Source organism: Haliotis cracherodii, unplaced genomic scaffold (genome assembly GCF_022045235.1).
Source record: "Haliotis cracherodii isolate W230 unplaced genomic scaffold, xgHalCrac1.p SCAF_6, whole genome shotgun sequence".
NCBI lineage: Eukaryota > Metazoa > Mollusca > Gastropoda > Lepetellida > Haliotidae > Haliotis > Haliotis cracherodii.
The window spans coordinates 17,255,914-17,328,002 of record NW_027266319.1 but is presented as its reverse complement, the minus strand read 5'-3'; the positions used below and the strand labels follow the sequence as shown (position 1 = coordinate 17,328,002).

Sequence of the window (72,089 nt, the reverse complement as noted above, 5' to 3'; positions counted from 1 at the left end):
GGACTTTGTGCGACGCCTAGCCCATTCCATGATACGAAGATGTGTTGCTTCCATCGCAACCAGAGGTGCACACACATGCTACTGATTTGTAAATTGACATTTTTGCATATTCATGGGTTTATTTTATGAATTCACGCATTTTCTGAAGTCAGTATGGCAAATTAAAACATTTGAACACTTACAGGAGTCTTTTATCTATTGCAAACCGAAATTGTTTCACATTTGGTAAAAAACATAACTTTGCATTAAATCTTATTCAATGTCACGGGAACTTTTGTTGTTCAGTATATAAAACGTGAACGCCAGAGAATAATCAGATTATTTGAACATTTGGTGTTTCAGTCACTGAAGCGGGGTAGCTGAGATCATACCACGTTTCCTCATTTCTTGGACAGCGGTTGTAGAAAGTAGCGTACACATAGTACCAGTGTTTCATACTGTCACGCTCCGTTGATATAAAGTCCGGCGTATATTGAGTTTTCATAAAGGAGGAAAACATAAAACCGTCAGTCAATGTAGCTCATATAATGATGTAGATAACATTCACCAGTTACTGGTATCAAACCTGTTACCACACATGTAATCTGCAATAACAGGAAGGCATTCAATTTTTGTCAAACAGGGATGTGAAATATATTGTATTGATGCCAAACCTTTCCTCAATTGATTAAAACGAACAGCACATGACAGGAATGACGTCTCTAAATTTGTGTACATACATGAAGTAGTGATTACGCTTTTTATTTCAAGTTGTTTTCCAATTGACTGACGTTTATTCTATGGCTGTCTGCCCGGGGTCTTAGCTTTAAGTTCTAACTGTGTCTTGGCATGTCCCGATTTTCTTTCCACTCCAACGGTTCTGTCTGGAATCATTTCTAATCAATTCTGAAATTTCTGTTGAAAATTTTATTAACATTTGGCTCCAACAGTTAGTTAACGATTAGTGAATAAAAAACAGAAACTTTTTTCTGATATGTGTTTATTACTGGTTGTATGTCAAGAGTTTGTGTCTGAGTTCATGATTTTATGTATACATAACAGAAAGCATTAAAGCATTGTAAGTTAAACACGATAATATAGAATATTGTTATGGTACGATTACAAATGTGTGCAGGCTGATTGTTGTTTGTTTTAGAACGAGGCACTGAGCAACACTCCAGTTATACTCAAGGTCTGTAAATAATCGAGTCTGGATCAGACAAAACAGTGGTTGACATCATGAGCATCAATCCTCGCATTTGACATACGTGACAGGAAATGAACAAAGTCACCGGGCCTGACCACTGGATCCCGTAAGTCGCCTCGCCTCTTCCGACAAGCCTATGTTGCTGGGGACCTATGTGCTTACCAAAGCTCGCGGGTGAAAGATGTTGTGTATCAGTTTCACTGATATAGAGGTCTTACTAAATCATGTCGGGTTGTATGATAACATATAGTATGAGGAGAGTGTGTATAATACAGAACAGGTGAATGTGCTGTTGGCTAGAAAAAGACAAAAGATTGACATTCAATACTAAAAATAGGAACAGATATACACAATATAGAAACAAAGGTCATGGTGGATGTACTTTCATATATGTTTTGTTACGCCAGCAATTGTTCTGAACTTTTTGTGCAGAATGCATGCTTCAGCTGTTATTCCCAAAGTTTGGAATCATTTTACAAAATGTTCAGAAAATACAATGATCAGGTCGACAACGTCTGTCTGCACTACCATACAACTATCACACTATGCACCTTCAAGGAAAAGCTTCAGGCGAACGGATTGCTTCCAGTTTCACTATAAAATCTTCAAACCTAATATGTTGAGTGATTTCTTTAGCATTTCTCAACCGTAGGGACGATTGTGCCTTGATATTATTGTGTTTGTAAAACATATTCGTATGTCCACAATCTAATTCTATGTACAATATAACATGCATATGTACATATTTAGTGAACACTATTGACTGTTTAGACCCAACGTTACTCACGTAATACAACGTAAGTGGGTTACGGGCGTCTGTCTGTTGTATTTCGAACGACGTTAACCAACTTCCAACTTTATTTATAGTCCGCCTTCTGACAGAGGTTGCCCCATTATGGCATATGTTTGCAACGATGCACACCTAAGCATAACGCAGATTGTTACTATTAGTTTATAGTTTTGTGCCTTTTCAATTGGCGTGTATGTACCTAGTAAACCAATCGACCAACTCGCATTCTTTAAGTCCATCAATGTTATAACAAGCAATGGTGGCATCGTTCAATTAGCAATGTATAGCAGAGTGGCGTGTCTCTATTCCATCTGTACAGCACCATTCGCGTACACCACACGGTCAGGATTAAAGTCTCTCATCTGGGATTCGATCCCCTCATTAGCATAGAGCGAGTGTCCAGTGCTGTCAGTAGTGTTAGGGGGCGCAGGGTCTGGCAATGTATTGGGGAATTCCTCATATGCACAGTTTAGACTTGAGTAATCGCCATCGCCACGTCCGGATTCAAAACCAGAATAGTGTCTCTCAGACTGGTTTTTGTTCTCTTCTTTATGGTTTGGACCCTGTTGTCTCCTAGAATGAATGGACGTAAAGTAAAATCTGGTTTAGATTCAGCGGTATACCTTCAACATATAATGATACCACTGCAATTAAACCTTATTCTTGCGCACTGTCATTAATAGTTACATGTTGTTTCCAGAACATCACGATGGGACACCAAGCATGGGCTTCACACATAATACCCATGTGTGTAGCAGCAAACATGGGTCTTCTGCATGACGACTGTAACCACCGCCCCACTTACTTGAACATGAGCTTCTTATCTAAAATTGGCACATTGATTGAGAACTGCATTTGTATCATGAAAATTTAATTCGTCCCACCAGAGAAAAATAAGTCTCGATTATCTGCTGAAAGAGATTCTATTGGGCTTAAAGGGCAAACTAGATTTCCTCACCTGATATAACAGATGATAACTACTGTCACACAGAGTACGACGACGATGGCGACAGACGACACCATGATAGGCGTTATAATAGAACTGACGTCATCCTTGGCGGTACCAGGCCCTGAAATCAATCAGCAGAATAGCGGTTATCCGGACTACAAGACACGAGTCGAACACCATTATCAGTACAACACCGAAGTCACCACTACATACAACACTGGAGTCACCATCAGTACAACAACAGAGTCACCGTCAGTACAACACAAAAGTCATCATCAGAGTCAAGTGAAACCTACTGCTTATTCATAATAAGCTCATGGAATAACAGTTATCGAGCATGATTTTACACTCAATCCTTTTTTGAAATTCCAATACAATATGCAGAATAAGAATTCAAAACCAATCATGACGTTTAGAAGTTTCCGGATGGAAGACATGTAAAACTGTTGATTCTCCCTCCCACCAAACCAACCCCAAACCCAAATAATATTAATATTAATCATAACTGTCAATTAAGAAATTAACACTTCTATCCGACAGCAAACTGTTCAAGAAGAGTCATTGAGACGCATCTTGACTTATTCTTTCAATTTGTGTGTTAGCATTATATAGCTATGGAAGTGGCATTGTAAGTGGCAATCTCCCATATTGGTAGAACAATCCTAGTACATTAATGGCCTAACGTCACTGTGGTGAACGTTTCTCAATTTATGAACGCGACCCGTGAAGATCCGGAGTGGAATATGTCTTCAGCAACCCATGCTTGCCGTAAAAGGTGACCATACTTGTCGTAAAAGGCGACTAACGGGATCGGGTGGTCAGACTCGCTGACTTGGTTGATGCATGTCATCGATCCCAATGACGTGAATTGATGCTCATGATGTCAATCACTGGATTTTGTTGTCCAGACTCGATTATTTACACATTTCCGTCATATAGCTGGAATATTGCTGAGTGCGGCATTAAACAGCAAACAAACGAACATAGCAACGCTAGACATAACATAACACGTTTAACACCATCATTCATGTCGAACACAATGCACAAATCCTCCCATTACTCAAATATTGCGATTTGAACATTGTTTAATGAGTTGGACGACGAAGACCCGTTTTCGATTTGGTATAATGTGTGAAGCCCATTTCTGGTATCCCCCGCCGTGATATTGGAATATTGCTAAAAGCCGTGTAAAACCGTACACACTCACTCAGTCACTTATGGCAGACCTGATACCCCCATCAAACTCAACTAGTTCTAAATACGTTCGTGAAAATGTTGTGGAACGGGCTCCAACTGTGTATGAACGTAGTGGACGTAGTAGCAACTATTGACAGTCTTTTTACGAACTTCATCGACGGGCTCGGACGGGGAGGGTGCTCCAAAACTTTGAGTCAGCTCAAAATTTTATCCCGTCCATCCCGTTCTGCAATTAGTCGGATTGACAACGTACTTTTAACGAGAAAACGTATTACGAACGGAATTGCCGTACTTCGAATCTGCTAGGGACGTTTTACAAACTGGTGCAGTCGGATATAATTTTCTGTACGTGTGCACACCGACCGGGTCCGTTTGTTGCTCGTTTATGATGTGTACAGCTCGGAGCCCTGAACTTAAATGATGACTGGCTACAACGCGCTCGGTATCCATAGGAGTCGGGCCAGGACGGGCTAGGACGCGAATACACACACTCGGGACGAGATGAGGACGTACTGCGAGCGAGTTAGTCGAGTTAAGAATTAGTTAGAACTGGCTTGGACGTATTGAGAACGGGTTAAAACGGCTACGTATAGGGACGTGCTCGAACTGCTTCGAAACGTTGTCGGGGTGTGGTGAACGGGCACTATTATACGATCTGAACTGGAAACAAACGGACTGCAGACTGGCTAAGAACGAGATAAGAACGAGATACATGTATTGAGGATTGTTTATGAACGAACTAGCATCTTATTGTACGCCAAACTTCGCGTTCCGACGTGATCACAGCCCGTTCTAGTATTTTTTTAGAACGGGGTAGAAAGGGATAGAACTACTTTGGTGTGATGGTAGCATAAGCGATGCAACTCTGTACTGTGAATTGCGATGCCTTAAAAGACAGGGTCACTGGTACCCCTCGTTATTATCATGATGATTATACTATGTACCGTGCATGTACATGTATTCGGCGTTGGTAAATGAGTGATGAAAACTAAATGAACGGACCACTGAAATTCAGTGATGACTCTTGTCATTGTCGATCGGTCTTTTGACTCAGAAGACTATTTGAGATACTGACTTACCGGTATTTGTACCAGTCGAAGATGTTTTTGGTTCTGTAGTTGGTAAATCAATCGGCGTCGTTTTCGTTTGAGTAAATGTATCAGTAGAGGCGACGGTGCTAATCTTTTCCGATACCGCAGATGTTGTGGATGTGCCAGATGTTGTGGACGATGTTGTGGATCTAAGCGATGTTGTAGACACGAAAGATGACGTAGTGGGTAATGCTGAAGAGATAGAAATTGGCCATCTTGTTAAGTTGTCCTGTAGCCTTTACATGATTCAATACTGTTTCTAAAAAACTCGACAAGTCCCTGTCACAAAGTTCAGTAATACTGAGTCGCTAACAGTCAGACCCTGATCATAAGGGGCAATGTAGAATATGTACATGCGCAGTGCTGGAGGGCCTCTACACCTTCCTTCCTGACTTCCAACTACAACCTGCCCCCCACGGACATGATACATATGGGTTTTCAAGAGTAACAATTGCTGGACATGCGTGGGTGCACTGACTTTGTGAAAAGGGTATATCATTAGTGTTGTAAATTACTGCAGACACATATTTATGACCAGAATCACACATGTTTCATCCATTGCATTGGCTATCCTCGGTATTTCAATGTATTATTCATTTTCATTGATCTGGTGTGGTTAATTACTGATTTCAGAATACATTTGATTTTTGTGTTAACCGAAGTGTTTCATTTTGAGAATCATCACGTAACATGAGTCTATAAAGATTTACCGTATATTTCCACTTCACAGAGACTCAAATTCAGGGACTGTCCTGTAGGTTGGCGATGCATCAGGAGGTTGTCCCCTGTCACTGGTACATAACAGACTAGGGTGTACTCTGACATCCATGTGTAGGAGATGTTCTCACTGTGACATACTCTGCCACCTACCGTCACACTTACATCCTTCTGTGGACCTGAAATGAGTATTATGTAACGTGACAGAAATATTGCAACAGTTGTAACATGTAATGTATAGAACAGTTACACCATGGATGAGGAAAGTCCTTTTGTTTAAACTCACATTTCTTTAAATATACTGAACCAAAAATGAAACGTCACATTGATAGATATATGAGAAACCTTATTTGTCTAAACACTGTAAACATACTTTGAGACATATTAAAAAGATGAACCTTGGCGCAATTTGATCATTAAGGTTGAAATTAAAGTGTCAAATGTTCTTAAAGTTAAACAATACACTAGTCTCTGAGAAAATGGCATCACAAGTCAGTATCTCGTGTGTCTGCCATGTGCATAGATGACTGCCGTGCAACGTCGATACATGGAATGGATGAGGCGCTTGATGAAGGCCATAGGCACTTGAGCGCATACTCTGAGGAACGCCTGATGCAGTACAAGCTGCAGTTGTCGGCCTTGGTTGGAATCATTCAGCCGTCTTTGAATCTCGTTCCACAGGTGCTCAATGGGATTTAAATCAGGACTGAGGGCAGGCCACTGCATGGTTCTGGTGACATTCTGCTGGAGGAAGTCTCCTGTTGTTCTCGCAGTGTTGACATGGGTGTCATTTTGCTGAAACTCGTGGCTGCGGCGACGTGCCAAATGAGGCATCGTGTGTTGTCTCAAGACTTAATCAATGTACCGAGCTCCTGTGACACCATTGCCTCTCCCTGGACCGATGTTCTTGAAGACCATAGGGCCGACCCTCTGTGCAAGACCAATTCCAACCCACACCATTCCTCTCAACAACACAAGCATCCGAATAATGTTTCCCATGGCGTCGCCAGACTCTCTCTCTTGACATCTGCTGTTGAGATACAGTAACGGCCCTCCTCTGAGAAGAGAACTCTTCTCCACTGCTGGTGGCGCCAATGCTGGTGCTGTGTTACCCACTGAAGACGGTCCCGGCGATGACGTGGTGTAAAAATGGGTCCTCGGTGTGGCCTGTGACAGTGGAGGTGTCTGCTCGTCAATCGTCGACGCACTTTGTCTGCACTAATGTGTCGCTGTTGTGTCCCCATGGTCTATCGAGCAGTTTCCGCAGCAGTTACAAAGCGATCTTGAAGATGCTGTCGCACAATCTGACGATCCTGACGTCGGGTGGTGACCCTTGGTCTTCCGCTACGTGGTCGGTCATCTGTAGTGTTGTTGGTCTGGTCCTGTTGCTCAAGCCTGTGTATAGTCCTTACGTGCATTGGCTACTTGCCGGGCGGTTTGTCCAGCTTGCAATCGTCCAAGGGTTTGGTGTCGCTTATTTCTTCAATATTGGCATGTGGTAGCAATTCAATAACGAATGAATGTTATCCGATCTGGGTGGATTTTAATAGGGCAAGAAATGGGGGAACGCATCTGCATTTCAATTTGCTCGGAACTCACGTGAATCGGGTTACTATGGCCGTTGCCGTGATGCGTTTGGGCGATCGGTTTTATTGTAATCTGCTTTGGGGTTTTTTATCATCAAATTTCATTTTTTCCGGACAAGGTAATGTTAAATTTTAGAAACTTTGACAAAAATTACTCAGATATTTAAAAGACAACTTTTCATGGAATGTTACTTGGGGTGACGTTTCTTTTGCGGTTCAGTATACCATATAGGCAAAGTTATCCTGTTATGAGTATATATTCCGGGTGTCCGGGATATGACATACTTTGCCACTTGCAGCCACATGTATGTCATCCTGGTGATCTGTAATGAGTGTTATGGAACGTGAACAGAATAGTGTAACAGTTGTAACTAATAATGTAAATGGCGATACCTTACAGTTACACAACGAGGAAAATCATCGTCTTACTTTTCATATGATATGGACAAAGTTATTTTGTTGTCACTATGTAAACTACGAGCCTGTGTTTACAGGGTATATGTAATTAAGTCATGCGTCAGGTTAATACAAGATGTCATAATCAACACTGATTGAATACCTTCCCAGAATATCTTGATCGTGCTGACTGTCCTGTTCTGTCCAAACTCAGCCTTCCATACCGGATATATGGACGAGACTGATGCACACAACCCTGACGTCACACCATCAGTGACCCAGGCTGCCTGGCCGGTGATCGTGTAGGCACTGTTGTCCCTAGATGTAAAGGTACTCCTTTGCTGTGGGGCTATATTCACTGCAAATATCATCAAATTTTACTCTAACGATGACATTAATCTTAGAAAATGTTTTTGTCTTAATGTTTTTAACGATGACATTAATCTTAAAAACATTAAGACAAAAACATTTTCTTTAGATACAGGGGAAATTAATACAGGTTCATAGCAGGATGGAAATAAAGATTACCTCCCTGCATTCTCCCGCCAGTTAGTGGATTAATATGTAAACACATAGTAAATGTACTCTCTATCGGCACCGAGAAAAATCAGTGCGTCTACAGATTATCACTAATTCCTGGCATTTGAATTATTAACTAAAATTTTGACCAGCAAAATAAATGAATGAATATGCATATGAACCTTGCGGTCTATTGTGGATCACCCGTTTCTCTGGTCGGAAGTACTGAATAGAAGGTACAAAACGGATGTGTCTGATCGAATAAATAAAGCGACAAAACCCTTTCCATATCCAATAGAAATCTCTGCATAAAGTAGGGTCGAGTGCACAATTCCGACTATATCATGAGCATGTGTTTATGAATCATTGTCAAATAGTAAGGCATATATTTAGCATAGAAACGATAACGTTTATAAATATCTCAGGACCATGATCGGTAATAAAAGATAATAAAGTAAAATAAGATGTAACAAAATAGTATTTTCAAAACCTTAATTCATGACAACATGTTGTTTAAAAATCTTTGTGTGACCGATATTCATGGCCAACGCCATTAACCCCCAAAGTTAGGATTGGTAGGAGAGGATTTGAAAGTACAGTGGGACATATTTTCCAAAAGGCCACGAAAACTGCATTTACAATCACGATGTGCCAACAGCATCATTCCCAGTAAATCTACAGGTTACAGTTGAACAACATCATAGGTCAGGGTTGTCATCTTGCATCGCACAACTTGTCACTATAGTATCGAGACTGTCAACAAAATCCTTGGCAGCCATAGAAGGTAGTAACGAGTAATCCCATGTAGGTAAATTTCATCCACATCCTAGTTTGGGTTGGAGAGGTGAGGGTTTTTTTTAAATTTATATCATTTACTTGGCATAATTTTTAACTAACTAATAAAACGTGAACATCTATCATAAAACACATCCTAATCAACAAAGTTTATTGAGAAATGTATTAGTTTTGCATTTTATTCATTATTTTTACAACCTGTCACCCCCACAATTGGAGGCGACCTGTTGATTTCGAAGGAATGACTTGTCTCAATGATTTCCAAGAAATGACTTGGTTGAGTCCAAGCACGTCAAATATGAAGGTTGTGGTGGACTTGCTTGGGGGTTATTTGACAACTTCTTCTTCTAAAAAAACAACAATGTGAACTAGTCAAAACAATGAGTATTTTAATCTTGAACCTTAGTACTTCTCGTTACTTCTCAGTTTTCGTGACCTAGATCTTTGTCCATTTCCATATCGTGTTTGCAATATATCATCATGTGTAATAATGTGCAAAGGACAATGTATGATAAAGGCACGGATTGGTATAGAGGATATGCACAAGTTAAGAAATCGGAAACTGTGTTTCAAATCATAATGGAAAGTATCAGATCAATTCATGTGAATGAGAATTATATGTTATTCATTTCAAATATTGTGTGTTTGGGTCTTATAACAACACTTAATACACAGTAAACTAACAATAGTTGAAAAAACTGATTGTAGAGGTATTAGAAAAAAAAAAAAAATTTCTAACGTTTGAACACGAGTAAGTCTTTGACTTGCTCACACTTAGCTTTTTACTCGCTTTAGACATACTTTTATATGTAATTGTTGATGTGTGAAGTCCAAAACGTGTAACTGTTCAAAAGACAAACTGTAGTTGTCAGCCATTTGAAAATGTGTAATAATTCCCATACCTATTACATTACCAAGTTTATTGCAGTAACACAATTTGACAATTCCAGTTTTCAAAAGGAGCCCTTGTCTTACCTTGTCCTTACTTCGAAGTTGAATTATGATATATAATAGCATGAATACGTTTCAGTTTAACAATCCTCCACGGAGATCCACATTACCTAATGTACAGTTCTCGGGGCAGTTGGAGCCAGTCACACAGGGACAAGCGTCTTCACCAGATACTGAAAGAAAGATAGATAGAATATTAGGGTACACATTTGTATTTGTAACCCAAATGTCTTTACCTAAATGAACGAAACATGAGTACTACGCTTACGATATCTACCTTTGTATGACACAATTTAGTTCACTTGAAACCGCCTCCGTGGTCTAGTGGTAGAGCGGGCGGAAGGTCCGCGGTTCGATCCCCGGTTGCGTCATACCAAAAGACGTTAAAAGATGGTACTTGTTGTTACCCTGTCTGGCGCTCGGCATTAAGGGGCTAAAACAGGGACTGGTCGGCTCGGAGTCAGTACACTGTGTCTGAGTGGGGTATTCATGTTAAACTGCGGCAAGGTATCTCAGTGAGCTAGAACTATAAATTTGCATCAGTTCTGACTAGTACAAGCACACACACACACACACACACACACACACACACACACACACACGTACATGCACGTCGCTATATAAGTACAATAATCTTGGACGCGACGTTGAGCCCAATTTCACCTTACCTAGTTCTCTATAATAACAGATCTTATATTTTCTTACCTGTGTAGGACAGACACGGATATAGTAACAGAGCACACAGGTAGCTGGTGGAGTGTTGTGGAATCATAGTAGCACAATTTGTGTCTGTCGCCCTAGACACACACACCCAACCCCTGACCTGCTCAAGTCCCCGACACTTTGCATTGTGGTTACACCTAACACGAGAATATCCCACCATTGAATCACAATGTTTACATTTTGCACAATAGTGGAGCAGATAACAAGTATACGTGTTCTGATCAATAAACAACTATACCAGCTTCATAAACTCAGTGTAGAAGTGTAATGTTCGTTATAAGCCAAGGTGAAATCTTAAATGTCATAACATAATCCAACTACGCATAAATCAAAACAATATACATACAAGATGATACATATAGATGTATCGAGTCAACGTGACATTTGGAAATGGCTTCTATGGTATTTAAGCCATGAATTAAAATCGGAGAACAATGTTGTGAATAAAATCGACAAAACCTTTTCCACATTCATAAGAAATCGCTGCTAAAAGCAGAGTCGATTATACGATTCCGACTAGGTCATGAGCATGTGTTCATGAATCACTATCAAACAGTGATGATACCTGGGCCCAGTTGCACAAAGAGATCTTAGCACTACGACTATTGTAAGTCTATATTAAAGTAAGGGAGCTACGACCATCCCAGTGATATCTTTGTGCAAGTGGACCCAGGTGTTCGCGAGAATGTGAAAATATTCTGCCCCACCAGTGTTTATTATTGTAACCCTGCATATCAGCTGAACACATTGATCTGTGACCGAGGTATGAACGTAGATATGAGTGTAGGTATGCCAAACTAGATATGAATGTAGGTACATCCATATAGATATGTCAATGTAGGTATGAATGTAGATATGCCAATTTAGGCCATGGCCAGCAATGATCCCAGACCTTTGCCCGATGACAGGGAGACGTATGCGTCAACGTCAATGGCCGCAGACCACGATGGCTGAACTTTGCCAGACGCTGCAGTGGGACATTCCCCCTGAAATCGCCATTGGGAGCCCTTTGCGCGGTATGCCTTGTCGAGTGAATGAATGTTTAACAAATTGCGTCGATATTACGCACTACTGATCCAAAAACGTCACATTTCCCATCTATCGTCCTTCAAGGTCGTTGTCAGTCATAACATCTACTGTCATAATTTCATACAGTCATTACCGAATGTACTGTGTTTCCATTTTGGTCATTATTACCATGCAACATTTACTAGAAACTAATAGCTCTTACAGTTTGGAAATCTTAAGGTATTTCCGAGTACCACCTACTATTTTAAGAGTATATGAAACAGATGAGGCGGTTGCAATGGTCTCTTATATTTCTGGTTCGGTTTGGGAAATCAGTGGAAGGGCATTTGAGGCTATGTGATCATTATTGAACGAGATCAGATAATCGATTTACAGGAAGCTAAATTTGTTGGCTCAATTTGTGACCATGGACCTGCAAAGACTTTCTAAAACGTAGGTAATACTGTTATTGCTATTGTTATGGTAAAATGTGTACATCTTACAAATGATTAATGTGTATTTTTAAGGTATATGGCACCAAAATAATTCCAATCTTACATTACTATGTAAAAAGTACCTCGACTTGAGCAAACCTTCAAAATATATAGACTATCCATTCCTACATCTTTTTGCTATTGGCAAACTACTTTTGACTTGTGGAAATGTTCAAATACGTTCCGTTAATAAGCACACATGTATATGGCATGCAGTTACAATTAAGAGAAAAAATCTTATGTTTTTAATTTAGGGGTTTCAATTGTAGATTCGATACCTGTAAATTTCATACGAAATGAAACATCTTAGCCCCGGGATCGCAATTCGCAGTATAGAGTTGCGTCCCTTAGCTTTGAAAGGATATATTTAGCTCTGATAATAATCTGTGTTTTATCAACACCATGCCCATGGGTTTCACTAAAGCTGACAGGCCGTGATATAACCGTGATATTGTACAAAACGACGTGAACTAAACTTGTATAACTGACTTTAGCACATCATTTTAGGCCTGATATATGTAGGGTCTCTTTGCATTGAGGTTTCTTCCTGTTGAACAAATAAATGCAATGGGGGATTTTTAAAACAGCATTTGATTGTGCAATGTAGATAACATTCACAGAGCACTTTATCTGATAAAGATATTCATCCCGTGTTTATCTATGGAGACGACATAAATATATATATTGTCATAGCATGTGAAGTATAGCCAGACTATTGTTGTTTCCCTGTGCCAAGAACATAAACATGGCTGAACAGAATTTGAAACTTTTTTTCAAATTTTGATTTGATTAAAACATGATACATTTAACGACTTTTCAGATCCACATTCAACCAAATAATACACCCGCACACTGTCATTTTAAAACTGGAATAAGATTTTTTAAAACATCACCTCTGTTTTCTTTTTCTCCTAATAGTGTGGTTCTCTGTAAATGTGAGACAGCTTTATTCATTTCATCATTTTACCAGCTGTCTTAAAAGTTATAAGGAACACAGTACACATGTAAAATATGTGATTTATTCTATTTTATTATGTAAACGAGCACAAACAAAAATATATAGAGATCATTAATATGCATCGAAGATGTCAGTCGCTTCACATATCTGGGGAGTGTAGTGACGAATACAGGCGGAGCAAACGAAGACATCCGAGCCAGAATTGGAAAAGCAAGGCACGCTTTTGTCACCTTAAGACCAATATGGAAGAATACAAACATCATTCTGAGAACCAAACTGCGGATTTTTTAAAACAACGTCAAATCTGTCCTGCTCTATGGATCTGAGACAAGGAAACAAACAAAGAAGACAGATCATGACCTCCAAGTCTTCCTCAACAAATGCCTCAGACAACTGCTAAAAAAAAGATGGCCTGAGAAATTATCAAACCGGGATCTTTGGAACAGAACAAACCAAGCTCCAATAATAGAAACCATCAAGAAAGGTAAATGGCGTTGGCTAGGTCACATCCATAGAAGGCCGCAAGGAAACATCGCGAAACAAGCACTCGACAGGAACCCACAAGGCAAGAGAAAGAGGGGAAGACCCGTAACAACCTTGCGACGAACCTTGGAATCTGAACTGAGATCAATCCACATGTCATGGGGAGAAGCATAACGAAGACCACAAGTCTGAAACAGATGGAGACCTGTTGTGAAGGCCCTATGCCCCTCAAGGGGTACACAGGAATAAGAGAGAATATGTATATACATAAATACAGAGGCGGTGGGGTAGCCTAGTGGTTAAAGCGTTCGCTCGTCACGCCGAAAGCCTGGTGTTCCAGTCTGACATGGGAACAATGTGTGAAGCCCATTTCTGGTGTCCCCCGCCGTGACATTGCTAAAAGCGGCGTAAAACCAACACATACTCACTCACTCACATAGAGGAGATAAAAACATAATCCTGAATCAGACAAGACGCATGAATCTCTATAAGGTCCGCAATAATGTATTACGTTAATGTCAATGGTATATTATTAATCAACAGTGACTACCTGGTTTTCCACTGACAATGAAAACAGAGAGATGAAAACAGTCGAGTGGCATCTCGTTTGTCCGGAGACCCAGACTTCAGGACATGCTGGCTGGGAACAACCATATTTATCAACCCACACTGTCTTCCACAGTCGATATCGCTTAGGTGCGATACATCAATATCTCCTTGGAGATATCACAACAATGAAATTGCAACACAATGCTTTGCAGATCATTGTGATGTCATTGTTACCATGATGTCACAATCAAATGACGTCACCGAAGCAGGTTAGCTGTTATGTTTACGCTCAAGATACTGGTTGTGACTGTTCACAAATTGAAACAGTTGAAAGAAGAAGGATGTTGTTCTGGATGATACATAGAATCTCTCCCATGTGTATTGATATCAATGTATCAGCACTCGTCGACAAGCCTCGGAGGTCACTAAGTAACTATAGCAACCGAGTAGGAATACAATGCCTGAGTGAACTGCCTCATTTATATATATCATTAGTGCTGAATGATATGCATCCATGTTTGTTTACATATGTACGCACTCATCGGGACAGCTCCATCAAAACTTTTGAACGTTACGCGGTAGTTTTTGATGCATCGCATCATTCTATGGAACTTACTACAAGTATTTCCTACCAGGTGATCTAATTTGCATTGGGACATAACTGCTAGCATGTATCTGGTTTTCTGAAGTAATAGCACTTGGTATGTATGCAATGCATGTACAGCCAAAACGGATAACAACGCCCCGTTAATCCGGACGGAGCAGATTAACATCTTACCCGGATTTTAGTAAGTTATTATAATCTCAACATTTGCCTAGAACCGTGAAGATCTGGGGTGGAATAGTTCTTCAACAACCCAATCTTGCCGAAAAAAAATATGTTTGTTGTAAGAGGCGACTAACGGGTTCTTGCGGTCAGGCTCGCTGACGTGGTTGATGTATGTCATCGTATTCCAATTGCGTAGATCGATGCTCATGATGTCACTTCTTGGATTGTCTGGTCCAGTCTCGATTATTTACATACCGCCGTCATATAGCTGTAATATTGCTGGGTGTGGCGTTAAACAACAAACAAACAAACAAACAAATCAACAGTTGCCGTCCGGAATGGAAGGCCCATCGGACCATATAAGCTCACTTCAAATGTACAATACTCCCTTCGCTACCATTCACTGGATATACTACACTGCTGCAACCCCGTCAATGGTTGTGTAATCATCTTCTGTCATCTTGACCTCCAGTCTATCACAGTGTGGTTCAGCTTCTGTTTCACAAGTATTGCGTTCCTCGAGATGTAGGAATTCATTCTTGTACACAGCACGATCAAGAGTTCGGTAGCCCTCTGCTTCATCTGGAGGCACAAAGCTGGCGTAGCGAGGTTCTGGAGGATTTTCCTTCGAGTTCCTGTTCCTTTGTCTCCTGTAATATTGAACACATTACAACAGACAGTTTATAGTTTAAATATGTTTCGAAATATATATTGAATATATATATTAAAATTAGATGTGCAAATCAGATCCACAGATACTTGTATAACACATATACCACCACGAACTTGGTACAATGCCCACGGGAAAATGTACAACTTAACCAAACTCGGTTAATGGTTACAAAGAAACCTTACACTTTTGACGACAACAATCTCCGAACACAGGTGTAGCGTATGTATCACGCCGAGGTTAAACAATTCTCTATGTGTTTATAAATGTGTTGTGGTATGACTAGAAGTATTTCTCCCATACAGGACGCTGACATTGAAAGTATGTCTGATTACTACAACAGACTCTTAACCTTTATAGTTTCCAACACCAACCCCCAAATTAATCCATTTATACTGCTAAAATAACTTTGATGCAACCAACGAGACAGTTTGTGCTGATTATCCACGGAATCCTAGCACATCCAAGGGACGGAATTCTGCAATGATGACAGCGACACCCCAGTACCACCCGTCCTGACATTTTAGTGGATTGTGAATGGTAGATCCAGATACAAATATGAAGAACGTGATAGGTGCTAGACAATCAGAACGCGAGTCTGTACCTGATGAGAGTGATGATAACTGCTGTTATACATATTACGATGACAATGACGACGACGGTCACTAAGAACAAGGTGATGAGAAGAGCGTCATCGATGCCACCAGTCTCTGAAATAACCCAATCAAAGTGACAATACTAAAGCTGGACATGATAGATGATAGGTGAGTATTAATATGGCTTTACAACGCTTCCAGCCATACAAGAAGGAACCTAAAATGTGAGGAATGGCCACTGGGGATCGACATGACCTTTTGACCAGTCGGCTATTCCACCGCCCCAATATGTGTATGTTTCAGAATAACCCGAACTCTTGACACCGAGAGGATGTTTCAGAAGAGATGTCAGTGCTTTCAAAACCCAGTATTTTGTATGTTATCGGCACACCTGTGTTATATTGGGTTGAACTATTATGCATGTGTGACGATGATGGAGCGTGTGTTGACGTCGCCGTCGGTGTGATGCCGCTTGTGCCAGCGGTCATCTTTGTTGCTGATAGCGTGGACAACACAGTTGACGTCGTAACAATCGGATTCTCAAATGTTGTGGTTGCTGTAGTAGATGTATTTGTGGTAGACGTCACTGATGGCGTTGATGATGCAGTCGTTATAACCAGTGGTTGAGATACAGTGGTTTCTGGCGACGGGACCGTAGTTTGCACTGATATTGAAAGTGAGGGAATTTAAGATAGACATGACAGATGTGAGAAGGTGAATATGTTTTACTCTTCTCACAACCATACAAGAATGGAGGGGAACGGCCGCTGGCGTTCGGGGTGACGCCGAAATCAGTCGGTTGCTCCACCGCCCCAACAGGAAGTGCGTGGTGGAGACTGTGCTATGGTCTCATTGTAGCACCCATTTTCTAACATATAAATGGAATATGACAAGTGCAGTGCCTACCTAGGACCCCACTGCCTCAGTAAGGTTGATGGTTTGAATGGCCAGGCATCTTGTCCTAAACGCTTTAAACGTAACGCTTTCATATGATACCCGTTAACACAAATCAGGCTAACAATTATACAATATTTTGTTCTAGGCTCCATGTAGAGGGCCAATAGCCCTGAGCTGATAATGAGCCTAGCCAGCCAAACTGTGCGAGAACCAGCCGACCCTCCTCGCCAGATAGAGTGCCAGATTCCATTATCCAAGAGAAAGATCTCGGATCTACACAAATATTGCCAAGTGGCGCTCATCAAAGTTCACTGAAACTGGATAGTGGTGTTTCAAATGATAGGGTTTCAAATAATCCTTCCAAGATGAGACGGGTGGACTGTAGTTCTGAACAACATTTCCGAAATATCTGAATTCTCGACACCGAGAGGGAGCTTCAATTGATGTGTCAGTGATTAGAAAAGCCCGGGACCCTGTTTCACAAAGCGATCGTAACGCAACGTCAGTCGTAAGTCTATGAATGGGAGTAACGATAACATGAGCGCTACGATAGCTTTGTGGAACGGACTCCAGGATTTAATATTTGTCTACATACCTGTATTATCTTGAGTTGAATTATTAGGTATGAGTGACGTTGATGAAGAGTGTGCTGCCGGATTCTCCGATGTTGTGGTCGATATAGTCGTAGTTCTTGATGTAGCCATATCTGGCGTCGTGGGAGATGCTGTCGTTATACGCGATGGTGTGGTTACAGTTGCTGCTGGTGACGGGATCGTACTTCTCACTGTTGTTGTCGATGTCGCTAGTGGTTCAATTTAACAGAATTAGAATTAAGTTTACATTAAATATGAAGAAAGGACATCGGGTTTGCTCGAGATTTCAAAAACATATAGAGTTAAAGTGATCAACTATAGTTGTAGTTGTAGGAACTGTGCCAACGGAAGACAGTAAAAGACTATGAGATTCCTGCAGTTAGGTGGTATAAACGCTGGGGTCCACTGACGGTGCACAAGCTACCTTTGAAAATTACATTGTGAGAAGTATTTCTTACGACGCAGTCAACCATTTGTTAATCATGTAAGCAGACGTTTTGATAATTCTAAATTATAACATTTTCTAACGACAATTCAAATAGACAGTTCACAGGCCAGTGGTCTCGTGATCAAGTGTAAAAACACATTATGGAGGACTATCGTGACACCCCTGTTCTAACATATACATGGCTTCACACATAATACCCATTTTGGGAATCGAACCCAGGTCTTTGGCGTGACGAGCGAAGGCTTTAACCAATGGGCCACCCCACCGTCCCCTTGGTACATTGACGTTAGGAGGAAGCATAAATAACATTAGTCCGCATATAAAAGTTAATGTTATTCAAGCAAATGTTTCTCAAAAGTGATGCGGGAGAAAAACTTTTTATTTTGTTCCCACTAAGAATACCTGAGACACATTGATTCCGGCCGTTTCGTACATTGTCAGTTGTCTGTTCTGTTTTATTGATAACAGACTATGTTTTATATGACACCGGGAATTTGAAACATATATCTATGGCGGCAGTAAAAATGACGCGCAGGATTCAACTCTTTCAATTAGTGTTATAACAATGTGGTCAAAGCTGTCAAAAAGTCAGTATTTACCGGAGCATACTATTCAGACCATTCTTCATGGCTTCCCCTAGATATATGCATGACGTCATTTCTCTACAATGTAGTGTATGATCATGAATATTGGCATATGCGTCGACTTGTTTGACAACATCCGGGTATCAGCCGTTTGTTACTTGCCTCATATAATGTGGTCATGAATATAATGTTATCAAATGTGTTGATGTCATACACTAGTACATATTTGAGTTACCTGTGCTATATGGGTTTTCCTATATTAAAGTGACCAAACTATTCCGTAATCATAAGTACTCTCATTCGTGACCAACTCGTGTTATTCCGGGACAAGCCGAATAGCGACTCGTGCCCCTCTCGTGGCCATTTTTGCGACCAAGTTCCTTTTTAGCGCAAACAGGCATACCTAAAACAATTGTCAACTCGTTGCGTAATGGTTCACATATATTTCCCCATATATATCATATATTTCGGATGCAATTTAAAGCACATCGGGACGTGCGGAATCGTACAGCATGATTTAACACATTTAACTGTGTCTTGGGTATATTTTTAGATGCAAGACATATGTAAAATCAAAAATTATTTCTGAGGGATTCTTTGACGAAGAGCTTGAAATCATACGCGTATTCTGATTGGTTTGTCGTATTTTCGCACATAACATTCATCGATAGGGGGACGAGTCTTCTTATAGGTTACGGAAAGGGGCGAGTAGTGACGAATGAAGTACTCTCTGCCAAAAGTAGTCCTTTTTATGACTCTGGCTACTTATCATAAGTATGTGTTTATTAAACACTATCAATCAGTGTTCCCAGGCGATCTCAAAAGTCCTGGAAAATGTAACATGTAATGCCATTTTTTCATCCTCAGTATAATCCTGAGATTGAAAGATGTATGTCATTGAGTTTTGAGTGAGTGAGTGAGTTAAATTTAACGCCGCTTTTAACAGTATTCCAATTATATCACGGCGTGTCAGCTTAATGTAGGAGGAAATCCCGAAGTGATTCAGGCCTCAGACGTTTACCACTTCGATGAAACCCACGAGCACGGGTATGGTGCTGACAAACCTAGAAACATAATCGGGGCGGACCGGGATTCGAACTCCGCACAGCGAATTGCGGCGCCTTAGACGACTGGAACACCCGTGCCCCCAATAACTTTTGAAACTCAACGACATTCGTGCTTGACATAAACGTGAACATGAAAAAAGGGCTTTCGAGTTCTCTCTGAAAAATTCTTACCTTGCGTGAGCTGAAGACACATCACAGTTACACAGGCAAAGGTCAAGGACGCCATAGTAACACGGCTTCTATTTAATATACTGATTACGTTCTAGTACTGGAATATCTTCAAGGAACGGTTTTCAAATCGATGATGAAAATATCCCACAACGCTCCAGGAATCTTGTTATGTCAGCAAACACGGCGCCCACAGTTCGTTATCTGCAACACACACATATATATTCGTGACGCGGAACTAAGTTATAAACGCTTGTTAAATTTTTTTTAATGGCTGTGCGTCATACATTTATCAGGGTCAGTATTTCATTGTATAAATGTTATTGAGTCGGTAAATCAGAAACGGCGTATTGCAAAAGGGGGAAAACATGTAGCGGAGAATGACAATAGAAAACAAAATGCTTTTATCATGGAATAAAGTCAGCATTGGTCTTAATTGTGTACACATGAGAACATGGATATTGTCCTGGATCCGACTGAGCTCCATCATCGCCACGAGACTGTTCTACTACGGTACCTAGGAGTCTCTCCTCGAGCACGGGGTGGGGTAAGATGGGGTAGTCAAATGGGTAAATGGTTTGCTCGTCACAACGACGGCTCGGGTTCGATTCCCCATATGGGTACAGTGTTTGAGGAACACTTGCGGTTTCCCCTGCCGTGGTATTTCTGGCATATTGCCAAATGTGGCGTAATTGCCTACTCACTCACTCTCCTAGATCAACGTCATGATCCCTACCTGGCTCTACTGGCTTGTCAGTCTGACAATGACTATTTCATGCTGCTCTTCCTTCACCAACGCAAACCCGTCGTTGCCTGGCTCCACCACACAAGAAGCGGGCGGTCGGGTAGCCTAGTGGTTAAAGCGTTCGCTCGTCACGCCGAAAACCCGGGATCGATTCCCGACATGGGTATAATGTGTGAAGCCCATTCCTGGTGACCCCCGCCGTGATATTGCTGGAATATTGCTAAAAGCGGCTTAAAACCATACTCACTCACTCACTCAAACACTCTCACTCACTCTCACTCACTCACTCACTCACCAAAGCAGCATAAAGCACATTGCCATTTCAGGCGCCTTTGACAATTTCTTTTGAGAAATCCCTTTCGAGGTCAACACACCTCTGTCAACGTTGCGGGAGTTGCTAGACTCCACTAGAGTAGACGGCTCTCCTCCACAAGGTGTAAACCGTCACCCACAGCAGAAATGACGTCATCGTCATATGCATCATGCTTGCAAGACAGATCATTCTTCAAGTTTTGAAATTTGATGATGCCACATCTGATGACAACGGAGGGTGTTAAATGTGTTCAAAGCCTCCTTTACTGCAGGTAAGTGAGTTTTCCATATTTTCACGCAGTTGTTAAATTGATTAACTTATTGGCCATTAGTGGTGTGACCATGCGGGAGGTAGGCCACCAGTAGTTTACGGTCTAGAGTAACCTTAACATCACAGGCCTAAGGTCTGAAGTAACAGTAACATCAGTAGAGTACGGTGTGCTGTAACATCAGTGATATGCAATTGGTTTACCGTAACATCAGTAGTGTACGTATGGAGTAAGTGTATAATAAGTAGTGTACGTATGGAGTAAGTGTAACATTAGTAGTGTAGGTATGGAGTAAGTGTAACATCAGTAGTGTATGTATGGAGTAAGTGTTACATTAGTAGTGTACGTATGGAGTAAGTGTAACATCAGTAGTGTATGTATGGAGTAAGTGTTACATTAGTAGTGTACGTATGGAGTAAGTGTAACATTAGTAGTGTAGGTATGGAGTAAGTGTAACATTAGTAGTGTATGTATGGAGTAAGTGTTACATTAGTAGTGTACGTATGGAGTAAGTGTAACATCAGTAGTGTACGTATGGAGTAAGTGTTACATTAGTAGTGTACGTATGGAGTAAGTGTAACATTAGTAGTGTATGTATGGAGTAAGTGTAACATTAGTAGTGTACGTATGGAGTAAGTGTAACATTAGTAGTGTATGTATGGAGTAAGTGTAACATTAGTAGTGTATGTATGGAGTAAGTGTAACATTAGTAGTGTACGTATGGAGTAAGTGTAACATTAGTAGTGTATGTATGGAGTAAGTGTAACATTAGTAGTGTACGTATGGGAGTAAGTGTTACATTAGTAGTGTACGTATGGAGTAAGTGTTACATTAGTAGTGTACGTATGGAGTAAGTGTAACATTAGTAGTGTATGTATGGAGTAAGTGTAACATTAGTAGTGTACGTATGGAGTAAGTGTAATATTAGTAGTGTACGTATGGAGTAAGTGTAACATTAGTAGTGTATGGTATGGAACAAGTGTCACATCAGTGGTGTATGGTATGGAACAAATGTCACATCAGTGGTGTATGGTATGGAACAAATGTCACTTCAGTGGTGTATGGTATGGAACAAATGTCACATCAGTGATGTATGGTGTGGAACAAATGTCACATTAGTGGTGTATGGTATGTAACAAATGTCACATCAGTGGTGTATGGTATGGAACAAATGTCACTTCAGTGGTGTATGGTATGGAACAAATGTCACTTCAGTGGTGTATAGTATGGTACAACTTTACCATCAGTAGTGTTTGGTGTGGGGTAACTAGTACTTAAATGACAGTAGAGTATGGTATGAAACAACTGTAAGGTCCTCGGACGGAGAGAACCTCGAAAAGATATCCCCGCCATCCTTGCAATGGAACCCCTTCATCAGGTAAAGTCTGACACGTTATCCACTTTGCAAACTTGGTTGTTTGGTTGGTTTGTTGCACTCAGCAATATTCAAGCTATATGACGGCGGTCTGTAAATAATCGAGTCTGGACCAGACAATTCAGTGATTGATATCATGAGCATAGATCCACGCAATTGGGATCGATGACATGCATCAACCAAGTCAGCGACTTTGCAAACTATAATACAACTCTTTCCTATACTTATGACACACACTTTTTATCTGAATTTATTTTTTTATTAGAATGTGCACAAAGAGACGCGGAAATACATTATTCGATGCTAAATGTCACACATCTTCAGAAGACTGAGCTAAAGCGTTGTCCGGATACAGCTTGCTGAATCGTCCCAGAGTCCAGATGGGGAAGATGCTGCGATAGCTGTCGCTGTTGACGGCGCCAGACTTCGCGAATGCTCCGTTCACACCTTCCTGCAAATGTTTTTCCAACACATAAAATCTCCGTCACGACTAAGGGAGGAAGTGTACGTATCTAGAAAGTAAAACTGGAGTAGCAGATACATCCGAAATTTCTTAATAAATGTAAACATGTTGAAAACAACAAGCGGAACATTCTTCTAATCTGATCAGTCTGCATCAAGGACAAATTCGCTGGTTCTAGAAACTTTCGTTTGTCTGTTTTGAACACTTTACACCACGGATACACATTCATCCTAGAAATGCACTTTAAAACTTTTAACTTTTCACCAGAGACTTACTCTAATTCGCATATTGAACAGTTCGAATCACGGACACATTCACATTCGAGAAGTTGCATCTAACATTAAGCATTCTATCAGAGCACTTGGTTCCAGAAACCATAGTCTGCTTGGATTGAACACATTACAGCACTGACACCCCACCTGTGGCCAGTCGCCATTGCTAAGTTGTCTAGACATGATGGATCGAACTCCTCTCTCCAGCACGTCCATAACTGGGTACCTGAAAGGAGAACGTGGGGATGAAACAGACACTGCTGTCATGAAGTAAAATTCTGTCGGTTACAAATGCTCTGATAATAACAGTACTCGTATGTTGGATGGAGGGCAAGCAACAATATAAACTGACATCCATAAGAAACTTTACCAGAGTTTGATATCATTCTTGCTCAAAAACAACAAAACATACATGCATGAAGTAAAGTGTATTGAGAAGATCAATATATCAACATAATCAAAAATTAAAATGACAATCATACCGCGACCGAGAATGACGTCAGATCCCCCCAAAGTTGGGTGTGGTACAAAACTCGAGCTTTCAGAATCATGGACAATAGGCAGAGTACATAAACAATCGCTCACGTTCAATAGTCATTAGTAGCGTGTGTGACCACCAAATGTCTCAATACACGCAAAAACTCTCCGACTCACAGAAAAAGTCAGTCGTCTGATGAGGTCACGTGGGATTTGACGCCATTCTTCTTGGGGGGCCAAGATCATTTCTTGCCGGTTGGCTGGAGAGTGTGGTCGTTGTCGAACACGACGATCCATCAAGTCCCAGAGGTGTTCTATGGGGGACATGTCGGGTGAGCGTACAGGCCACGGCATGACGTTGATGTTGTTGGCTACTAGGAAGTTAGTGACAATTCTGGCTGTATGGGCTCTAGCGTTGTCATGCTGATAAATGACACCACGCGGCTGCTGTTGGAGAAATGGTAGGACAACTGGACGAAGAATGTTATCCATGTAACGCTGAGCTGTCAAGTTTCCGTCAACGATGCCCAGCGGTGTCCTCTAATGCCCACATATCCCTCCCCACACCATGACACTCCCTCCACCATATGGTACGACCTCCTGCATGCAACACGCCGCCGGTGGCTCCCATCTGTACCATACCCAAGGCTCGTTCACGTTGTTCGACTGTGAGTCGTGGTTCTTTTGTGGTTTTTTATCACTGTGGATGTCTGACTTGCCGTTGCAATCGTTTTATACCCTTACCCGCACGTGCATTTGCAGTTGTCCGTGGTGCACGTGTTTTTCACTTTTTCGCGTGTTATCTCGCAAACATGTAAAAGACGATTAACATTTTCTGCATACACTATTGTATTTAGGTTATGTGTTTTGGATAGACTTCATCGAAAAAAAATGTATACTTTGTCTGAAATTTATATTTTCAGTTGGTAAAGTTTCATTTGGACGTCAGTTTATTAACAACAAAATTTAACTAAATTTCAGCTAATAAACAGAAAGAAAAGGTCCACTGCTGACTTTTATATGCCATCATTTCATTAAACTAATCTCCATTTAACATGTTTCAAAAATATGAAAAATATTCACAACACAAGACAAACCAGCAAATTCTTTTTACCTGACCGCCATTAATGCCAGAAGGGCCCAACAGGTGTTCACGAAGTACGTGCGCTCACTTTGAACATACCGCCCCTGTTCACATGACTCAAAGTCCTCGCCCCAGCCCCCGTCCTCCATCTGTTTACTGACCAGGAAGTCGCACCCCCTCCTCACTGCCTCCGGGGTTGTGTGTCCGTCATACGTCAGTCCCATACAACTAAAGGCTTCCAGAGCAAACCATCCACCGTACGTGAAACAGACGCCCCACGTCCCCTCCAAAGAGCCATCAGAACGCTGCTTCCTGGTGATGAAGTCTAATCCGTTTTGGAGTGTCATTTTTATTTCTTCAGTCCTGTAACCTGGATACGCGTCAGTGAAGAGTTTGAGTGCCTGCATGACAGACGAGGTACACTCCACACACGTGTAATCAACCATGATGTTGCCTGAAATATTGTGAACTTGGGTTAGCCATGGCGTAATGTGTTCACGGGAACTGACTGTACCGTTCCACTGATAAACACCAACTCGGTTTGATGAGTTTAGTTTAAAAACACAAAACTAGTGCTTTTTGTTTCTATTTTTTCAACCAGGGCTTAAAGTTTATATTCGTCAACCAGTCCTTATAATTTCTATTTGTCAACCAGTGCTTATGATGCTTCTAGTTTGTGCTTTTCAACCAGCGCTTAAAGTTTCTATTCGTCAACCAGTGCTTATGATGCTTCTAGTTTGTGTTTTTCAACCAGTGCTTATAGTTTCTATTCTTCAATCAGTGCTTATAGTTTCTATTCTTCAACCAGTGCTTATAGTTTCTATTTGTCAACCAGTGCTTATAGTTTCCTTTTTTCAACCAGTGCTTATAGTTTCTATGCAGCAATCAGAGACATCTGAATGTGTGACAACCGTTCAACAGTTGCAAGAAATCAACTCAAAATGTTTTATCGAGCTTTCGGTCTTTTCTGAAACTCCTCAACGACGACCTCATTATAGTAACTCAGTATTATCTTGCAAAGTTAGTTTAGTGTTTCACACCAAAATGCGTACACAACCCTGGTATGTAAGAACTCTGTACATTCGCTTGTCCCTTTATTTTAAATTACTATCTTTTTGAAACTGTTGGTATCGCCAAAATACAATCAGAAAGGGTACTATCTGTTGCTTTAATTATTAGGTAACAAACCTGACTTACACACATGTGGGTGTGAAACCCATTTAAGATATCTGGTATCAAACATATGTGTGAGATCGAAATCAAGGCCCGTGGTTGGCTACCCCCTATGGTGATGGATGGATATATATAATGCACGTGAACCATTCAGTCCAATACTCTACATGGAGCTAAGGGAACCCACAAGTGTAGTCCGAAATTATAGGCAATTTAAAGAAAAGACGTTCTTATCTTCATAATAAAGTAAATATCTGGTCAATATTTGAGCATCGATACAGGCACCACATTATCTGGGCATATTGTTTAACTCCGGTTCGCTATCAGCGCCCAGTAACTGTGTCTCGTGCCATAAGCTGGTCATGTCATTCCTGTGGCGGAAACGACACGGGTTCCCTTTGAAAATGTGCCTCGTGTATTATACAAGTAGATGCCTACAAACAACATGGCCCAACCCTGTCTTGCCTGCCATCTACTGCGAGGCCACCTACCAAATATTTCTGATGGATTGAGGAGTTCCAGCCATGGCGACCCCCTGGTTGTCTCATAGGAGGCGAACCCGCCATCTGCACAGCGCATGCCCAGTAACTGTCACAGGAAGAAGATTCCCACAATGCACATCTCCATAGGGGACCAGGTAAAACATATCCATTCTTACTGAAGACGGTCGACACAAATTAAAACGATTTCATTTGAATTATTGTTTATGTCTCAACCAGAATTTAAGTAAAGTACACATTTCTTTAAAAAGAGTTACTAGATATTTTTATATAATAGCCACTATTCTAGGAGAATACAAGGCATTAACAACATAATTGTAATAATATTTGTAGTGCCAGGACTATACTCACCACCAAAGGAATTGCGAATATCAAACCTGTTGGTTAATATATGAAGATTTTAGATTGGTTGATGCACAAAACGAACATACTGGTATTTTGTTCCGAACAAATACTCTTGAAAGCATCACATGTGACGTCATAGATCCATAACTCGAGATGCACCATTTGTCTCGTGCAGGATTAGCATGTAAAGTTTGGAAATCACGTGCAGCATTTGGTGATAAGAATAAAGTCACTCTGTGATATGATTTGACTGATTGGATCGCGTTTCTTTTGGCGGTGAGTACATTTCTATAAAGGTAGTTATTACACTAGTCTACAATACGTCTACAACAAAGACGACATCATCACAAAAGAGTAATGTAGTTAGTGAAGATTTTCAGGTGAAACTTTGTACTGGTAACATATTAACGTTGCATAATCAATATGACCAAATCTACATACAGTATCGACTGCTGCACAAAGTCTGTGCCTTGGGACGGGTTGAGTCAGACCAGTGTAACCTCCCTGTGTCACGAGGATGGCGACAAGTCCTTCAGCCGTTGTGTCACTCACGATCCAGGAATTATCTCGTGTGGAGAACGTAAACCCACCCTGGATACGAGGAGACAGTCAAATGATTGGTCGATAAGGACATTTGACAATTGAAGATTTTGAACAGATGTCAAAGATGCTTTCAAGATACAATATTCATTATACCGAACTAAATGTCTATCCATAAAGAAAAAACTGATATAGCAACAAACTGATATCCTGTATATTACGTCACGCGAAACAATTCATGTTTCTATTTATTTTTAAAAAACACGCAATACAGTTGATTAAATATGGACTCTTGTTACGGGTTCGAATCCTGGGTTATGAGGTTTGTTGGTCGGCATTATATTGTACTCAGGTAAAGTTGGTTGACTTCCTTCCTTTGTACATGGGGGGGGGGGGGGGGGGGGGGGGGGGGGGGGGCACGGGTGGCCCAGTCGTGTAAGGCGCCGCGATTCGCTGTGCAAAGTTGCGTCCCTTGGGCACGCCAGAAACCTATGAGTTTGGGTTCGAATCCCGGCTCGCCCCGATTATGTTTCTAGGTTTGTCAGCACTATACCCGTGCTCGTGGGTTTCACCGAAGTGGTAAACGTCTGAGACCTGCATCACTTCGGTCTTTCCTCCCACATTAAGCTGACACGCCGCGATATAACTGGAATACTGTTAAAAGCGGCGTTAAACCCAACTCACTCACTCACTCACTCACTCACTCCTTTGTAGATTATGCTGATACAAGGGGGTGTAACTGAACGACTCTTTAAAAGAGTTTCTCTTTTTTTAGTGTCATTTAGAAGTTGGAATGGTAACCAAGACAAAATTGTTATGGATGAGCAATAATAAAGAAGTTGCTCATCCTTAACAATTCTGTCTTAGTCTTTAAAAGAGGTGTCATAACCTCTGTTTAAACCAAGCTTCTGGTGTTTTCCATTGAAACTGTCTCGCGTCAGTATGTTGGGTCTAGATTTTGAACATATTTGGTAATTTACCTGAAGTACACTATATATGTACTGGTACAATGTATGTCTTTCCATATGTGAAGGAGACAGTACCAAAAACCACTGCACTGACACAATGACACAAGTGTTCATGAAATGTCAAGGACTTCCTGCGACTGTACCGTACACAAGTTTACATTATAGTCGTTACTTGGGCCAACTTTACCTTACTCTCCTGGCGGTAGTGGTCCCTGAAGTCTTGGACGTTGTCCTCTATCTGAGAGTTCCGGAGGAAGACGTGGGCCTTGTGTACACAGGACGTGAAACCTGCACTCGCGCCGCCCGCCTGGACACAAGGTATATAATGATATTGCAAGGGTCTTCCCCAGTGTCCAGTATCAGTTTAGATAATTCAGCATGTAGAAATATAGTTTTAATGAACAATTATGACATTTATGAATGGACACTGACGAGATGCAATTTCTGGAACTGTCCAAAGAAGGTTCAGTAACATTGAATTTAAAATGAACCCTAACAGCGGAGGACAGTTAATCATGTGACTTAACCAGTAATAAGTTAATAGCGTATAGTCGGCAAATAGAAATGCGGAGAGAGAGTTATAAGTATTGGAGGAAACAAGGCGTTATTGACGAATTCGTATTACATCATATCCGTGTATATTGAATAGTTGATCCCGTGTCGCTTCAGTATGAGATTTCAGTAAACAGATAAAAACATAAAACAACTCTCTTGCCATCACATAACTGTTTTAGCAACGTGTTAGCATGTCATAACACAGTTATGTGCATAACTCCCCGACATGTAGCCAATAAAATTGGACGCCTTCCTTAACGGACAACAGTTTAACCATAATTGTAACTTACTTTGAGTGAGTGAGTGAGTTTGGTTTTAAGCCGCTTTTAGCAATATTCCAGCAATATCATGGCGGGGGACACCAGAAATGGGCTTCACACATTGTACCCATGTCGGGAATCGAACCCGGGTCTTCGTCGTGACGAGCGAACGCGTTAACCACTAGGCTACCCGACCGCCCCTACTTACTTTGAAACTGTTACTATATGTGTTGTTATATGTAAACTCACCTCACTGAAAGCCCTGGCAGCGAAGGCATTGTCCCATAAATGTGAACCATTGTAGCATTGGAACTTCATACCGTCTCGGCCCAACCTATATAGTACGATGATAGTACATGATGAACACGCTGTCAAATTGCAAGCAACAACATTTAACTGTATTACAAGCAGGTACGTGTGGAATATGAGAGTTTAGATATTAGATCTTGCCTAGGACACAACTTGGAAAATAATGACAATGTTATGAGATTTCCTCACAACGCACAACTAAAGCCACAAAGCCTTTTTTTTCATAAATGATAAGAAGATATAATGTTTGTGGCATTATGAAAGTACATCTCCCCCGAAAATACAACGGTACTGACGCTACACTGTCCGGCACGTACATCAGAATTATTATTATTTTAATTATTTTTTTATTTCCATTCGCTAGGGGAGGGGGGAGGTTGACGTCAAACACGAGACTGACTAGCCCGATACCGTAAGTCGCCTTTTACAATAAGCATGGTTTCCTTAAGGCCTATTCTAAACCGGATCTTCACGGTGAAGGGCACTTGGATGTGCTATGTAAGCTGATAGGAGTACTAACCATAGGTAATCCCGAACTCTGTCACGATGCCGCTTGAAGGCATCAGACTGACCACCTTCCATAACCCAGCGTACCAACATCTGCAGCAGCTTGCTCACCTGTCAGAATCACAGATGTAGGGTTTGGCACTTGTATGGGCGATGTATTGTTCACTAACACAATTTCTAACAGGTATTCACTATAACCATTTGAAAATTTGTAAATAAGCACCCATGGAGATTGTTATCTGGATGCGTTTCTATATCGTAAATATCATATATCAGGGGAAAACATATACCTCAAACATGCAATACAGAAACACACACATCAGAAACCGATATCAGAATTACAGTGAAAGATATTTTTAGCAAGAACACATGCATTCGAGGGTTGGAGTTGGATAATTTACAAATGCATCGAATCAGGATGTCGAATGTATCAGACAGGATTATATGATAGGAAAATATGACTTTGTGGTGTCGAATTCAACGTTGTTACGACATGAATTACTTGTACCAACATTTCCCTTCCGTGTCTGACACACTTCCATGGAGGACAAACCGTATGGTGAGGTGGGTTGAACGTCGCGTCGTGTGTGTGTGTGTGTGTGTGTGTGTGTGTGTGTGTGTGTGTGTGTGTGTGTGTGTGTGTGTGTGTGTGTGTGTGTGTGTGTGTGTGTGTGTGTGTGTGTGTGTGTGTGTGTGTGTGTGTGTGTGTGTGTGTCCTAGCTTCCGTACTCCGGCCGAACGCTCTTCTACTAGACAACGAAGGCAGTCCGTTGGGCGAGGCCATTGATTGAAACCCACTCATCACTATCCTGCTCTACTTGCCATGCTGATACCACGCTCTAATTTTAACATAGACTTAAGATGGCCGTAGATCGATGTTATTCATTGACAATATGTATTACGTAATTAATATTTTATAAATCTCATTTCATGTGTTATTATCTGTATGGTTACAGAGCGATGTACAACAATATCGACGAGTGTGCGACAACCATGTATGACGTGGTGCAATATAGGGTCTTCAATCGCTGACCTATGTTATCCTGCGTAGGGGAAATCATGTGTTATAGCATAATTCTGATTTGGAAAAAAATAAGTTTCTTTCTTCACAAACCGGAGACAGGCAAGTGTAACTCGTGGCTTCGTCATCGGCACAGATATGGTTGTAGCAGGTCTGAAGAGCTGCCTCCCTTACTGACGAAACGCATCTTTCCTCATACACATCCAGCGCACCTGCAAGACGCAGTTAGAGATTACTGAATAGCCTTTTTCGACAAGAAACGGATACCATTTTTTTATTATTTTTTTTGTTTAACGCCACACTCAGCAATATTCCATCTATATGACGGCAGTTTCTAAATAATCGAGTCTTGACCAGACAATCCAGTGAATGACATCATGAGCATCGATCCACGCAATAGGGATACGATGACATGCATCAACCAAATCATCGAGCCTGACCACCTGATCCCGTTAGTCGCCTCTTACGACAAGCATGGATTGCTGAATCTTCATCGGTCACATTCGTACCAAACGACCATGAATTGCTTTAAAGTCGCTCGGGGGTCTGTTCTGACCAAGACACAATGGTATTTACGATTCGTCTCATCTCATATATGGGTATATATAATTCGTAATTTGCAATGATGGGTAATCTCTTCCTCTTGGAATAGTTTTGAATTTACAATTTTATTCCCTTGGGGCACAGGATCTCTGGTCTAGAACGTCACATGTGGCCAGAGCTCCAGATAACTTTTTGAACAATTGAGTTTTTACTCTAGGGTTTCGATTTAATTGGCCTGGGTTATTACATTTTGCATTGGGTGACCAATATTTTTTCACTCATCTATTTATCACTCCACTGTTTTAAATATATAGGCTTGACTCGAAAAGTAAATTAGCTCGTAATTATATCTCGGAAATTAACCCCTTTGTACGCCTGCAAAAAGGCTTCATTTGGGTATTTACGCGTGCTGATACATTTGCTATACATTTGAGGTTTTTTTATTAAATGCATGCGTTTCTGTACGCACGTTAATTGAAAGTAATTGGGTTTTGAATATTTTGGGGAGGTATTTTACGCAAATACGCTGCTTATCGGAAGCTCTGCATATGGACAACATCTGTTTAGTACTCCTATGTAACACAAGTAAAGATAGTTAAACAAGCTCAATATTGATGACTGATTACACAAATGAAATTACAACAGTCAAACTATCAAAAGTTCGTTATTTGAACCTACGATATGTTAGGTTGCAAAGCCATGTTTTGGGCACATATACATCCGCAAGACTGACGTTCCCTCTGTGATCCTTCCATTGGGTGTGATTGTAGTCCTCACTGTACAGTTCCTGCAATAGCATCATCATCACCATCATCATCAGCATCGTTATCATCCCCACCACCATCATCACCATTATCCCAACCGTCGTCGGCAATAACATCATTCACATGCCATCATCGTTATCGGCATTTGTGCACCGCAAGTAAATTTGTTGCCAATTTGGATGTTTTGATCATACTGGCCTGGTCTTAGTTAAGAAATATACGACGAGTGGGAGTTGTTTATCGTACAATAAAACACTGCAGGGAGAATAAACCATATATTCCCCCTGCAGTGTTTTATTGTACGATAAACATCGACCACGAGACGTTTATTTCTAATATGAGATATCAACATTATGTACAGCCTCTTTAAAGATGATGATAAAGTGTAGTCTTTAAAAACATTTACCCGTATTTAAATAATTATAACTCCCTCAAAAGAATCCGACCTCGGTAATGTCGGACAAGATCATGTTATGCACAGTTGGGTATTTGTTTTCTCACGGTGGACATGTTCATACCTTCCGCAACGACCGAATGAAGTCATCTTCATTTACTGTAAACCTCTTCCCGTAGAGAAAGGCCATGGACAGGTATACCATACGGGTGTGGCACCACATCTTGGAGGGGTGGAAGGGTAGCCACTCGGGCAGCAGCCTTTGGGGAAATGGATCAGATTTAATAGTAATTCCTTGTTCGTGTTGCCTTGGTGGAAGTCCATAGTCTACGTCTAAATGTGTGTTACTAATGACTACTATCATATCTTTAAAGCTCGTAATGCCATATTTACCGGGTTGTAATGTGACTACCTTACACCCATAGGCGGAGATATAACACCAGGCGCCATTGTGACTTCAGCTGAACTACAGTTATAAGCCGGGATACAACAGCAGGTGTCATTGTGACTTCAGCTACCATACAGCTATAAGCCGAGTTATAACACCAGGCGCCATTGTGACTTCAGCTAAACTACAGCTATAAGCCGGGATATAACACCAGGCGCCATTGTGACTTCAGCTAAACTATAGCTATAAGCCGGGTTATAACACCAGGCGCCATTGTAACTCAGCTAAACTACAGCTATAAGCCGGGATATAACACCAGGCACAATTGTGGCTTCAGCTACCATACAACTATAAGCCGGGATACAACACCAGGCGCCATTGTGACTTCAGCTACCATACAGCTATAAGCCGAGTTATAACACCAGGCGCCATTGTGACTTCAGCTACCATACAGCTATAAGCTGAGTTATAACAGCAGGCGACATTGTGACTTCAGCTACCATACAGCTATAAGCCGGGATACAACACCAGGTGTCATTGTGACTTCAGCTACCATACAGCTATAAGCCGAGTTATAACACCAGGCACCATTGTGACTTCAGCTACCATACAGCTATAAGCCGAGTTATAACACCAGGCGCCATTGTAAACTTCAGCTACCAGACGTCAATAAGGAGAGATACAACACCAGGCGCCATTGTAAACTTCAGCTACCAGACGTCAATAAGGAGAGATACAACACCAGGCGCCATTGTAAACTTCAGCTACCAGACGTCAATAAGGAGAGATACAACACCAGGTGCCATTGTAAACTTCAGCTACCAGACGTCAATAAGGAGAGATATAACACCAGGTGCCATTGTTAACTTCAGCTACCAGACGTCAATAAGGAGAGATATAACACCAGGCGCCATTGTAAACTTCAGCTACCAGACGTCAATAAGGAGAGATATAACACCAGGCGCCATTGTAAACTTCAGCTACCAGACGTCAATAAGGAGAGATATAACACCAGGTGCCATTGTAAACTTCAGCTACTATACAGCTATAAGCCGGGATATAACACCAGGCGCCATTGTGACTTCAGCTACCAGACATCAATAAGGAGAGATACAACACCAGGTGCCATTGTAAACTTCAGCTACCATACAGCTATAAGCCGGGATATAACACCAGGCGTCATTGTGACTTCAGCTACCATACAGCTATAAGCCGAGTTATAACACCAGGTGCCATTGTAAACTTCAGCTACCAGACATCAATAAGCCGAGTTATAACACCAAGCGCCATAGTAAACTTCAGGTACCAGACGTCAATAAGGAGAGATACAACACCAAGCGCCATTGTAAACTTCAGCTACCAGACGTCAATAAGGAGAGATATAACACCAAGCGCCATTGTAAACTTCAGCTACCAGACGTCAATAAGGAGAGATACAACACCAAGCGCCATTGTAAACTTCAGCTACCAGACATCAATAAGTCGTCATACTGTGTCAAACACAAAAGCGGCATATGACAGTATATACACTCTTCAAAAAATGAAACCCACAGGAAGTATGTAGTTCATTGAACCTGACTACACCAGAAATCCGGTATATCAATTTGATATATGGTATTTGTAAATTTTGGTTGCCTGATATTCGACAAACGGTGCGTCAAAACGCAGCCATTGTCGATTTGTAATGTCTTAAATGGCATTGTTTTCACACTTCTTCAAAAATGGCATGGAGGAAGAGAGTAAAGCAAAATGCACGTGCATGTTATGGCATTCGTAACTCGTGGTAGTGGCTATAAAAAGTCAAGCATAAGCCAATAATTTGTCATTCGATTGTCAACGGCATGTTCGAAAATGCCGATCGGAACATCGCCATAGGACGTATCAAAAGAAGGGACTCGTAGTCTTCTGTTGCACGCCACTTCAACGTCCACCACAGCACCGTTTGCCGCCTTTGGGGCCGATACACACAGTTCAATTACACTGCAGACGGTCCGAGAACCGGCGGACCAAGAGTTACCACCCCTGCACAGGATCGCTACATTCGACTGTCCCATCTACGTCATTGCAATGCCACAGCTACGGAGACTGCAGGACGCATCCTTGGTTTAAGGATTGGTTGGTTTGTTATTTAACGCCGCACTCAGCAATATTCCAGCTATATGACGGCGGTCTGTAAATAATCTTGACCAGACAATCCAGTGATTGACATCATGAGCATCGATCCACGCAATTGGGATCGATGACATGCATCAACCAAGTCAGCGAGCCTGACCACCCGATCCTTTTAGTCGCCTTTTACAACAAGCATAGTCACATTTTACGGCAAGCATGGGTTGCTGAAGACCTATTCTACCCCGGAATCTTCACTGGCCTGGACCAGACTGTCAGAAACCATCTTCGCGAGGCTGGTATCCGACCCAGAAGACCAGTTATCGTCCGTGTTTTGCAACAGATCCATCCACAGCGACTCTTACGTTGGTACCATACCTTTCAGCCTTGGAATTTGAGAAACTGGAGACAAGTGTGGTTTAGCGATGCATCACGATTTCTTCTTCACCGGCAAGATGGAAGGCAATGTGTTTATAGTCGTCGAAATGAGCATTTTGCTCCACATTGTGTACGTGAATTCGACAATTTCTGTGGCAGTAGTGTCATGGTGTGTGTGTGGGGGGGGGGGGGGGGGGGGTGGGGGTGGGGGGGGCATATCCTACACCAGGAGATCTGACTTGGTTGTGGTTGAGGGATATTTGACAGCAAGTCACTACATAAATCACATTCTTCAACCTCACCTTCTTCCAATCATTGACCGCCAGAGGGAGCTGTTTCAACGGGACAGCGCTCCACCGCACACAATGCTCGTGTCACGATAGACTACCTTCATAATGCCAACATCAACGTTTTGCCCTGGCCGTCGAGATCTCCAGATCTCAACCTAATCGAACACCCCTAATATGAACTCGATGGACGTGTACGTCAACGTCAGAACACGCCGCAGACACTCCAACAAATGACCAAGCGTTACAAGCAGAATGGCGCAGAATTCTGCAAGACAGAATTCGTACACGTATCCAGTCATTGCCGAGGAGCCGTGATTGCTGCCAGGGGCGGTCATACGAGATACTGAGTTCAGCGCCTTCTTGTGGCCGTATGTGACATGACAATGAACAGTTTTCAATACCTTTGTACAACGACAACATGTGACTATCGAGCTCCAAAATTTGTATCTATCAATTAAATATATCGACTTTATTAGGTACAATAAATTTACTAAAAATCTACCTGTGCGTTTGTTTTGGAGAGAGTACGTGCATCAGTTATAAACTAGGGAAAACGCATCTGCTGAAGCAGTTTCTTGTGCGACTACATACCACATCTCAGGGAACATGGAGTGCACGCCGTCCCAGCTGTAGACGTTGAGGACAGACAACATCACCTTCCCCCACGTGGGGACAGACACGGGCCCTCCTGGAGATCACAGAAACATGAGATGAGATTCAGCGAGCCCTGGAGATAATGATACGATTATGTTACGACTGCATATGTAATCTGTGTTTAGTCACGTCGCTCATATAGTATTATCAAACATATAAAGAGGTTAGGTCTTCCATAGGCATTCAGTAATTGGTAACACGTGAAGACGTATCGTCATACAGTGAACAAAACATAGAATTTCTTCATGTGCCTTGACGTAACTTAATAACCACATTTAACAGACTTCGAATATAAAATATATAATGTGAAAATGTATTAGTCCAAGTAAGACCATTCACCTAGCTGTTGAATCAACCGCATTGCTCGAAGAAGATCGGAATCGGTAGCAGGAACCCCTAGTATCCTGAGACATATGTAGCCGAGAGTACAGCCCAGTACAGTTGGCGGACCAGCTATGTGACTGGAATATTTAAAAAAACAGAGACATTCCTTGAGCCCAGGATATAGCACATAACGAGATGAAACCAACACAATCTAATCCCTTCTTATCCAGAGGCTGATACACATCCAACACAAGGTCTAGCACGATTCGAGACACATGTTGAGCGTGCGACGATACGATGCGACTATATTGAGAGAGGATTACACAAAAGATAAAAACAGTGTATGAAGTATGATGAACTGATTTACTTCTGTAGTTTAAAATCCTCTGTTGTTTAGTATTATTCTTATGTTTCAGTATGTCAAAGATATAGTGAGTGAGTGAGATTGGTTTACCGACACTTTTAACAGTATTCAAGTTATAATGCGACGTGTCAGCCTAATGTGGGAGGAAAGCCCGAAGTGATGCAGGTGTAGGCACGGGTATGGTGCTGACAAACCTAGAAACATAATCGGGGCGAACCGGGATTCGGACCCACAATCATAGGTTTCTGGTCAAAGATATAGAGAACGTCGTGATGGGCAAACATTTCAGCCCCCTCTTCTCAACGCTGGAGCCTTTTTACCGCGTGATATATAAAGGGTCCCATTTGGAGATGATAGGTCTTAGTTCGAGATAGGGGTCCCAGTCCGAGATAAGGAGGTCCCACTGGACTGTGGGCAGTATTGTACTTACAGACCCCAGCCTCCATCGGGACACTGCACGGACCTCATGTAGCGGGTCATCTCCAGCTTGTGGGGGTCGGGAGCAGGGGCGTCGGTGATGTAGCTGACGATCACGTAAGCTGAAAGGAAGAAAGTTAGACATAACTACTCGAGTTCCCATAATGTGTCACAACTTACACCTACTTTACAATAAAAACAGTTTTACGAAACTTCCCTTTACAGATACAAACAATCAGATTGTTTTTTTGTTTGTGAGTTTTTTTGTTTAACGCTGCACTATTTTAACGCTAGCAATATTCCAGCTATATGAAGCGGGTTGTGAATAATCGAGCCTGGACCAGACAAGCGAATGATTGACATCATGAGCATCGATTGGGATAGGGTGCATCAGTGAGTCTGACCACCGGACCCCGTTAGTCGCCTCTTACGACAAGCATTGTCGCTTGTTACGACCTGGGTCGCTTAAGACCAGTTCTAACCCGAATGTAATGATATATGATATGTAACATATCCTGGCCTACAAGTTTCTGTCCTGAAGATCTTTCTCGATATCGGTAACGGCAAACCTTTCATGTGATTATCTAATGACGTTGGAGCTCACCCGGAAGAAGGAAGACCTGCCCACTATAGTCTGCTGCCCAGTGCCCGTCGTCTGCCTGTAAACCAGCGTAGAACCTCATGCTGTTGTAGGCTGCTTCTTTGGCAGTGCCTGCTCGGGGAAGTGGCGGGGCATCTTCGGTCTAAGGGATGTCGGAATGTGTTGTTGAGTATGAAAGAGGATGATACGTCTCAAAATAAGTCAGCTTCTTTTAAAGCGAATACGTTTCATAGGTGTTTAACTCGTCATTGTTGTACCTGGTTTTATGTAACGAAGAATATATTTAGGGTTTACATATGGTTGTTCACTTGACAAAGAGGTCAGGACACAAAAAGTACAGGGTTAGTTCGTCCGTCAGTGAATGGTATTTGCCGCCGCAGTCAACAACACAGCAGATGGCAAGAATGCAGTATACCGGACACCTTCCGCCATTTTGCTAAGGAATGTGCACGAGCTCTTTCCTTAGTAACGGTCTCTAAGTTGTTCAGACGCCATTTTTGTTTGCAATGATATTCAATTTCAAGGTTTGTTCATATTAGACTATACAAATGCAAGCGGGGTAATTTTTCTTTTTTGGGGGGGGCTTTTTCGACCTAATTTCAAATAGCGATGCTGACGCGTGCGGTTTTATTTGTAGCCTCAAACATGGCGGCTAGGTGTCTGGAATAATGCATGTGTACCCTCCAGTGATACTGAAGCGGCATGCAAACGTAGTCTTGATCAGGAAAATCACCAACTGAATTGATCAGCAAAATTATGGTCACGGTGACATGCAATCAAAAAGATCATCGAGCATTGAACACTTCATCCTCTTTAATCGTCTCTATCGACAAGCGCGGTTTTTCCCCAGAATCCACACTTGGCTAGTATTCATGGGCTGTGCTGGGAATGAGTTACGCAAGGCTTATTCTACACATAAGAAGGGTTAAAGTAAATATGATTAAAGTCGGTTTCAGTGTTAAATATATCAGTGAATTTTATGCTATATCATTGTCAACATGTATGCCAATGGGATATGACCGAGTCAACCGTTTTCATCCATATGAATCGTTGGATCCAGGGCCCCGTTCCACAAAGCGATCTTAGCGCTAAGTCGATCGTAACTACCATTCTTTATCACTGACTTACGACAATCATAGCGCTAAGAACGCTTTGTGGAACGGGGCCCAGTTGCCTTTCCGCATCTATTCTACCAACCGAGTCTTAATAATATCTCTATGAATATATCACCGAAGGCTAGCAATGTGATGCTGGCATTTGGGACATCAAGGCCAAGTTTGTTTCTCTATACGAATGTTTAGGTCAAGGTCAGTATACCGACTCTGGCTTTTCTTCCAGCGTATCTCTCTGTGTGAGGGTATCAAAGCCAGGAATGTTCCCCTATACCAGGAATGTTCCCCTATACCAGGAATGTTCCCCTATAAGTATATTTTGGACATTGCCGATGCCTATTCTACCAGCATTCCTCTCTATATGAGAGTATCTTATATTATACAAAACGGTTCCTCTCTGTGTGAGAGTATCGCGGCTAACAACGTTCTTCTCCCCTCTTTGGACAAGGTTAGTATGCTGACCGTATCTAGTCCAACAGCGTTCCTCTCTATGAATGTCTGGGGTGTGCCCGGCACCTGTCCTTCCTCAATATACTCCCACACATGACGGTCCCCCTCCCCAGTCAGACGCCACCGGGTCAGGTCGGTTGCTGCAGGTGTCCTCAGGGGGCCGTGATGGTTCCTCCTCATGGTGTTCAGGTAGTTCGCCGACATTTATAGTTCTCAGTAGAATGCCTCCACTCTGAACGGTCAAAAACAATTGTAATATGGACTCATTGTCCGTGTCTAATGAAGTATAACCGAAGCTACTATTACCGTTATGGAGTGAGTGAGTGAGTTGGGTTTAACGCCGCTTTTAACAGTATTCCAGTTATATCACGGTGTGTCCGTTAAATGTGGGAGGAAATCCCGAAGTGACGCAGGTCTCAGACATTTACCACTTTGGTGAAACCCACGAGCACGGGTATGGTGCTGACAAACCTAGAAACATAATCGGGTTGAACCGGGATTCGAACCCAAAATCATAGGTTACGGAAGACACAAAGCTTCAACCATTTACACCACTAAAGAAAACCACACATTATATGATATAAGAAGGAGAGGACATTTATTCAACGAATTAAAATATATAACCTCTTCCCAGATAGGATTTTATGATTAGTTAATGGGTTATCAATAGATTCGCTTTGTAAGCATAAACATGTATATCATATAATCGGAATCGCACAATCGAGTGTGCAAGAGATTTTTTGCAAACAATTCTGTTCAATAATAATTCTAAACAAACAGCTTTACTGAAAGATTAAGAGTTTAACATTTTCATTTTGTTTTTGTATTCAAAATAACTGTAAACCTATTACATGTAGCTTGAGATTGCTGTGCACTACCCTCTTTTGAACAAGGACAGAAATAATCTTTCTCCCTCACCTTATCACATGTTACGCGGTTTTGTTTTGGTTTGGTTTGTTGTAAAACGCCGCACTCAGCAATATTCCAGCTATATGACGGCGGTCTGTAAATAATAGAGTCTGAACCAGGGATCCAGTGACTGACATCATGAGCTTCGATCCACACAACTGGGATCAATGACATGCATCAACCAAGTCAGAGGGCCTGACCACCTGATCCCGTTAGTCGCCTCTTACGACAAGCATATCGCCTTTTACGGCAAGCATGGTTTACTGAAGACCTATTCTGCCCCGGATCTACATATTACCCGTATAGTGAGACCTTGAAGAGTGTGGACAATGTAACATACAATTCCCAAGATTCCACTAAATGCACCATATGTAACCTGTATTGTGAGACCTTGTATACTGCATAAATGTGACTTACCTCTCGAAGAACACGTAGCTAAATAATGAATTTCAATGCATGTGATAGTTATTGAAGCATACTTTAATATCAACTTTGGACATCACACAGAGCAATGATAATTAACTTCACTTCATTAATTGGTTTCGATGTTCTCTGTTAATAACGCTCACCTAAGATATTGGAATACATCTATGTGTTTTTATCAAAAGTATATCTACAAATATTAAACAGATACAGATTTAATAGTGTGCCATTGTAAAAGAAATATTGTAAATATATTTGCAGATGATGGTCTAACCAGAGGCCGTGTTGTGTGTGCCAACATGTGTACACCTTACATCGGCAAGTTTCATATAGATCAGCTGGGGAGGACTTGTTTTCACAAAATTAATTAACATTTAACTGATATTTTGAAGAGAGTTTTTATGTAGATAAGACTCCCGCCTGTTTCATCACTGAGTGTTTGTTTGTTTGTTTGTTTGTCTGATTTTGTCGGACCCCGTTATCAACAATATATAAATAAGAAATATCAAGTTTGTAAAAAAACGAGTCTGCATCAAACAAACCAGTGCCTGACATGATAATAAGAAAAGCCCCAAAATGCAGTACTGGCATTGTGTGTTCATATAGATGTGGCTGTTTGCTACCGTGAGGTGAGGTGAGGTGAAATGGGGTTTAACGTCGCATCCAAGAACATTGCACTTATATAGCGACGTGCATGTACGTGTGTGTGTTTGTGCTGCTTGTACTAGTCCGGACTGATGCTGATTTATAGTGCTAGCTCACTGAGATACCATGCCGCAGTTTAACACGAATACCCCACTCAGACACAGTATACTGACTCCGAGCCGACCAGTCCTTGTTTTAGCCCCTTTATGCCGAGCGCCAGACAGGGTAACAACAAGTACCATCTTTTAACGTCTTTTGGTATGACGCGGTCGGGGATCGAACCCCGGACCTTCCGCTCTCCGGGCGGACGCTCTACCACTAGACCACGGAGGCGGTTTGCTACCGTAGTTTGCACAACTATGTAGTATACTAACTATAGATGTACCAGACGTTACACAACACACATATCTAAATTCCCACAGTATCCTTTGAGGTGTGACGATACATTCGTGTCTGCCTTTTCTGGTCTGTTTTAGTTACTATATTGTGAGAAGTTACCAATAAGACGGGGATGGTGAAGTCGCTTCACTTCAGGTATTGTAGTGATTGACTCCAAAGTAGACCCGTGAAGATTCCGGGGTAGAATTGGTCTTCAGCAACCCATGCTTGCCGTAAAAGGTGACTATGCTTGTTGTAAAAGGCGACTAACGGGATCGGGTGGTCAGCGAGCTGACTTGGTTGATGCATGTCATCGTATCCCAATTGCGTGGATCGATGCTAATGATATCAATCACTGGATTGTCTGGTCCAGACTCGATTATTTACAGACCGCCGGCATATAGAAGGAATACTGCTGAGTGCGGCGTTAAACAACAAACCAACCAACCAACTACTATTAAGTAACCGTAACGCCACAATCAAAGGTGCCAATTAAACGATATGAAGGCTTAAACAGTTAATTGCAATACAGTATGGCGAGTCAAAATGTAACAATGTAACACAGTATGGTAACACGTGTCCACATTAAGTTTTCCTGAAGGCCAACTGGGTGCAGTAAGGGGTTTTTGTTAACTAGAGCCTCACTGGGCCACAACATGAAATAATCAGTAGTTTATAAATTCAATTAAATCAATCCAATTCAAATGTTTATTGTATGAAAGGCTATAGGCTCAAATATGAAGTAGTTTACAAATAGACTCACATTTTACAGAGATTCAAATATTTATTTGGTTTAGCTTTCGAATGTTTTCTCAGGTTGGGCATATAACGGTGAGATTATACAGATCTTCCATCTTGTTTTCGTTACAATATGTTCATTATCTTTCAGGTGGACTTGTGTGGTGTCTCCCGGTATCAATGTTAAGCCTTGTACATCGAACTCTAGCACGAGCAAAATCGGTACAAATATACACAAGGTCGAGTCTATTAAATATTTGGGCGGTCGGGTAGCCTACTGGTTTAAGCGTTCGCTCGTCACGCCGAAGACCCGGGTTCGATTCCCGACATGGGTACATTGTGTGGAGCCCATTTCTGGTGACCCCCGCCGTGATACTGCTGGAATATTGCTAAAAGCGGCGTAAAACCATACTCACTCACTCGCTCACTATTAAATATTTCTCGGCTTCACGTTGCTATTTTAGTGCAATAATCTTGAATGCGACGTTAAACCCCATTTCACCTCACCTTATCTCACAAAGTGTATAACATTCATATCGAGTACCAGATGATAACGCATTAGTCCATTCTTATCTGCACAAATCTGTCAAAGTATACATCCAAGATACATTACCAAGGCATTACCAATAACTGCATCAAATAGATTATGTCTGCCATTACTTGCCTAGTTCTGTCTATCAAGATTAAATAACATTGTGTGTGCCTTACGGGGAAACTCTATCGTGTTATTTCATAACATCAGGGTTGGTCGGGTAGCCTAGTGGTTAAAGCGTTCGCTCGTCACGCCGAAGACACGGGTTCGATTCTCGACATGGATACAATGTGTGAAGCCCATTTCTGGTGTCCCCCGCCGTGATATTGCTGGAATATTGCTAAAAGCGGCGTAAAACCAAACTCACTCACTCACTCATAACATCAGGTTTTATCCATCAGGTTCGATCCATCAGGTTCAGACATCTGGTAGGTCCACAGGTGGGTCTCAGTCGTGATGAAGTGATATCGTTGTAGATAGTGACGGGGCCTAAATGAAGCGCTTTTCACAATATCGTGACTGCACTGACATTTGTTATAGGGCATGTAACGCTTTGCTGTTGCCAGGTATTGGACCCACTGTATTGGCTTTTGTGATTGTAACCCTACACTTGCGTGTTTCAACATAATTTGTGAATTATGCACTGATCGTGCGTGGTTATTTATGGATAAAAACTATATCTGTGTGACCCTGTGTGAACCTTGAAAAAGCTTGGCGTTTCAGTTTGGAAAATCACTTCGTAACAGTAACCACATCGAAGAGTTGATAGAACCAGTGACTGTGTTCGCAGTATAAAGAGTTCAGTGTGTACAGGCTAGAGTTTCTGGAACCGGTGATTGTGTCCGTGGTTTTAAGTGTTCAATGCAAACAGTTTAGAGGCACTTTCTGGAACCAACTAATGTGTTCGTGAAGTAAACTGCTCTTTGAAGAGGGTAAGAGTGAGTGAGTTGGATTTAACGCCGCTTTTAACAATCTTCCAGTTAAATCACGCCTGTCAGCTTAATGTGGGAGCAAAGTCTGAAATGATGTTGTCACGGACGTTTACCACTTTAGTGATTTCCACGAACACGTGTGTGGTGCTGAAAAACCTAGAAATATAAGCGGGACGAACCGGGATTCGAATCCATAATCACAGGTTTCTATGCTCGCAACTTTGCACAACGAATTTCGGCGCCTTAGGCGACTGGGTCATCAGTGCCCCCGAAGAGGGTATGACGATTCTTTTACAACCTGTGTATTTGTTAGTTTAAACTAGTGTATTCACAAGAATGAATATAATTAGGAACAAGTGATCCAACTTAGAATAGCCTCACCGTTGGTCATTTGTAATCAAACGTATCTTAAATCAGTTTATTAAAGGTCATTGTAGAGAAGAAAAGATTGCCAATAGTTCGGAACTTCTCGCAACACTTCCTCCGTTATTCGTAACAAAGGTTTAAGAAACAGAAAACATCTTTGCTGGAAGGTTTCTACTGGACTTCTACAATCAGTTGACTCCCTTGCCTCGGGAAGATGCGTGTGAACGGCACCCACGATTTCAACAGCGACAGCTATCGCAACATCTTCCCCATCAGGAGTCTGGGACGGTTCAGCAGGCTGTATCCAGGCAACCCTCAAGCACGGAAGATGCCAAGTCTTAGAGGTACACACAGTTTTATAAGACAGGGTATGACGTGTTGCTTATCAACAACAAGGGATACAAAAGCCGCACTCAGCAATATTCGAGCCATATGACGGCGGCCTATAAATAATTGAGTCCGGACGAAACAATCCAGTGATTAAAAGTAAGATCCGCGCAGGGGTACGATGACACGCAAGCAGCCAAGACATCAAGCCTGACCACCCGATCCATTCGGTCGCCTCCAGCATTAGTTGCCGGATACAGTTCTAAAGGATGTAGGGCTGTCGGGTAGCCTAGTGGTTAAAGCGTTCGCTCGTCACGCCGAAGACCCGGGTTCGATTCCCGACATGGGTACAATGTGTGAAGCCCATTTCTGATGTCCCCCGCCGTGATACTGCTGGAATATTGCTAAAAGCGGCGTAAAACCATGCTAACTCACTCACTCTAAAGGATGTATGGGTACCACAGGGCACTCGCCCGGATGTTCATACCCGTGTTCCTTTGGCATCTGCATGAACCAGCACCTGGAAATACCTTCCATCCATTCCCTTCATGAGTGAGTGATTGCGTTGGGTTTAACGCCGCTTTTAATAGTATTCCAGTTATATCACGGCGTGTCAGCTTAATGTGGGAGGAAAGACCGAAGTGATGCAGGTCTCAGACGTTTACCACTTTGGTGAAACCCACGAGCACGGGTATGGTGCTGACAAACCTAGAAACATAATCGGGGCGAACCAGGGATTCCAACCCACAATCATAGGTTTCTGGCGTTCCCAAGAAACGCAACTCTGCACAGCGAATCGCGGCGCCTTAGACGACTGGGCCACCCGTGCCCCCTATTCCCTTCATGAGCTAGTTAGGCAACGAACATTTGGAGTGTTAAAATTTGCTCCCTGCCTGGTTATTGAAACACATAACTATTTAGTTCAATGTGTGCAATCCCCGATTTGTTCGTTTCACATCTCCTGGTGTTACTTGTGAAAAAGCAGTTATCACTGTCATTGTGTAATAGTGAGTTAGAATGGTTTTACGCCGCTTTTAGCAATATTCCAGCAATACCACGGCGGGGAACACCAGAATTATGCTTCACACATTGTACCCATGTAGGGAATCGAACCCGGGTCTTTGGTGTGACAAGCGAACGCTTTAACCACTAGACGACCCCATCGCCCCTTTTGTGTAATAAACATCCTGGTACAATGCCATGGCATTAAAATTGCAATCTATTAAAACGACATTGGAACACTGACAAGAAATAACTAACAGCTGAATGAAACGTCCCCTTAAAGTATTTGAGATAATCTGATTTATTTAATATGCAAAAAATAACATCTTCCAAATTCAGTATACCAGTATATCATTAATCGGTTAGTACACAAACGGTACTTTGGGAATCCCTGAGAACACATGAGTAACATCGTGTGGTATATATCCATTACACTTTCGTTATTGGAATTGTAAGTTCGTACAATATCTTTATAAGAAAGTCAGCATTAGTCAAGATTAATCATGGCGGCCTTTGAGCCTGAGTCTTATCCAGTGGTTAATATTATGAGCAACAATACACGCAGTATTGTGCGATGACACACAATCAGCATGGTCACAATATGCAAACAGTCGGCTGTTTCAAAAAACATGGTATACGGGGGAGCCATGCTGACCAGGTATACCCACAACGATCGTCTTGGGACATGGCGCCTGTAACAAGGGTGTGTTTGTTTCACATTGTCGTGTCATATCCCATTCCCTTCTCCGCCACAAGGGGATAATCACAGCCAACAATCCTGGTGCGGAATCGGATCCATCAGAAGCGCTCGTTAAATCTCCAACAGAATCAAATGTTCACATATTAATCTGTGTCACAGTGGTAAGGACACGAAGGCTGTTTCGTGTTCGATATGTGTTTCAACATAGGCACATCTTGGCAACAAACAGGGTTGAGAGTACAACTACTGCCATGTTGAAGGTCGTGTTGGCTCCCTCACCGACTGCCATTTTCTCCTTCAACTCCAGCTCTATAGGGAAGTGGTCACTCACGTTCAGGGCCTGTGACAGTCAACGCTCAGATTAGGGAAAGCATAAATGTGACGTTAATCAAGTCATCAATGATACATCATACATACATCTATAAATTACTATAAACATCTACTAATAAGAAGTATTATGCGCTTATGGTACACCCTCATTAGTCCAACGATTATTATGAGCTGTTAAATTGTTGGTTACCTCCATATACTTTCATCTTCCCGAGGCAAGTGAGTTAACTGACTATAAAAGTCAAGTTTCCACCCTTGGCGAACTAGGCTGGTATTGTGGAGTTACATTTTGGCTGGACTAACGAGTCTATGCATAGTCCAATCAAAATCGGGCACCGAAATCGAAATCCGGTTCGTAAAGTGTCATGCAGATTTCGGTCGACTGTAGGATTTGCAAAGCATGTGCAGCGCTAACTCGTTCTCAACAGATATTTTCTATATCTTTTCATGTTTTTAATCAAGGTGCTCACGTGATTTGATGCACTTCGCGATGTAAGACTCGTTTTATCACAATATAGAACTTGATTATCGATCAGATCGTCATGACTGGGCGCCACCGTTTTGTTTGAAGCAAATGCAAGTGATACGAGAGGTTAAATCTGATTGGTCAATAGGAGAGGCATAGAAAGGACATAACTCGTAATTGGTACTGGTGGCGCTACGATCGAGCCCAGGAATTCCAGCCTAGTTCGGCAAGGGTGGAAACTGGACTTTTAATGTCAGTTACCTCTCTTGCCTCGGGAAGATGTATACTTTATGCGATTGAAAGTGAATTTCTGGTAAGGTTGTAATTTCTAAAGGTCGCCCGTAACCCCCTTGTGTAAACATGCTGAACATGCACAGGGGAGGTAAGACACGTTGTTTGAAATATACCTCTGTTCACCAGCAGTGAATGGGTACCCGGTAGGATAAGATGCGGATATTGTGATTGTAAACCACCTAGCGCCTCACTGGGCAGCTTGGGTTGTATATTCCCCAGCGTGCAGAAAATGAAATTAGAAAGCGCACTGATCCATCGACCGGAGTAATAATAACAAAGCGCCATAAGAATTCACTTGGTGAATGGTAAAGCACATTAACGGAATAACAACAACAATAATAATAATAATAATAATAATAATAATAATTTTATTATTACTGTATTATTATTATTATTATTATTATTATTATTATTATTATTAATATTATTCAGTGTTTAGGAGACATCAGTAACAACAAAGTCTTTGTGCATGTCTCCTGTCTTGAATACATCAGGGTTTCTCCGAATATCCGGATTCAGGGCTAGTCCGGGGTCCTGTCAAATATATAAACTTTCGCTGATGTATCAGTGCACCGGGATATTACTACCGTGTTTGCTGAGTTGATTAAATGATTCAGACAAGTGGAGCGACAACGATGATAACAGTTGTTCTTTCTGTAGGTTCTTGTTGCTATGCTACACAGCAGAGATACGGCAGAGAGAGACGACTGGTGACATTCACAGTCTCCCTTTTCCGTACCTTGCACGAGCGGTCACGCATGGAGAAGAAATTTACCTGCTCTTTCGACAGCTTGTATTGCTTCTGGAAGTTGTAAATACCGACACTGTTGTTCAACACGCTGTTTCTGAGTCTGGTTCCTGCTATTATGAACCTGAAATGATTGACAGTTACAAATGTGAGTCAATTTTGTTTAAGGCCGAGTTATCAGCATTCCCGCCATATAACGGCGCTTTGTAAATAATCGAGACTTGCCCAGGCAAACCAGTTCCTTGAAGCACATTGGGCAAAGACCATTTGATATTCTGAAGGAAGGGTTAAAAAACATCTTGCACAACTGCAACAATGTAATTAATGTGGCAAAGTTTTGTTCAACAGACTGAAGGATAATTGTTATAATTATTGGACAATTCATCTTACTATCGGGCGGTGTGAATCACATGACCCAATGTATGAGAACCTGAACTGGATGTCCGTATTTGGAAATCGGGTGCACCTATTTGCATATCAACCGTCGATTGTGTACATATCTCTTTTTGTATACAAACAAAAGATTCATACCTTCGGCAGCTATAAAGGTGAACGGGTATGCAAAACGTAATGTATTACAGCACCATAACTTACTCGATCCTTTAGGGGGTTTTTGTTTGTTGTTTAACGTCACACTCAGCAATATTCCAGCTGTCTGACGGCGGTCTATAAATAAACGAATCTGGACCAGACAATCCAGTGACTAGCATCGATCTTCGCAACTGGGATACGATGACATGCATCAACCAAGTCACCGGGCCTGACCACCCGATTCCGTTCGTCGTCTCTTACGACAAGCATGGGTTGCTGAACGTCAATTCTAACCAGGATCTTCACGGATACATGCAGTGATCATTAGGATGTGTGCAGGGTTTAGGGAAATCCTGGGAGTAGAACCCCTACTGGTTTAGGAGATTACATGTTCTTGAAACCATATAACGTCAACGCCAGGGAACCAGTCTCTATCATCGGAAGATTTAATGCGAATTGTGCAAATGTTACTCCCAGATAAAAACACTCCTACCGGTCATAGGCGCAGTCTGTGTCGGTGACAGTTGTATCCACCTCGTCTCCGATTGGCCAGTAGAATTCCGGCTGGTTACGTATATCAATCGTTGGCCAATGAGATTTGCGTACGTAAGTGCAATCAGCATTGAGGTCACCTAGGATAATGACGTCATTAGTCTTCCATCTCTGCTTGACGTCGTGATACACATCGAGGAGTGACTTGATCTCTCCCAGCGCCTTGGTGGGGTTGGTGTGGATGGCCACGAGCGAGAAGTCGGGAACCACTGAAGTGTGAGTTTGTGAGTTGTGTTGAAATTTAGTGTTAGCATTATTCCGGTCCTATAAAGCATTATTCCGGTCCTATAAAGCATTATTCATGGATCAGGTCCTGAAAAGCATTATTCAGGTCATATAACATTATTCTGGTCAAATATTGACGTAGACTGGAAGCTGTTTCCAATATTAATTAATAAAAATAATCATGAAACATTTCTAATTGCATATTGCTTGTCTTCTTGATTTCGGCTTGCTTGTTTGTTTGTTTGTTGTTTAACGACGCAGTCAGCAATATTTCAGCTTTATGAAGGCTACCTGTTACTAATCAAGTCTGGGCCAGAAAATCCAGTGGTTGATATTGTGAGCATCGATCCACGCGGTTGGGGTAGGATGACAAGCAATCCATCGAGTCATCAAGCCTGACCACTCGATGCATTTGGTCGCCCCTTACGACCAGCATGGATCGCTCGGGGCCAATTCTTATCCGAATCGACACGGGGCAGCTTATGGTTAATTGGGACATTATTTTCATGTTGTTATTAAACAATGGAGACTTGTCCAGTTCATCATGGCCAGGACACCATGGCTGATTGGGCCCTGCTACTATACCCATGAAAAGAATCTAATCTGGCTGTCGGGAGTTCAGTCGCTTTATATACACCTATAGGCCACCACAACCTTCCTTCTAACTGCCGCGATATAACTGGAATACTGTTAAGAGCGGCGTTAAACCCAACTCACTCACTCCTTCTGACTGGGTAAATGAGTGTGTGAGTTGGGTTCTGCGACGTGTTTATTCCAGCTATATTACGGCAGGGGTAACTGAGAATTGGGTTCACACATTGTACCCAGGTGGGGAATCGAACCCGGTCTTCGATGTAACGAGCTAACGCTAACCATTAGTCTACTCAAGTTGATGTTGCCAATCTGCAATGGCACTTCCCTCTGACGGGACAGACGGTGTCGATGGAACTAGAGTGCAATCAGAAATATTTGGAACCAAACGATGGTGTAAGCGCCTTCCCCAAGCTCCTCACAGCGATGGTACGTTCCCTGAGCTCTCTACGAAGGTGTCACGCGCTGGGAAGGAGCTTGGCACCTTCCCCAAGCTCCTCACAGCGGTAGTACGTTCCCGGAGCTCTCTATTGACCTTTTTCACACTTCGCTACTTCCGGTTTGAAAGCGAGGCTTGGAGAGCAGAAGGCGAAGGCTGGATAGCACATGAAACACATGGAGATGTCAACAAGGCACGCAATCGTGACAAACTGTGACAATTTAACCATCCCGTTACATTTATCGTAAGTATTGAACCTTATTCTTATTGACAAACTATTCTACTGTTATCTGGTCTCCTTACCGATATAAATTTGAGTCTGGCCGTTCTGTTGTGATTTCAATTTAAAATATCCATGACCACCTGGTAACTCCCAGTGCAGTTTATGGTAGCTGAACAGACTTATTACAAATGCTACTGAAATCTTGTAAAGAGTAATTCATTGTTTACAAACCATTAAACCAAACTATTTATTGTGAGTTTAAATAACTTTGCGGGTTGTATTTGAAGTCGAAATATTCACCTTTTGACCATATCTATAGATATATGTCAGAAACTAACTTAATTGATATAGGCCTATGTTGTGACCAATCAAATTGTAACCTACTGAGAATTTACAATCGTAACAAATCAGAATTTTGCATCAGTTGCGTATTTGATGAAAATTGTAATGGACTCAAATGCATTCCCATAAAATATTAGACCTCTAGATCTACTTATGCTGTTGTGATTGTGAACAGTTGTTATTTTGATTGTCAATGTTGTCAGATTAGATAGCATGAGGTGTAATATTTCAACTGAATTATTACATAAAGGGTGTGTAAATATTTGAAGTAAAGTACAGTTTGATCTGCAATTTTGGTAACAATTAATATTTCTACCAAAATGATATTTACTTTACTGTACCAATTTAATCATGTCATGAAATGAACAAAAATCCAACCAATTAATGTCCAGTAAATGTTCAATCTACATGTGATCTTTATATAATTTACAGAAACAGATAACTCTTTAACAGTTTGTATTCAAATATTTCAAATGCATAAATTGATATTGACATTACTAAAAACTTAAAGTATGAACAGAATTATTTTTAATTCCCATGCCTATTGCAATCATAACTCATTAATTCCCTTTGTTTAATTGTGAAACCCATCTGGTTTTATGTCCACAAACATGTTTTGAAAGTTTTAAAACAAAAAAATTTCTTTTGTACAAGCAATTGCCATGTATTATTGATTATTTATCATATCAATTTATATGTAAGAATATAGTTTACTGTGTCATTTTGCAATAATTATATTGTTATGGTGTAATATTTTACTATTGTTAACAATCTTTAGAACTTTAGTTTATTTCAATCAAGTCAAGTGGTGTGATTATTTTGATATTTTTTTATAATTCAATCAAAACGAGAAAAATATAAAAATATAAATACATAGAAGAAATTTGTTTTCCTTGTCAAATAACGATGATAGCATGAATTTATCTCATGCTCCTTGTATAGCATGCACCTTGTGAAAATTCACTCCATTTCTTCTTCGAATGTACCTTATATGATGATTTTAGGGAGACATTACTGACAGCTATCGATAATCTTGGAGGACAAAAAACTCTACATAGTATTCTTTTGGGGGATCCAAACTTAGATGTTTTCCTGAATACAAAAATATTCTTGTCTGTACACAAATTTATAGAAACGACTAACAGATTCAGTAGCTATCATAGTATTGTTTCCAAACTGTTAATCATTAATATTGTTAAATCTAAATCTATCTGACAAAGTTAATATTTTCAAGGCAAGATATCAACTTTAGTAAACCACATGAAGAGATAAACATTTCATTTGACAAAATAAATTCAAGTCTATATTTTCTTTGTGATCTTCATGACCTTACTCAGAAAACCATAGTGTCAATGAGACAGACTGACTGTAGGTGTGACAAAACGTGATATTTCACCTGATTTTAATAAAAATCTTATTTATTTCACTCTAGCGAAAGTATGTTTTCAGCATGGTCAGACTAAACAAAGTATTTCATGATTAAATACATACAAGTAATACAAATATCAAAACGTGTTTCATTAAAACAAGAGTGAATTTCTGTGTGACATTGATATAAAGAGCTGTAGTACACTGTCATTAAATTGATGCATCTGTTGAGTTTACTGTTTACAAAGAATATACTGTTTGAGTTTTAGACATATCAGATGAATTGATGCCTTCAAGATTGTTCTAAAGTAGCAGATGTTACACACTGTGATTAATTTTCCTTAAACTTCTCTATTTCAGAAGAATGTTGTTTTCTAAATAAGCAATATTTTGAGAGAAGGTGAATAAGCATTGTTTATAAAAAAATGTTATTGAAGTAGGAATATTATTACAATATTATTGAATTATTCATTTCAGGCCAGCGAGTCACCACAATGAAGTTCTAGGATCCGGGTGACGGATGTCTGGAGGAGCTTTCCGCTGACAGTAACACAATGGTTACAATGTGCATCCTGTCAAAGGACGAGGAAGTGAAAAGCCTTATTCACTCACAAAACAACATGGCCAATATTTATCAGACACTTAAAAAGCACATTGTACCATTTGTTTACAAGCAAGAAAATTATTTTCTCCTGGAATTTAATTAGGTGCTTTTGACTGACAAAGACACCCAGTCCATGTTAAGTTTTGAAAACTTATTTTGTGAGAAATAAAGATATGAAAATTTTAGTTTGTTTTTCTTTGTTAAATACGAGAAATCCAGATTGTTCCATCAACATAATTTGTACCAATACATATATTTTATCTTGGCTTGATTACCAATTGAAGTTGATTCCTTTTTATCTTTTGTTATTTTATTTGTTCTCATATCTGATCAAGACATTTTCAAACTATTCAGGATAAATGTATTAGTAGCTTATCAATTTTTAGTTTCCTTTAACTTATTTTAAACAGTTCACACATTATTACTTTTGTCGTGCATGGTGCAATCTCAATCGGCAGTAATCAGTTAAGTAAGTGATGTTTGAAGAACAAGTAAAGTATCATCTGTTTATTGTACACTCTGAATAGAGTTATCGCCCCTTCTGAATATTTATTTTGACACACAAATTATTTTCATAATTAACATTGTAATATTTTAAAATGAAAATCATGGCAGAAAAAGTGTCTTTTGTCAACTGGACTCATGGCAAAACGATAGCGCGTTGTGCAGCAAACACCACTATGAAACGTGAAATAAACATGATCTCGATCTTGATCTCGAGTTCGCCAAGCCGCGCATTGACTGAGCAATTTTGCAAAAGTACACTGACGTGTTTCATGTTATGCGGTTTATTTACGATACAAAACTTCTGTCATTGAATGTACTGTCACATTGTACCTATATGCCGAAGAGGTTATGATAAAACAATCTATTTCTGAAATACGTATCTCGAAATGCACTTTTCGATTCACTTCCGGGATCCTGACAGCAAAATGCAAATTCCAGTGTATTACAGGCATATTTTAGTTGGACCTCACGATTAAATGTGAAATATCTTATGTATTAGATACAGAGGATACCATTTTTTGTTTGTTTGAAATGTCCACCAGTGAAATGCACAATATGCTGTCTGTTCCCTATCAGCTGATGCGACTCACACTGCATGGAGCTATGCTCTCCAAGCCTCGTTTTCGATCCAAGATGGCGAAAGTGTGAAAAAGGTCAATACTATCGCTGCCACCAGTCAAAACTCCCCACTGTGAATAGGTGGCCACAACCATGCTTGGAGTTGAACTCGCAACCGAATGACCGTTGTGTTTACAAACAAGTGTCGACTGTCGTGCGCCAAATACACTTTTCGCTGCTAAATTACTTTCTTCGTTTGTCAGTTTGAATTTCTGTTTCATTAAAACTATCGTGTTATTGATAAAGTAAGAATGTAAGGAAGAAGTTGGTTGATTTTCCGTTAGTCTGCAATCTCGAACCAATCTGATTATCAAAACAACAAAGTAAATTCGTCTGGAAAACATGGTCAGTCGTAAACCTTTTCAAATTGAAATATGATGGCATTCCCAAAGACATAAACAAAAGTATAAACGTTACTACATATGGGGTTGGAGGGCAAATTTCAAGATTCTTGTAATGGCCGCGCCCACACTGGTGGCAGCGATGTTACCGAGAGTGTAACGAAGGTGTCACGCGCTGGGAAGGAGCTTGGCACCTTCCCGAGGCAAGGGGGATAAGTCTTATCTCAGGAAAATGTTGTGCAAGCTGCTATTTTCTGAACAACATATCATGGATGTTAATAAAACATTACAAAATATATTTACTTAAATATATGAATCGTGTCTGTAAATAGCAATATTTTATTAATTATGCTTCCCTGGAAATCAGTAGCATAAAACAGTCAAACACAAATGGCGTTTTTTGTGCGGTATGTATGTAAAACAGAAGTCTAACGTATTCCAGAAGGGTAAGGTTATACTCCCACCTGTTCTATTGCTATTGAACCGAACAATGAAGGGTTCTCTTTCAAATGTATCTTCTTTCGTTGCCTCGTCTCCATCGTCGTAATGGTACTTGTCGACAACGCTGATGCCCCTGTCCTTCCTGAAAAAGCCGTCACAACGACACTACGTGATATAACTGCATCAGTAACAACACTAGCTGCATCCTCGCCCCCGCCAACACGACCGTGTTGGTAACATATTCACCACCACACCTGTATCTGACAAGCCTTTGGGTACTTAGTGCGGAATTCCCTCAATGTTAGTCTACCCTTGAATAAAATTATTTTAAAACACTGCGAGAAGGAATAAGACAGTGTTGGAGTCTGGCTGTGCATTACAGACATGAGAGAGAGACTTCGCGGCAGTCTTGGATGTTTGGTTTGCTCTATATCAAATTGCATACCTAAATTCTAACAATCCTCATATCGAGCCTTCTGCAAAGACTCTTTTTAACACGGCTTGCAATGACATCATGCAACACTACTAGGTTACGACTTCCCAGGGTAATGTGTTGGGTACGGAGTAAGCTGTTTGGACGCGATGATGTGAAGAAATAACTTACCTGTAAATGAAAACATACTCCTCTTTGCTCTTTGTTCGCCCAAGACGATCGCTGATTTCAAAGCCATAAACTGACGTTACATCTTTATGTCTACAATAAAACAAAATGACGTGTCTGATGAAAAGATAAATAATTAAACGTTCCCGGTATTACGACCGGATCGTTTTTTAAATAAATCTTCGCTTTACTTATTATGTAAACTAGGCTTTGCCCAATTGGCATTCTAACATGTTTGTTTCAAGTCATTCAACGCCAGCTTTGTCTGCAGACTAAAATTGTATTATGTATATTAATTCAGCAGTAAAGACTACCCTAATTAAACCAAGACAATGTCTCAGCTTCATACAGCTTCTAATTACATGTCCAGACTTATTTCGAAGACCTGGCCGTGGAGTCGCTCTTAACCAGTGAAAAAAAGAAACGAAAAGAACCTTTTGAAAAGAAACAACTTGCCATTCACACAACTCACTCACTCACTCTATACTTCAGTACACTATGCCACTCACACTCTCACTCTGCACATGTGCACTAACGCTCCCTGCATGTGTGTGCGCTAACACACCCACACACACAATGCGCACGTGTGTGCACTTATACTCACTCACTCACTCACTCACTCGGCACGTCAGTACACTAACACACTCACTATCCACGTGTGTACTCTGATACACTCACTTTTGCAGTTTCTCCTGTAGCACTGATGCGGCCGTCCCCGTGATGTCGCGGATCTCCATCAACAGGATGATGTCATACCGAGATATAACCTGCAGTCACGGAAAAAAGACTTGAAATATACAGCCCATTTATCTCGGGTCCAAGGGTCATCAAGTCAAGTGCATACACGTCATTACTAAAATATTTGTTGATACGTGTACTCAAAGACTCAGACATATGTATATACAAAAAGACACTCTTCATTAGCATTATCTCATAAAATGTCATTAATTTATTATGTTTAAAACACAGTTTAAGACTGAAAAGCATCATATGCAACTACTCTTGTAAAAATATAGAATTTCACTTTCCAGATTTAGATCTATATGCTCATCATATGTACTGAACATTGAAGCAGGAAGAAACATAAAAAAACGGAAGAAAGGTTGACGGTGACATGTGTAGTTTACAGTTAACACGAGTGCCACATTGTTCTCATATGCCCGTTTTCATTCGTCACTACTCGCCCCTTTCCGCAACCTGCAAGAAGACTCGTCCCCCTATCGATGAATGTTATGTGCGAAAATACGACAAACCAATCAGAATGCGCGAATGATTTTAACTTCTTCGTCAAAGAATCCCTGAGAAATAATTTTTGATTCTACATATGTCTTGCATCTAAAAATATACCCAAGAAACAGTTAAATGTGTTTAATCATACTGTATAATTCCGTACGTCCCAATGTGCTTCAAATTGCATCTGAAGTATATATTATACATGGGGAAATATTATTTGAACCATTACGCAACGAGTTGACAATTGTTTTAGGTATGCCCGTTTGCGCTAACCCGGTCGCAAAAATGGCAATGTGAGGGGCACGAGTCGCTATTCGGCTTGTCCCAGAATAACACGAGTTCGTCACGAATGGCCCGTTTTATCAAAATCTCTAAGTTGTACATACCTTGCTTCAATCTCCAAATATCTTCAAGTTTAATGAATTAATGTTTTCTGCAAATATCGATGTATTTTAGAAAATAACAGCTTATATATTATGTTCAATGCAGTTCGAAATTATAAGACAAAAGTAAACAATTTCTGAATATCTACTACCGGCACAGATTTGTGCTATAAATAGGCCTGTGGCCCGTCAGTATTTCTACAACAAAGATGTCGTAAGTCCGATAGCCATAAACATGTCACCTACCTTGGCGATTGTTTCTACAACATCGGGCTTAGATGCCTTGGATGTTCCGAATATTTTCAGATTAAAGGCTCCAAGGCGCAAACCCCAAGTGACATGAAGCAAGCCCAGTGCACAGAGGCCGACAAGGAGATCATTCCTGGCCAGTTCCATCATTGTCTCTCCACGAAGTCAGTACTTGGCGAAGGTAATCAAGTGTAATTTTTGTGATCCGTGTTTCAGAAGGTGTAATATATCCCTGATACACGAACAACGATGAACATCCCACGTTTAGGAATCAGTTGTAAACGACTTTAAAAAATCCATCGATCCCTGCGATTCAACGTTACCCCATTTATGCCCAAACTACGGAACACTGTAGTTTCACTTTGAGCAACTATGAGTTTCCCTAAGTCCTAAGAATAGTGTTCATTGTATCTTGCTTAAAATATCCCCGTTATCCGTCACATGAACACTATGACAGCGAGCCCAAACGTTCAGACACACTTCGTCACTATGTTTGTAAACGTAAGTTGACATGAGCTGTTTTTAGCTCCAGGTGATCGTGTGTGAAGAAGGTGGGTAGGTACCCCGCACAGTGTCACGTGACCGTAATACATTCCCATACAGACACCCACAATAAAAGATTCAGGTCAGAAATGACAATACATATGTGACACGCCTACAAAACAATCTACATTCCGGAATTCTTGTGTGTGTGTTTAAGCATCCGTGGGCCTGTCAATGGAAAATCACTTCAAAACACATCGAGAATTCCTATATAGGAAAGTGAAAGCTAGGACACTTAATCAACTCTTTATATAGACTTGTGCAACAGCGAAATGCTGATGTGTTTCCGTCGTGTACATCCACGTGAGACGCGGAAGTGTTAATGTCAGAAAATGTACCTTCCAAACTGGAGAGTGTAATGTATAAACAAAGCACGTCGGTAGCGTTCACGTACCGCGCGTAGGCAGTAGTCCGTGAAGACCTACAATTTCTAAGTGGCATTTCATATGAGACTGACGAGGAATTGAGTTTAAAGTGGCGTTCAAGATTTTTGCACGTATACAGTGACTGGCATGTGTGTGTGTGTGTGTGTGTGTGTGTGTGTGCGTGTGTGTGTGTGTGTGTGTGTGTGTTACCAAACAAGTTTCACAAACAAATATTCAAAACTCCTAACATCCCTGAGATTTTTCTATGACATTGGGTGTAGAGATGATACATCACTGAGAAGGCAACCCTGCTGCTGGGCTGACGTCACTTAAGAATTGACCTTCACTTTGTGTGAGTTCATTGGAGTATGAACCTTTATAGAGTGAGGGCCAAACTGTATGAACGTCGGAGCTTTCGTTCTACATCGCACGTCACCATTATGACGTCATATCGCTCAATGTGACGTTAAATGTATGACGTCACAGTCGTATATAGAAAAGCGCCTAAATTCCAAGCTCTCTGTTGTCTCAAAAACGTAAAAACATTCCCTTTGTTGATTTCTTTCGTGTTTTCTGCACGAAATGTATTGCCAAACATTCCTTTGAATATTGTAGTAACCGCATCTGTGCATTTTGTAACCTGTGATTGTAGATATAATTATTTAAATATGCCTACCGACAACGACTGAAAATGGTACTATTCTATGAATATTAACTTCCGCGGTGATGCGGCCGTCATTCCAGCTGTTTCAATCAGAGGGGGTTTATTGTGATTTAATAGCCTCTGATTGACCAATCAGAATCGAGTAAATCCCAAATTCATGGTAGAATTTAAATTTAATACCATACACCTTTAGAATTCAGGCGTCCGGTTCACAAGCTATCGTAGCGCTAATGTTATCGTAACTTCCATACTTTAACATAGACTTACGACTGTCGTTACGCTACGGTCGCTTTGTGGAAGAAGGTCGTGCACGGCCCCGATCCATAAAGCGATCATAGTGCTAAGATTACGAATGTTTTTACGTTTTTGAGACAACAGAGAGCTTGGAATTTAGGCGCTTTTCTATATACGACTGTGACGTCATATATTTAACGTCACATTGAGCGATATGACGTCATAATGGTGACGCGCGATGTAGAACGAAAGCCTTGCAAAACTTGCTTTGTTTTCTTTAGGGATGCCCACATCATGTTAGCTTACCAAGTTCCCGTGCTTATATGCTTATATATGCTTATATGCCTGTCACATGTTCGAGTGAAGTATTACGGTGTAAACAAACTGCTTGGGTATATACAGCGCCATATTTTGTTCGGCGATTCCGTAATTCAGATCAACAACCCACTCAAAACTCTGGATTCTAATCTGTTTTTTCTAATCTGTTTATTCAGTACATGAGTGGGCCAGCGGCCCATAGTACAATTCGGTTCACCAGACATGTATAAAAATACAACTGTGTACACCTAAATACACAACAGCAAGGCATTCATAGATAAAGAATATTACTTCTGCAAAAATGAATTCCTTAACTTAAAGGCGTGGTAAATATAACAAGCCAGACTTCTAATTGTTGACTGATGCAGAGACGACATAAGTATGTAAAATTGTTCTATTGATGGATTTACATAATATTTTTGAGGAATATATGTCACTCGGAGAGCATAATATTTTTCACAAACCAATACAAAATGGTATTCAGACTCAACATAGCCTGTTTTACAAACCATACATAACCTTCGCTGTCTTGGGATACCAAAATATCTCCCGGTTTCTATGTGGAGCGAGTGGGAGCTAGCTCTAAAACGTGCCAGTGCAACGCGAAACTTATTGATTGTAATAGCCGATAAATAAAATTCCCTGCTAAACCTAAATTTATAACAAAGATATGATGAATACTTGGGGCTATTGGTCAAAGCAAAATGCCAATCTTGTTCATAAGAGCATTTTAATCTTTGTATGAACTCATCAATAAATGAAATAGAAATAACAAGATGCTGATTTTCCCATACGTAGCCAAAGCCATAGGCGTACAAAAGTAATTTAACTCTAGAGGCCCAATTAGTCTTACCTGCTATGGCCTGCTGCACAAGCATATTGTAACTTTTTCGTGGATAACGCGAATCGGGCATCTTTAAAATCTTACACCAATAATTCAAGCATCTTTTGAAAGCATAGATATACAAAGGGTATCTCCCACTCCCAACACCATGCCGCTTCACTCAGTATATTTGCTAACACCAAAGAGTTCGCGTTTTATTTAGTCATGGCGCTAAATTAAACATTTGAAACCTCACGCTGCGCGTTCGGTTCCAAATTCCATTCAGCGGGGTTAAATCTACAGGTAACCTAGCTCTACATTGAAAACACAGCATGTTTATCTCCTAATTATTAACTTTTGACGTGTTTGAAGTATTATTCTGTAAACTCAGTTGGAGTAGGCTGTGGATCGGGTAGATGTCAGACTATTGACACAGGACAGTGAAATTTTAAATAAACTGTTTTTAACTCGCTCCCGTGTAATATCAATTTTATGAAACCAGTGATTAGTTCTAGTATCGCTCGTCAGATACTAGAACTATTCACTCGTTTCATAAAATTGGTATAACACAGGGCTCATTTAGTATTCTATATTACTGATTATTTTCATTTAAGTATCTATGATATGAAGCATTTTGCATATGCGATAGAGCCAACACAGGAGGTGTTATAACCAGATACGTATCACACCACCTGCCGAGCTGACATCATTTTGAATTGATATCAGCCGTGAGTGGTGAGAAATTGGAGTTACGTCCCTTAGTTCGTCGTCTGCTCGTCTCTTCAGGTGGCTTTCAAGCGACAATGTCTTCCAGACAAGGTGAAAATGTATTGCATTCACTTGCAAAGAGCTACAATATACGAGTTGATGTTATTGTTTATGATTAAAAGGTTATTATATGGCAGTAGTGTGTTGTAGGCAGTAAAATTATCCGAGAGAGGATTTTGAAATTTAGGAAGCCTCCCTTATTAAATGCTGAACCTGCCCTTGGGTTTGGAGTCAGTATAGTGTGTCTGAGTGAGGTATCCATGTTAAACTTCGGCGTGGTATCCAAGTAAACTAGCACATTAAAACCGACACTTGTCTGGACTAGTACACAGCAGCCACGCACAAACTCTCTCGCTCAAGAAACACCGGAATTTAGACACTCGTGTCGTACACATAGTATGACATGAACACTTATATAATATCCTCTATTTATGTCACAGCACCTTATGAACATCCGGGTTTGAATTGGAACTTAATGCCATACAACGGCTCACCTTTAGAATTCAGGCGTCCGGTCCACAAAGCTATGGTGGTGCTAATGTTATCGTAGCTCCCATACTTTAACAGAGACTTACGACAGACGTTGCGCTCTGTTCGCTTTGTGGAACAGGGTCCTGCACCACAAGTTAACAGTAACGTCACAATGCCCTTTGACTTAATTTGTGGAATTTTGTAGCAAGATCCACTGGCGAAACAATACCATGTGACGTCAGCCCAGCAACAGGGTTGCTTGGGTCATCGAGCGTGCATGAGCTCCTCTCGGTGATGTATTATCTCTACACGCAATGTCATTGAAATGCCCACAGATGTTGGTAGTTTTGAATATATTTTAGTGAAACTTGTTCCCGCAGTACTTAACCACCTTTTGGGTATTACACAATGTGTAATACAGCATGTTTATTTATGTGGATCAAGAAAGAGTCTGCATGCATGAAGGCATTCCAAACTGGCCTTTTAGATAGTAAATACTCCCTTGCCTCGGAAAACGATCATAATCAGGTTGCCCTATTAGCTGGAATATTGCTGACTGATGGGTTGACATTTCCCTCACAGCCTGTCTATCAGCTGCCTGGTAATTCTACTGTTTATCACAGCATCTTCACTCAATCACCAGCAGCTGATGTGAGTAGCTGACCATGATACTCAGTCACAAACAACTAGCAGAAGCTATTGCACATGTTGTCAAGCAAGTAATGTTGCCATATTTTTCAGTGAAACCTAAGCACTCCTTGGTCATGAGTACTGGCTTGCCTCTATCCTTGAAATTTCTGTAGTTGAAAATACTGCAGTGATGACTAATAATGATCACAATCAGAGCAAATCTGGAATTCTAACCCATGATCATCTGATCCTGGCACACCTAAGGGATGCAACTCTGTACAACCAATAACAGAGTCTTGGATGACTGGGCCAGCAGTGCCAGATCATCTTATAATGTATCAATCTATATAATGATAACAAGAAACATCAGGAATGAATAAAAATTTATTGTCCCTCAAATCTTGGCAACAGTAAAAATAAATACATTTTACTGAAAAAAAGCAAAGCTAAAACTATATTATTCATCAAATTATATAATAATATCTGATATCACCAGAACTTGTACAAGGACCAAATAAGTTGATTGCCATCCATCTTCTGCTGCCTGTCATTGGAGCATTGGAGTGTTGGAAGATATGGTCACTGTCAGTATTGGTTGGTTTGGAAATGTGATATAATCCAAATCTTCTGTGTATGATTGGTAGGAAATGCAAACATTATTTCTTAGAAAATCAATACTTGAGTTTATAAATAACAGTGACAAATTTCATGTAAACGATTTCACTTTTGTATATCAAGTATCTGTACTCTGGAAACATTAACATGGAAAATGTACCAAAAAATATATTTACTGCGGATTTCATCAATCTCAATACTTGTGACATGTATGCAACATTCGCTCCCCAACTCACCATGCTCTCTGGCTAATACATTTCACAATCTATCCAAAATTATCCAATAAAACAATTTCCTCAAACATTATCACAGCTATGTTTTGTATGGATTGCAATGAGAAATAGCAGATGCCTGACAACCAAAACATGCCCATGCCTGAATGTTGCCCAAATCAACATTCATGATCTGATGATGAAGCTATATTTTTAAGATTCCAATTCATACCGCCCACAAAATATGAGATCATCATTTTTAAAACAGTGACATCTCTCTGTGCATAACACCAAAACACACATCCCCAACACCTTATGACTCCCCCCCCCCAACACTCTTCAATACTAGGTGGTCAATACTCCTCTGAAAGACACAAGTAGAGCCATGCCACCAGATTCTGGTTGTGCCATGCTAAATATCTACCACTTCCTGGCCTGTAGTCGCTCACACACGTCACTGTGCATGCATCTGGCCTTGACCCTCACATACTGTGCTACGACTTGGTTGATGCATGTCATCGATCCTAATTGTGTGGATCAATGCTCATGATATCAATCACTGGATTGTCTGGTCCAGAGTCAATTATTTACAGACCGCCGTCATATAGCTGAAATATTGCTGAGTGCGGCATTAAACAACCAACCAACATACTGTGCTACAGGTTGCTGTGCAGATGCTACAGGAATATATGTAACATGCAGTGTGACTTGTCATGTATATGATCTCACAAATAGATTCTGGTTATATAGTCAAAGTATGATCATGCAATTACAGGCCCCAGGCCAGATCACAGTCATCCTAGCGCTACAACTGTTGTAATTTTATATCTCAATATACAGATTCCCAATAGTCACAGATCTGTGATCACTTTGTGAAATGAGGTCCTGACTTGTACAAAGACTTCACCCATTTCAGTCGGAAACAAATGATTACATCAATAACTTCATCAATGTTCATTAATACCTGTGATCTGACCCTCTACAGAGTGATGGAGTGGACGGGTTGAGATTCACAAGGTAATAGAGGTTAGTCATTATCTGGTACCCTTAGCCACAAGAAAGAATCAAGTGCATTGTGACTAAACATCCCCAAATACTCACTGGCCTACTTCAAAACCAAGTAATGTCCATCAATTTTGAAAACATTTGTTCGTAAATCATGAGCTGTAGCTCCCACACTCTGAGATCAGGATCATCATATCAGGGACTGATCCAGACATGCTCAGAACCTGATATTCCGCTCTCAGCCTGCAGCAAATGTCAGTAGAAATTCCCAAGTGGGAATTAAATATTCACCAATTCAAGTTACTATAGTTACAACTGATGCGGCAGTTTGTTCAAGGTGACATGCATTTTACCCATAAACAGGAAGAGTCTGCAACACTTAATTTTATATGATTGCATTGAATGCAATCGCTCTGAAAAAAGGAAGAACAATTACCAATTTTTAACAAAATAGCAATATTTTCCAAATTTGCCTGATAAGGGCACTTCGTTTAGAATCCTGGACAATTCCTTAATATGGGATTAAGTTTGTTTCAAATGACCCGCTCTTATGAAAGTTTGATAGACATGAAAAAAATGGAATTAAGAAAAGGAATAAGTAGGCTTTCAGTAAATTAATTATTCTGCTTTTTACAGACAGCAAGAAAACAGACTATAATTATTACAGCAAAACATGATTCCAGTTGCCCTGGTCGTACATGTTGCATCCAGGAAGTCTGGTAAACCTGGCAAGATGAGCGGATCCAATATATCTGACCACAGTAACGGGTTTGAAATGCAACCATTGCTCAAGGGAGAAAACTCTTGCACGACATCTCACAAACAAAGCCATACCCCAGATTCAGGAGGAGGCTCCCACAACAAAACGTAACATCATGATATAGTCTGAAATAATGCAGGGAGAAAGACTTTTCACTTTTCAGAGAATAAAAGGATTTCAAGAGTTTGGTTTTCACTTATCCTCCCACAAACCCATGACACATAAACATGGCATGCTAATAATAACACTATTAGTGGTATGGGGATTTCTACATCAACAGTAATAAGTAAGGTATCAGCCCGACAGTGGTAATGATGTCTATTCAAATGGGCTTATTGAAAGATAGTGACATAACCAGTAATAGACTTGACTTTGCAGAAGCCAAAATCTTGCAGCAAAAGGACATATCACCATACCCAGGTAACACATCGTCAAGCTAAAATTCAATTTGTAACACTCTTATGATTCTAATATATAAGGTGTTCTATTCTGAAAAAAATCAAGAGAGGTGATTGAATGATTTTTGATTTCATAATTTGATTTGAAGTTCACAAGCAACAGAAATCCTGTTAATGAACTAGAATGGTTGTGAATATGAGTATTGATGATAATTGAATGAAGATTCGAAGATTAATGAGAGTCAAACAAACTGGCAGAGAATGGACACTATGTACAACATTTGACTTCTAACCAAATGATCTCAGGAATAGAAAGATTATCACATACATAAACAGTCTAGAGAAGCACAATGCATGTAACCATAGAATATTCTTACATAGTGAGTGAGTGAGTGAGTATGGTTTTTTACGCCGCTTTTAGCAATATTCCAGCATTATCACGGCGGGGGACACCAGAAATGGGCTTCACACATTGTACACATGTCGGGAATCGAACCCGGGTCTTCGGCGTGACGAGCGAACGCTTTAACCACTAGGCTACCCGACGGCCTCTTCTTACATGGTCTGGAAACAACAGATTGTGTAAGTAACACACAGAAACAGGAACCAACTTCATAATATTCTGGGGGACCTTAGTTTCTTCTTTAATTTGTTCCAGAATGTTTTTACCTAAGATTTTTCAAACAAACAAAATATCTATTCACTGGATAATGCTGGATGCCCTTAAAAACTTGTACTTTTGAGCCCAAATAAATTGTTTGGCCCTCTCACTACCACGAATATTTGACGTACAATATGTTTCTATTGGAAGCAGCCTTGACGATACAACCCACTTGACACCTACACCAATCCACTTGACACCTACACGAGATCCGCTGACAAGAGTCTGATATTTGTCCCTCCAACCTCTGCATGGGGTGTCCATCTCCTATGGGTTGCAGCTAGATTAGACAAAGTGTGTGGATACCACAGCATGGTACTGACTAGAACTTTCCAAAAGCATTCATGCCCAGCTAGACTTCAGTTCTCTATTTTCTACAATAAAATGCAATCAATGTCTTACATTACCTTAGATAACACCCATAGAAATGTAGTTTTTTAAGTGTGCCAACCTGAAGAATATGTTTTAACAACAAATCTCAAAACCTGTCATTGAACGTGGTCATGTTTTTTTCATTTTTCATCTTCTCACTGACATTACACAATAACAATGGTCAAAATAAACATTTTGTAAATGTGATTTCTATGTGTGCCCTAAGGCTTAGGGTCCTATACATTGTCACTTTAAAGCTAAGAATGTTTCTTCCTGGACAATTCAACTTAGCGCAACAAAAAATGGTAACTTGAAACAATGTTCAAACTATTTCTAAAATTATTTCTTGGAAAAGGACTGCATCCAATAGTCTACATGCCCTACTTGCATAACTTTACAATGAAAGTAATCTTTGTTACAAAGCTTAACTCCATTACAAATCGCATTCATATCCCTTCGTGTATAAAGCGCAGAGCATGATTTATGGCTGGATGGTCTGGGTTGCAATGTGATGAAGATGTGGCAGAACCTGGCACATGAACAGGAGCTTGAAAAATCTCACTCATGAATGTTGATATGACTAGTTAACTTAGTCTCATAGGTAAAAGCTCTCTAAAGCATGTTGTGTTAAAAAAAATAATTTAAATTTTCATTGGTTCTAATGACATCTTTTTCTGAAGTCATCTCCTTTCTAAATATGATGCCACATGTTTGGTCATTTGTGGAATCAAAGGTTTCCATGTTCCAAGAACTAGAAAGAAAACTGCTTCAAGAATGTTTATAGTTAGTCCTTTAACTAACAACATACAAAAATATAGAATCATAAGATCATAACCAATAACAAACAATACATTGTTTAAACATAAAACAATGTTCCTCTATGGTGACATATACTGATTCACATGGATGGTGTTGCCATGACTACCCCGCATCACATGTATAAGTAGTACTGCACCCTAGATGAAACTGAAACGTGAACGACTGATTTGGAATCCCATGAAAGAAACATCCTCGGTGACCTGCTTGTGGTAATGACAAGTACCTCACAATGACACGTTAAACCCTCATGTAACCCACTGAAGACTCTTAGTGCTTGTCTGTTACAGGCAAACTCTTGGCTTTCATCTCTTGCAGTTTAAAATGTGTGTAGGCAAGGACTCCTGAAACAGATGGATATAAGATACTTAACTTGATATATATTTTTTTCAGATTACACTTTATATCGTAACTCGTAGGGTTGTATTTTGCTGCAACAAACTAAACACCCAAGTTGTGTTTCATAGTTCAAGATATTTATAATGTGTCTCACAATTGTATCATAACTGTTCGGGAATGATTGTCTAAATTTGATGTAACAAAAACATAATCATTTCCCAAACATTTTTGAATAAATACCTATGTCCGAGGGTGGTGGGAATGTGTACTTCTGTCTGAGGGTGGTGAGAATGTGTTCCTACCTCCGAGGGTGGTAAGAATGACTACGTACCTCCGGGGGTGGTGAGAATGCCTACGTACCTCCGAGGGTGGTGAGAATCAATACGTACCTCCGGGGGCGGGGTGAGAATGACTACCTACCTCCCAGGGAAGGTGGTGAGAATGACTACATACCTCCGGGGGTGGTGAGAATGATTACAAACCTCCGAGGGTGGTGAGAATCAATACGTACCTCCCAGGGAGGGTGGTGAGAATGACTACATACCTCCGGGGTGGGTGAGAATGCCTACGTACCTCCGAGGGTGGTGAGAATCAATACGTACCTCCGGGGGCGGGGTGAGAATGACTACCTACCTCCCAGGGAAGGTGGTGAGAATGACTACATACCTCCGGGGGTGGTGAGAATGATTACAAACCTCCGAGGGTGGTGAGAATCAATACGTACCTCCCAGGGAGGGTGGTGAGAATGACTACATACCTCCGGGGGGGGTGAGAATGACTACGTACCTCCGAGGGTGGTGAGAATGACTACATACCTCCGAGGGTGGTGAGAATGACTACATACCTCCGAGGGTGGTGAGAATGACTACGTACCTCCGAGGGTGGTGAGAATGACTACATACCTCCGAGGGTGGTGAGAATGACTACGTACCTCCGAGGGTGGTGAGAATGCCGGAGACCTGCAACAGCTGCAGGTGGTCGTGGAACAGCAAGTAGCCTCCCAGGAGAGTGAGACAAAACTTGAGGTGCCCCACCATGTTATATCTGAACACAGTCAGGAACAACAACACAGGAACAACAACACAGGAACATCAACATGAGGACTGCAAACTGCTTCAAACGATTATTCTACAATGACATCTAGGCATCCAGCATTTTACTTCATAACTGTTGCAAATTTTTGTTGCATTTCTTAGATAATTCAAAGCAAGTGTGGCAACATACTTTTGGGTGAAAACTTGATAAACAAGGACTTGGTGCGTGTAGTTTGTAAAAGTCAGGAACATCAACACAGCTTGACTTGGCTCTTCTCTACCACATATTGTGTCATCATGTCTGTCGCATCACAATGCTTGGACGTCTTGTCTGTACAACATGATGTCATCATCGCAGCAAGGTATCTGATTTGATACCTGTACCTTTTTCAAATTCACTCGACTGCATTTGACTTCAAATGAAATTTATAGGTGAGGTGAGGTGAAATGGGGTTTAACGTCTCATTCAAACTTATTGCACTTATATAGAGATGTACATGCATGTGTGTGTGTGTCTGCTTGTACTAGTCTGAACTAATGCTGATTTAAAAGTGCTATCCCACTGAGATACCATGCCAAGGTTTTAACATGAATACCACACTCCAAGCCAGGCAGTGTAACAACAAGTATCATCTTTTAACGTCTTTTGGTATGACACAGCCAGGGATTGAACCCCTGACCTTCCACTCCCCGGTAGATGCTCTACCACTAGACCAGGGAGGCAGCTGAAGTTTACAGGTATCGAATCTACATTCCAAACCTCAAAATAATGTAAATTGTAAACAGTCAGTCACAATGCCACGGAGAGGTTAAGATTGAAGCATTACATCATATAACACTACATATTCACATACACTGTCCACTGTCTCACTCAGTGTGACATACTCAAATAACACTATGGAGAATATGCCCCGCAATGAGCTACAAGACTGCTGAAGCGACAATACACATTCACAAACTGATGAAGGATACGTGACAGGTGATGTGTTGCCAATAATCCAAAAGATGGAAAGATTTACAGAGAAGGCTACCACTCCCGACAGGAACACCATCAACTGAAACAAATACAGCCTATTACATGGGTGAATGTCATACCGATGCTAGGACTTTCTATTTCAGTTCATGCTGTAGTCAAGCCATTGTGTTGTCTGTATGGAGAACAGTGTCCATATGATGACGCCAATGACAGATTTGTTTGTTGTTTAACACCACACTCAGCAAAATTACAGCAACATGATGGTATGTTAATAACTGTTTTTGGACCAAACAATCCAGTGATTGACATCATGAGCATCAATCTACGCAATTGGGATAAAATAACATGCATAAACCATGACAGCGAGTTTGGCCACCGATCCCCTCAGTCGCCTCTTACGACAAGCATGTCCTAACCCAGATCCTTACTGTGGACCAATGACAGACTCTGATGTCATCATCCTCATATGTTGTTTGTTTGTTTGTTTGTTGTTTAGCACCGCATTCAGCAATATTTCAGCTATATGACGATGGACTTTAAATAATCATGTCTGGACCAGACAATCCAGTGATTGACAGCATGAGCATCGATCTATGCATTTGGGATACGATGACATGCATCAACAAAGACGGAGAGCCTGACCACCCGATCCTGTTAGTCTTACGACAAGCAGAGTTGCCTTCTACGGCAAGCAAAGATTGATGAAGACCTGTTCTGACCCGGATCTTCATCGGGACCTCATGTGCTGTCATGTTATTTACACAGTACTGCAGTACATCATTCAAATGAAATTTATAACCATGCTGTACAATATGGAAATTTATTCATCATCATATCATTAAACTGTGTTGAATGTAATCTCATCCCAATCTCATTAAAATCAGATCTAAGCTCTCGCTGCTGCTAAACAAAGATCCGAGGACATACCATTATGTGTCACGTCAGAACGACCTTTCACAAACTTTGACTGACCACTGAAACAACTAACAAGAAGTAAACATCAGCCAATTAGAAAGCAGCTTTCTCAAGCTTTAAGGCACTCGTTTCAACCTGGCGACATCCATTTCAGACTACGCTTGAAAAGTATGTTCACGCAGTTCTCGATTAAAATTTTGAAAACTGAACAAACGAACATTCCGGAATGTCTAATATATTGTTGCGATTGTATGACAGTGCTTTTCACATACTTTGAAACCATTCAAATGTTTATCCAACGGAAGCGAGAGACAGAGGATAAATTTTACGGAATCTGTCGTTCGGAATCCCCGTGTTAACGTTTTCGAGGTTGCATGATAAGAAAACACATTGCGACTGTCACTTTCATGATCAGGTAAGCGACACTTTGATTGGTCGGATGAAAGATCGTTCTGACATGACCCTACCTTAGGTGGTTGTACCTTAAAATCGACCTGCCACGGCCACATGGCCAAACAGTGGAATGGGGCTGTGGACTTGGTCAAATGTGGCACAAATATAGTAATGGTATCATGATTAATCATAGATTAAAGACTCCAGAGTCACACTAATCATTAGGTCTGTCATTAGAGTTACAAAGAGCACCCTCTCTCTGTATATTGCAAGAACGAAAAAAAATAAACTCTGAAATATTTTGCAATACTCTTCAACACAAACACAACTATAAGAAACACTGCACCACATGTGTTATCAGATCTTTATGTTTCTATACAAGTGGCTGAAAATAATCAATATCATGACTGATTTGTTAGATACTGAAACCAGTCTGCTGCCAGTTATCTCTTAACTGGAATACTAATGCCTGTCCTATTGTTATGCCCGATATCTGTATGATGAGCAGTGTGCTACTTACAAGCGCCTCCATGGGCCAGTTGTGAAGAACACCATGGAACTGTAGGACTGGCTCGAAGAACGGAATAACGAA

General features: G+C 40.9%; 5 protein-coding genes across 5 annotated transcripts in view; all 5 read right to left on the bottom strand.

Annotated features, from left to right (window-relative positions):
* Positions 1-1,003: 1,003 nt before the first annotated feature.
* Positions 1,004-10,979, bottom strand: LOC139445647 (mucin-3B-like). The gene is made up of 7 exons (XM_071226835.1): positions 10,883-10,979; positions 10,288-10,350; positions 8,076-8,270; positions 5,924-6,109; positions 5,202-5,405; positions 2,935-3,046; positions 1,004-2,549 (listed from the first exon to the last, which is right to left on the bottom strand). Exons 1-7 carry the CDS (start codon positions 10,947-10,949, stop codon positions 2,279-2,281), a joined length of 1,098 nt encoding a protein of 365 aa, XP_071082936.1. The 5' UTR covers positions 10,950-10,979; the 3' UTR covers positions 1,004-2,278.
* A 4,056-nt stretch (positions 10,980-15,035) lies between these two features.
* Positions 15,036-20,272, bottom strand: LOC139445648 (uncharacterized). Its single transcript, XM_071226836.1, has 4 exons — positions 20,188-20,272; positions 17,920-18,126; positions 16,436-16,541; positions 15,036-15,811 (listed from the first exon to the last, which is right to left on the bottom strand). Exons 1-4 carry the CDS (start codon positions 20,240-20,242, stop codon positions 15,574-15,576), a joined length of 606 nt encoding a protein of 201 aa, XP_071082937.1. The 5' UTR covers positions 20,243-20,272; the 3' UTR covers positions 15,036-15,573.
* A 2,923-nt stretch (positions 20,273-23,195) lies between these two features.
* LOC139446284 (lanosterol synthase-like) lies at positions 23,196-40,351 on the bottom strand. The gene is made up of 16 exons (XM_071227637.1): positions 40,160-40,351; positions 38,589-38,727; positions 37,998-38,106; positions 37,219-37,340; positions 36,817-36,913; positions 33,185-33,320; positions 32,581-32,689; positions 31,453-31,571; positions 30,352-30,449; positions 29,772-29,856; positions 28,895-29,014; positions 27,641-27,790; positions 26,846-26,942; positions 25,212-25,635; positions 23,768-23,846; positions 23,196-23,336 (listed from the first exon to the last, which is right to left on the bottom strand). Exons 1-16 carry the CDS (start codon positions 40,349-40,351, stop codon positions 23,196-23,198), a joined length of 2,217 nt encoding a protein of 738 aa, XP_071083738.1.
* A 6,383-nt stretch (positions 40,352-46,734) lies between these two features.
* Positions 46,735-59,026, bottom strand: LOC139445624 (deoxyribonuclease-1-like). The gene is made up of 7 exons (XM_071226795.1): positions 58,183-59,026; positions 56,999-57,087; positions 56,324-56,413; positions 55,743-55,861; positions 49,962-50,229; positions 48,965-49,061; positions 46,735-47,439 (listed from the first exon to the last, which is right to left on the bottom strand). The coding sequence occupies exons 1-7, from the start codon at positions 58,333-58,335 to the stop codon at positions 47,299-47,301; spliced, it is 957 nt and encodes a 318-aa protein (XP_071082896.1). The 5' UTR covers positions 58,336-59,026; the 3' UTR covers positions 46,735-47,298.
* A 7,537-nt stretch (positions 59,027-66,563) lies between these two features.
* LOC139445544 (solute carrier family 35 member E3-like) overlaps positions 66,564-72,089 on the bottom strand; it is an 8,860-nt gene continuing 3,334 nt past the window's right edge. Inside the window, exons 3-6 of the mRNA XM_071226688.1 lie at positions 72,018-72,089; positions 70,186-70,268; positions 69,111-69,223; positions 66,564-68,184 (exon numbers count right to left, since the gene is read on the bottom strand). The exon at positions 72,018-72,089 is cut by the window's right edge and continues 87 nt beyond it. Of these exons, the coding sequence (XP_071082789.1) occupies positions 68,111-68,184; positions 69,111-69,223; positions 70,186-70,268; positions 72,018-72,089 (342 nt within the window). The 3' untranslated portion in view covers positions 66,564-68,110. The remainder of the gene's footprint in view (positions 68,185-69,110; positions 69,224-70,185; positions 70,269-72,017) is intronic.

What these genes read in the sequence shown, in the direction of transcription:
- LOC139445647 (XM_071226835.1), bottom strand. Translation starts at nt 10,949, where the DNA reads ATGATTCCACAACACTCCACCAGCTACCTGTGTGCTCTGTTACTATAT. An exon ending in TCCGTGTCTGTCCTACACAG is followed by an intron (nt 10,351 to 10,882) that starts GTAAGAAAATAT and finishes TCTTTCTTTCAG; the next exon opens with TATCTGGTGAAGACGCTTGT. An exon ending in CCCCGAGAACTGTACATTAG is followed by an intron (nt 8,271 to 10,287) that starts GTAATGTGGATC and finishes TGATATTTGCAG; the next exon opens with TGAATATAGCCCCACAGCAA.
- LOC139445648 (XM_071226836.1), bottom strand. Translation starts at nt 20,242, where the DNA reads ATGGCGTCCTTGACCTTTGCCTGTGTAACTGTGATGTGTCTTCAGCTC. An exon ending in GTGTCTTCAGCTCACGCAAG is followed by an intron (nt 18,127 to 20,187) that starts GTAAGAATTTTT and finishes TTGAACCACTAG; the next exon opens with CGACATCGACAACAACAGTG. An exon ending in GTTATCATCACTCTCATCAG is followed by an intron (nt 15,812 to 16,435) that starts GTACAGACTCGC and finishes TCAATATTACAG; the next exon opens with GAGACAAAGGAACAGGAACT.
- LOC139446284 (XM_071227637.1), bottom strand. Translation starts at nt 40,351, where the DNA reads ATGTCGGCGAACTACCTGAACACCATGAGGAGGAACCATCACGGCCCC. An exon ending in ACGCTGTTGGACTAGATACG is followed by an intron (nt 38,728 to 40,159) that starts GTCAGCATACTA and finishes GACATCCCTTAG; the next exon opens with ACCGAAGATGCCCCGCCACT. An exon ending in TTTGTGCAGCAGTCGATACT is followed by an intron (nt 26,943 to 27,640) that starts GTATGTAGATTT and finishes TTCCTGTGACAG; the next exon opens with TTACTGGGCATGCGCTGTGC.
- LOC139445624 (XM_071226795.1), bottom strand. Translation starts at nt 58,335, where the DNA reads ATGATGGAACTGGCCAGGAATGATCTCCTTGTCGGCCTCTGTGCACTG. An exon ending in GAGTATGTTTTCATTTACAG is followed by an intron (nt 55,862 to 56,323) that starts GTAAGTTATTTC and finishes CGGCTTTTTCAG; the next exon opens with GAAGGACAGGGGCATCAGCG. An exon ending in GTTCAATAGCAATAGAACAG is followed by an intron (nt 50,230 to 55,742) that starts GTGGGAGTATAA and finishes CTCACACTTCAG; the next exon opens with TGGTTCCCGACTTCTCGCTC.